Genomic DNA, 72,089 nt, shown 5'->3' with positions numbered 1-72,089 from the left:
ATACAAACTGTTTTCAAAGCTCTTGCCAAGAAACCCGCAGGAACTAATCCATGTAGTCACTTCTAGTTAAGATCAACTTGAAGACATTTAAAAAAAAAAAAAAACCTTTGTCTCCCAGCAAGTTATGTGAACACAGGCATTATAGCTTGTAATAATGGATTATGATTCAGATTTGTATGAATTCAGCTAATTTTTTTGTATTCAGTTAGTGGTAGCTAAGAGATTGATGACTGGTGATTATGCTTATTATGCTTAACAGCCTTAGTAACTATGTTTTCAGGTCTGGATGACATAATAAATCACAGCATGCAGAACAACAAAGAAACAAAACATACAGTTTAGCCCATTGGCCTGTTTAATCATGGTTTATTTCTTATTGAATTGAATAAACCATAAACAAATCCTTGGATTAAAACAATGTGTGAACCAGATTGGTAGCTTACTTAGAAACATGACTTATTCAACACAGAACTTACAACCAAATATCTAATCAAAAGAATGTATACTATACTATTGTATACTATAGGGCAGACATGTCAAACTCGTGACATCACGTGACATCGTACGATGTATCAAAGCTTTTTCCCCATTGCCGGCAATGGGATGGGTGCAGTTTCGTCATGACGCATCCGGCCCGCGGGCTGGCAGTTTGACACCCCTGAACACACTTATTATACTTGTTAATAAACCACATAGTTAAATTTAACTTGTGGCAATAAAAGGTCATAGAAATGAATGATGGGTTAGATGTTGGCAACTGGACTCTGACGGAGGAACTGAATGAAGCCCAAATAGAAGGAATAATTTAATTGGCATGTCAGGGCAGAGGAAAACCAAAAGCATAACCTCTCATACTGGCTGGGGAATTCTGAGAGTTGAAGTCCACACATCTTAAAGTAGCCAAGTTTGAGAAATTATGTTCTAAAGCATTGGCAACCTTGAAAAGCGCTTTCCATGTTGTGGAATCTTGAAGAGCTGAGCTGGAAATATCTTCAAAGAATAATGATTGCTTTCCTTGCCACTGTATTTTTGAAAGCTTCATGGCAAAACAGGCTACAGGTAGACTTCAACTTACGACCACAATTGAGTCCAAAATTTCTGTTGCTAAGTGAGATAGTTGTTCAGTGAGTTTTGCCCCATTTTATGACATTTCTTGCCACAGTTGTTAATTGAATCACTGCAGTTGTTAGTAAGATGGTTGTTAAGTGAATCTGGCTTCCCCATTGACTTTGCTTGTCAGAAAGTCACAAAAGGTGATCACACGACCCCGGGACACTGCAACTGTCATAAATACATGCCAGTTGCCAAGCATCTGAATTTTGATCATGTGACCATGGGGATGCTGCCATGGTCATAAATATGAAAACGGTCATAAGCCACTTTTTTCAGTGCTATTGTAATTTCACAAGGTCACTGAATGAATTGTGGTAAGTTGAGGACTACCTGTATTAGGTCTCACCTAATGGAAGCATTTTGGCTGGCCTTTAGATGTCCAGTAGTTGATAATGTAGATATTCAGTGAAGTTTTGGAATCAAGGGGGAAAAACATTCTGGGTGATAAGAAGTTTAAAATTCCAGTGTCAGGCAGAGACTCTTTACTTAAAAATATTTTTTTTAAAAAAAAACCTTGGGAATGCTAATATATATGTAAATATACTCTATTTGCTTTTTGGTTTTATTGCTCTTAAGTTTTAATTATGGCATTATTAACTCACTTTTGTTGTATTTGATTGTAAGCAGCCTGAGGAAGAACTTAAAGAGAGAATATAAACACCCATGAATAAATTGCTTAGATGAAATTAAATGAAAAAAATATTGGCATGACTTAATCTACAACTTCTCCAGGAAACTGGAAATAAATATCGCTAAGCCGAACCTATAATTTGAAACGTTAGTTCTTTAGAAGACTGCTGGGGGGGGGGAGCAGTATTTGCATTTTCACCATTGCCTTCTCTTTCCGATATAGAAATCATACTTCAACACCACTTTAAGGTGAGGTGCAATCCCCGAGGATCTTCCTCTGGCCCACTAAGTGCTCAAAAAGGAGTGTGACAGCGATGTGTTCTTGTTCTGTCTTTTCACTGGTGGACCTTTTTCATAATCTGGATTTCCTCACTTCCTTAAACGAATAGGGTGCAAAATCCCTATACTCCTCTACGCTGATGATGCCACCATAATTTCACAAACCGCAACGGGGTTGAAAAGCACTATAAGCAGCAATATTTTGGAGCTGGAGACAAATTCACCCAGATCTTAATTTTGAAAAGTCTAATTTTCTGATCTTTGCTAAGAGAGTCATCTAGCAGTCCTAGCTGAACAGCTGAAAGACGCAAATTGGAATAGGTTGCTGGATTGAAATACCTTGGAGTGTTTTATCACTCTAAAGGCACCTGGAATGCACACCTGATCATGTAGTACAACTAGCTCTTAGATCTGCAAGTGCTATTAAGCTCTTTTTTTTTAATACAAGCAGAGGACAATTAATCCCTGTGGCATTAAAACATTTTGAGACCAAACCGCTGGCCCAAATCTTTTATGGTACACCAGTAGGAATTTATGCGAAGTAGAGTGTACTGGAAACATTGCTAACAAAATTTGCAGGATCAATTCTCATTGCACCCAATGGAGCAACAAATGTGCAGTTAAGGCTTGGAGACAGGAATGCTTACAAGCCAGATAATGGCTCGGAGCAGGAGAATAAACTATTGACTGAAAATCCTATTCCTTTCTGTCAGAATAACTCCTTTAATTTTAATAGACAATTTCCCTTTACCCTGGTAACAGGCCTTAGAGCAGACTTCTATATTATAAGGGTTTTCTGTACCATGCCTAATTTCTTTAGGATATGACCAAGTCAAACAACTGCTCACCGAAAGAAAAAGGGACATGGAGTTTCAGACTGAAATTATTTTTCCAATTTCTGCTACATTGGAGCAATCAGTTACTAGAGGCACGTGGGAATCAACAGGATATCTTCAAAATCCAACTTTCCCCAAACTGAAGATAGCATTTTTTAAAGCTAGGCAAAGCATCTTATCATCCACACTGCTGCAAGGTAGATACTCCCAACCCCATTAAACAAGGTTACCTGCCCATGTGGCAACAAGGAGATTGAAATCATTTTGCATGTATTATTACATTGTAAATTAAACAGGAATATCAGGCCTGTTTATGTTTCCACCCTAGTATGTAAATTTCCAGGAAGGTCAAGCAAGACCTATGTGAATCATCTTCTAGACAGAAGTTCAAAACCCTTTGTCACTTGTGCGATAGCCAAATAATTACTTCTGTTTTATTTATCACTTTAGGATTAATATATACTAGGCTAGCTTGTTTTTAGATGATATATATTTTATTTCATAGATTATAAATTTTAGATTTACACTTGCACAGGTAATTAATGCATTATTATAGTAGAGTTTGTCACATTTTATGTGTTATTTTATCTTTGTTATTCTAGCATCTTATTTCATCAATCTGACTTCCCTTTGGCTGTTGCTTTTTATTTATTTTTGTGTGTCCTGGACCAAACAAACAATATTTAATTTCATTTTCCCCATAGGTTGGATTTCTTCAGGAAATCCCTTTGCCAATAAATAACCAAGCGCATATTCCTATTCACCCACTTGCTCACCTCTCTTCAACTTGTTTCAGTAATTTCCCTTTTCTCGTACTGTGAACGGATGTTTGCTGAGCAAAGAACCAATATTTCCTCGTGAGATCCTTAGTAGCAGCTTAACAAAATTTTTGCCAAATATACAGTCTTAACAGTTTCAGACATCATTCTGTCATGCACATAAGAGCCACAGATAAGCAGAGCAAAACTAAGTTCAATTTTATGTAGTTTTTCTATTCTGTTGCTTTATTTGATTTATCTCTGTTCTGAGTAAACCCTCAAAGTGATGACATAGGGGTGAGTAGAGCTGGAATTCCAGGCCCCCATACAGCCTCCAATGCTCTCAGTATCTTGTTGTGGCTCTTAGACTACCTTTTGACTGCAGAGCTAATGTTGATTCTCCATTATTTTGAGACGGGGAATCCAGAAACCTAAATAAACTTTACGCAGTATAACAAAACAGAGATTAACCTTAACAGTCCCAAATCAGAATTAACCCTACAAGCATGCATGCTGCACGCACAAATACACACACACAATCTTAGAAGATGCAGATGTTGATAACATGATGTTCTTGTAACCAGGAAGCATCTTTGCTTTGCTCACTGAAGATTTCATCCAAAACCATTACAGTGGCCCTTAGCCATAGAAAGATAGTCTCCCTGTACTATCATCAAAAGAGTGACTGAGCTGCAAAGTTTGTTCTTTGCTGAAATCACGGTTTCTTAATTCTTATCATTCTGATTGTTTACTGAATAATAAGAAGGTAAATTGCAGGCACAATTTCAGCTAGGAAACACTCGCTTTACTTCCATGATGACTCTACATTTAGAATAAGACCACAGAGTAGAGACAGAAATCTAAAGTCAATTTGACTCCGACTGTCAACATCTTGCGCTATTTGTGCCCATTCACTTTCACTGGAAGTATAGCCTGCCTGATACAAATATATCAAGGAATGTAATTTAAGCACATCATCTGTATTTTATATACAGCTCTCTGCTTAGTAAACCTTCTAATACACAATATAAAATGGTAATTCAAAAGCAGATGCAAGAGTAAATAATTCATATCTATTAACAACATGCTGTTCATATGAATTCAGGATCACTGCCTGTGGGCAAAATGAGTCCCCGCCTCTAATGCTGAGCTGTTCTGACCACAAGCTTTCTCCTCTTCCTTTGAAGTAGCTCAGTTTAATTTTGTAGACAAAATTTATAACTTTTGCACTTGCTTTCAGTGACAAGACTGTGTATGCCTTGCTGGGAATGGGAGATATTAACCTCTTACAACTGGGTGAGGCCCTGTTAGCTTCGGGATGATCATAGCAATTCTGGGGGAGAAGAGAAATTGTCATGGTGGTCAGGTGCTGACAGTCAAGCAAAGCAATTAAATGTGTGTGTGTGTGGGGGGGGAAATAAAGAGGAATACAATTTAAGGGAAATTAGAATCCCATAGCACAGAGAAAGGAAAGAAACAACAAGTGACGTTTTAAAAGGCATGACAATCAGTGGACTGCATTGGATTGACTGGACATAGAGAAGAAGAAAAAGAGAAGGAAGGATTGGCAAGCTGATTGGAAGAAGGAAAGGTCTATCCTTGCACTCAGAATAATAGAATAACAAAGTAACAGAGTTGGAAGGGACCTTGGAGGCCTCCTAGTGCAACCCCCTGTTCAGGCAGGAAATTCTATACCATTTCAGACAAATAGTTGCCCAATCTCTTCTTAAAAACCTCCAGGGTTGGAGCACCCACAACTTCTAGAGCCAAGCCATTCCACTGATTGTTCTCACTGTCAAGAAATCTCTCCTTAGTTCTAGGTTGGTTCTCTCCTTGGTTATTTTCCATCCATTGCTTCTTGACCTGCCTTCAGGTGCTTTGAAGAATAGGTTGACCCCCCCCTTCTGTGGGGCAACCCCTGAGATATTGGAACACTGCTATCATGTCATCCCTAGTCCTCCTTTTCATTAAACTAAACACACAGCAACCATTCTTTATATGTTTTAGCCTCCAGTCCCCTAATCATCTTTGTTGCTCTTTTCTGCACTCTTTCTAGAGCAGCGGTTCTCAACCTGTAGGTCGCGACCCCATTTGGGGTCGAACGACCATTTCACGGAGGTCGCCAAACAACGCGATCCGCCATTTTTTTCTCAGCCGGCGCAGGGGGCGGTGCCGCGCATGCGCGTCGTGCAGGGGGCGGTACAGGGGCGGTGCCGCGCATGCGCGCCACGCAGGGGGCGATGCATGGGTGGCGCCATGCATGCACGCCGCGCAGGGGGCGGTGCCACGCATGCACGCCGCGCAGGGGGCGGCACTGCACATGCGTGCCATGCAGGGGGCGCCGCCGCACATGCGTGCTGCGCAGGGGCGCCGCCGCACATGCACGCCGCCTGCTCATGACCGGGGTCGCCGGTCTAAAAAGATTGAGAACCACTGTTCTAGAATCTTAACATCTTTTTTTTACATCGTAAAACAGTAAAACACTCCAACAGAAGAGATGAAGAGGGAGCTGCAGTCACAATATTGGTAACCATTGCTGTGAGTAGGCTAGCTAAGAAAGAAGAGGGAGCCCAGGACAAAAAGCACTGCAGCAGCTGGGATATAAAACTTGGCCTGATAAAGAAATGTCATATAGTAGTATCAGTCAGGAAAAAAAATGGACAATCAGACAATGGTGCATCTATTTTTCTCCTGGAATTCTCAAATATATAAGAACTGTGGATTGTTCACAAATCCTTGCCTTTACTTAGTGATAGTTATGGGAAATTGTGATTGCCTGGCCTGACCTGACCTGTGCAGGTCAGGGAATGGGGAAACAAGCTGGGTTGAGAAGGCTATTCTCCAGGGTAGCCAACAAATATCCAACACACCTTCTTCTTCCTATTTTCTTCACAACAGCAACCCTATGAGGTGAGTTGGACTGAGAAAGAGTGATGGGCCCAAAGTCACCCACCTCATTTTCATGGCTAAGGAGGACTTGATCTCACACTCACTAGCTTTTTAGCCTGGTATCTTAACCATTAGACCAAACTGGTTCTCATTCATTGCTAAGCTTTAGGGAAGAAAATGGTCCCTTAGATCAGGGGTCTTCAAATGTGGCCTTTTATGACTTGTGGACTTCAACTCCCAGAATTCGTCAGCCAGCGTGCCTGGCTGAGGAATTCTGGGAGTTGAAGTCCACAAGTCATAAAAGGGCCAAGTTTGAAGACTCCTGCCTTAGATACATATTGGTGGTAAGAAGTTGAAGAAGACATCATAGAAGGTATCATCAGGGAAACTGTTACAGGGTAAGACTGATCAATAATTTGGTGGTGATCTCTTTTTCCAGCCCAAATGCCACAATTCTGACCTCAAGAAGTCACTGACCATCTTGATCTGTCAATGATAAACACAGATCCATTTGCAGTAACATCACATTCATCCTCAGTCTAATGGCAAATGAACAAATGAACCCGGCATGTATCCCGAAGATGTTCTCTCTTCAAACAGCCTTGGGATTCTTTGGGATTTTAGCCTCCACAGTAATTATGAGCTTGTGCCAAGTAATACCAAATCATGACTAAAAGAACAAAAAAAAAAAGTCCCATTGACCTCAGCAGATTTAATCCAAATAAAAAGGAGCAAACTAAATTTAAACCCATTCCATTATTATTTCCAGTTCAAAATAAATGTGTAGAATTTATAATACAACATATACACTTATGTGGGAGACAGCCTATTGAATTCATGAGACTTGTGAATTAACTCGAGAATATACTCTATGTCGTGGAGCTGAACTTTTGCTGAATTACCCTGTATGGCAGCAGTTCAAAAAGACTCTTTAACTACTAAATTAAATAGTGAAAACTAAATGTATTCAATTGAGTGTGCTTGTAGGACATTAATTTCACACGTGACCGGACATAAATACAAACCTGGTTTTCAATTCACTCTTACAATATATATGCATTTTTGTTTCTGTACATGTGTGTTTATACACATATATGTACACATATATATTGAAAAATAGATAAAAAAAACAATTTATAGAGAAATAGTTAAATTAACCACATTCGCTTTACCAATCATATAGTTAATGGATTTAAAGCAGTAAAAATAAACAGCAAACAAAATGAAATATCTTTAAAAACTTAGAGACATCAACCTGCCAACAAAAATGCGTATAGTCAAGGCCATGGTTTTCCCAGTTGCAATGTATGGATGTGAAAGTTGGACCATAAGAAAGGCTGAGTGCCAAAGAATTGAGGCCTTTGAACTATGGTGCTGGAGAAGACTCCTGCAATTCCCTTGGACTGCAAGGTGTTCAAACCGATCAGTCCTAGAAGAGATCAACCCCGACTGCTCTTTAGAAGGCCAGATCCTGAAGTTGAAACTCAAATACTTTGGCCACCTAATGAGAAGGAAGGACTCACTGGAGAAGGGCCTAATGCTGGGAAAGATTGAGGGCAATAGAAGAAGGGGACGACAGAGAATGAGGTGGCTGGATGGAGTCACTGAAGCAGTAGGCGTGAGCTTAAATGGACTCCAGAAAATGGTAGATGACAGGAAGGCCTGGAGGAATGTTGTCCATGGGGTTACGATGGGCAGGACATGACTTCGCAGTTAACAACAACAACAACAATGAGATAAGTTGTCTAAAACAGGACTCCCCAACCTTTGCGGCTTGGCAGTCTGACTGGGGGGGGGGGAAATGGGGAAATGGGCCATGCAGTTCCACTCACATAAGACAGAAGAGAAGCTTTTGGGGTGCGATTTCATACTTTTTCAGGCTTCTCCAGTCAAAAGCTTTTGCAAAGGGACAGAAGACCTGAAGCAGCGTAAGATTGCTCCCCCAAAGCCTTTCGTCCATTTGCAAAAGCTTTTGGTGCAGAGAAGAGAAACCTTTGGGGGCGTGGTTGCATGCTCCTTCAGACTTACCTGCCTGATACTCCAAAAGTGGATTGGGTGTCCTGTGTAGGCAGCCTCCATGAGTCAGTGAAGCTGAGCAGGGCACGCTCGTCCCACTTAGCTTCTGCTCTCACCACTCCACTTTTGAAGCATCGGGAGCAGGTGGCTTGGCAGCCCAGTTGTTGGGGGAGAAGTGAACCAGGCCGTGCAAGAGGCAGGTTAGCACATGGATGTGCACGCAGCTCCACTCACACAAGAGAGAAGAGAAGCCTTTGGGGCACCACTCATGTGAGTAGAGCTGTATGGGCAAGGGTACAAACATCTCTAGTGCAACCCGGTTCCGAAAAGGCCACGGCCCAATAGTGGGCCGCGGCCTGGGAGTTGGGGACCCCTAGTCTAAAACACTGACCTGGAGATTTTCTAATTAGAATCAATTTCTCCAACCTTTTGACCTCCAGACAGGTTGGGCTATAGTTCCCAGAACTCCAGTTATCAGGCCTTTAGAAATTCCAAACATTTGGAGTAACACCAAAAGTATAATGCTAAATGAAGTTACAGATTGCATTGTTTCAGAAACACAGCATATTTTTGGACTTGATAAAGTACCAAAGATACATTACTAACATTCTCCAACTGTTACTTTCCAAAGATGCTGCTCAAAGATTTCAGAGTTACAATGTTTGAGGTGGGCAGCCAAAGAAATTCTTTAACTAGATAAATAAATAACATTTTTTTCCAAGAACTCAGGTGAAAAAGCTAAAGCTTTATTTTGCTAATGGTTTGCATTTCCAGAATCTTCTAGTGTTATTGAGAAACCTGAAAGGCACAATTATTGGGGAGAGGAACATACCTTTAGTAAAATTGGAACAGCTAACGTAATATTTATGTTGCCAAGGCAACTGGGCCCAATATTCATGTTTTGCTGCACCATGCTATACTATGGTAGTTTCTTTTCAATGCAAAAGAACTGAAAATATCTCCCTAGTTTCCTTAGCAACAAAATAGTCCTTAATAGCAGTATGGGTTCACTTGTCCTCAGTGACATTGGCACATAACCCCATCTGATTGGTTAAGTAGCATGCCAATGTCACTGTATTCCTTAGAGTGGGTGGCACAGATGGGAGGTATCCATGGACAATTCAGATGTTGGTACATCATTATCAGAAATGTTGCTTGGGAGTTGGAATCCAGCCACCTCTACTGGATTCAGTTCTTGATTAGCTGAGATCATTTAGGGAGAAAGTCTCTCTCTTCAGTCTTGACACAGCAGCAGTAGGGAAAATAAATTCTTCTAAGTTAGGTTGTTTCAATCTGGAATTTCATGATTCCTAATTCTTTGAAATGTTTTGGAGGAAAACAAATTTCCCCCTACCCCGCCATCAATGGCACAGACACAGCAACAGTATGGAAAAGCAAAAGTTGTAAAAACCAATTGTTTGAGAGATTTGAAGAATATTTTGAGTCCAGGAAGGCATGCTTTCACATAATTTTTTTGAAAAGGAAATTTGGTACAGTAACAAAAGTATAATCACTCTTAAATGAAAGACTTATGAGCAAAAAGCAAAGGGCATGCCAAAGTCATTCTATTTTCCACATATTTGGATAAATGAAGCTGATGATTATAGACATTTATTAAACCACAAACTGTAATTTATCAAACTCATTGTGATTTAACAAGATGTTCAGATTCACACAACACACTAAGATGCAATGTATCCTTGCCTAGTTAACTGTGGTTTAGTAGACAGTATGAATACTACTTAATCATGACATGGTGAATAAAAAACTATTAGATTAATGCATAAATTGAATTAATTAATTAATTAATTAATTTCTATGCTGCCCATCTCATTTTGAAAGACAGCTCTAGGTAGTAATATTAAGTTATAAACCATTTGCTTACAAATCTCTTTGACTAGTTTAATCCTTGCTTTAAGCCAACACTAAATCAATGACTTGATGCCTTAATGTGATACATGAACTTAACTGCAGCCTTTCAGATCAGAGTCTTGCTATATAATCTTAGGCTGATTTGCAATCAAAATTCAGGGTGTCACTCCTGACAGTTAAATTGATGCAAGGTAAGTGTCCTTCACATCATGCTAAGCCAGGAAATTTTATTCATATTTATTGAACAACATGTGTCACAGAGATCCATGATTTGTCCAATGAAGTCAAACTATAAGGCTTTCAGTAAGTCAGAATTGAACCATACTTTGGCTTCACAAAGATGTCAATAAAGGTATGAAAACCAATCAGGGAACAGAAAGAAGTATAACTGTACTTCTATCAACAAAGGTGCTCAGCAAATTTGAGTGGGCCATGCATTTTTTTTTAGGTGGCCCCCGAAGGTCTCCAATTATGCTTGATCTTCTTGTGCCACCTGGCCTCTAACAGCTGGTGTGCATTCAGTTGTGTGACCCTGGTTTTTTCTTCATACCCCTTCCAGAAAGTTGGAAGACTTTCTGTGGGAGGAGGTGGGTAGGGATCCTGAATACAAAGGCAATCAGGCACCACCAGGATCTGTTCTCCTGGGCTGTCTTTGCTCCCCCTAGTTAGGAGAAATCACTAAAATAGAGGAGCAGGTGTGGATTGCTTATGGAGGGCAAGCCAGGCTGGAGAAGTTCTGGCCAGCAGACAGAAGAGGGAACAAGAGGGAAGCTGGTCATTACTCTCAATTTATTCAGGTCCACTGGCTGGCAGAAACTGTAGCTTTGTTTGTGACCTTGCTGCTGGAAAAGGAAGGAAATCTCCTTGGCTCCTCTGTTCCTGCACAAATTCACACCTGGGCTTTGGGGGAATGAATCAATCACAACAAAGAGTTCCTCCTTCCCCCCAAAATGTAAAAAAACAACAGAGGAGGGACATTAAGGTGGCATCATGCAAGGGGTAAGCAGTGGACTCTAATATTGACAGGTTAGTATGATTATTCAAAATTTTTGGGCATACATAGAGGCTAATTAATTAAATACCATCAAGACAGGCCAACTCCAGCTGACTATACAAAGAAGCCCCCGTCATCTCAGCTTGCCTCTGCTGAAAATTTGCAGCTTTCCAGGGACATTCCTGTAATCTGTTTTATTGTTCCTCCAGTTTATCTATGGTTCTGCCTCCTACTTCTGCTAAAGCGGCTAAGCCTCTTTTTTTTTTCTAGTTCATCATCTGTTTGCTTCACATGCTGAAGTACATCAATTTCATTGCCTCCAGGGAGCGGTCACTCTATTTTTTCCAGAAATGATTGATTGGGGTTTTGGGTTTTTTTTGCAGTCCATTGTACTCTAAGTAACCATCTTCACATCCATAATTTGAAGGCACTTTGTCTTTTTTCTCTTCTTCTTTCTTAGGGATCCCCTTTCACTGCTGTTCATTACCACCGGAAAGACATTGCTTTAATTACGTTTGTGCAGCACTTCAAAAGGGAATATAGGTAGTCCTCAACTAACAGCCATTCATTTAGTGACCATTCGAAGTCACAACGACACTGAAAAAATTGACTTATTTTTTCACACTTAACAACCATTGCAGCATCCTCATGGTCATACAATCAAAATTCAAATGCTTGGTAACCAGTTCATCTTTATGATACTGTCCTGTGATCACCTTTTGTGGCCTGGTGAGAAGCAAACTCAGTGGGTTAGCCAGATTCACTTAACAACCATGTTACTAAAAGAACAACTGCAGTAATCCACTCAACAACTGTGGCAAGAGAGGTCTTTTAGTAAAATGGGGCAAAACTCACTTGCTTAGTAACAGAAACTTTGGGCTCAATTGTGGTTGTAAGTCGAGGACTACCTGTAGGTAGTTCAAGGTGTTGCATGGGCATGCTCACAGAACCTGTTGGAACTTCCTTAATCCAGCCATGTCTTCTCCCAAAATTACACTAGAGCTGAGAAACACAGTGACACAATCACAGGAAAAGACACGGCTGCTTTAAGCGATTGCTGATGGTAAGGAGTTGTCCAAAAGTGCTAAATGAATCTGAATCTGAAATGCTACACAACCGTATTAACTATTTTGGTCTTCATTGTCATAGAAACATCTTCATCCTTCGCAATTTAGTCTGCTTCTCATTGCCTTCTTCCCTAACATCAATCTGTTTACTTCTTCAACGTGCAGCCCTTTTCAATCTATTCATAAACCAAAGGAAACAAAACTATCAACCACCCTTGTTTCCTTTCTGTCATCTGTGAATTCACCCAGCCTGCTAGATTTCGTTGTCTTCTTCCTATTTAATGCCAAGCCAGATTTTTTTAAAAAAACTTTCTATTTCTGCTCTCTTTAACAAGCTTTTCTAAATCTTCTTTCATTCAGCTAAGAAAAGGGTGTCATCTGCATATCTCAAATTTTTAGTGTTTTAATTCCTAATTTTGATTCCAGCTGTCATTTCTTCCCGCCTTGGCATTCTGCATAATATATTCACTGTGTAAGTTGAGCAAACATGGAGACAATATGCCTCCTTGTCTCACAGTCTTCTCTACTCTGTTCTGTTCCTTCTGGCTTACTTCTTGCAGTAGCTTCTTGTTCCCTGTCCATGTTTCTCAAAAGAGTATTCTGGTATGTCCATTTGACTTAATATTTTTTATATTTTGGCATGTTCTACACAAAGGTAGTCTATAAAGCAGTGGTTCTCAACCTTTCTAATGCTGTGACCCCATAATACAGTTCCCCATGTTGTGGTGACCCCCAACCACTTATACATCACCGGGTGCCAGGGGCGTGGCCAAAGAAAAGGGGAAAAAAATGGCGGACATCCTTGTTTGGCGACCCCCGTGAAATGGTCGTTCGACCCCAAATGGGGTCCTGACCCACAGGTTGAGAACCACTGCTATAAAGCAAAGGTAATACTTAGAAACTCTTGCTTTATCCATTATCTAATCTAAATATATATACTGCCTTTATTTTTGTCCATGGAGATTCTCAGTCATCCAGGTCATGGTTGTCCCAAAGGTGTTTTTTCAAGAGACAACTGGACTATGTTTTTCCTTGAAGCTTGAATGAGAAGTGAAATGTCCAAGGAAAAATAAAGTCAATTGCCTCTTCAAAAAGCATCTTTGGGACTGCCTTTATTTTGTATAATTCAAGACAGCAGACATTCTGTTCCCATCACCCTTTATTCCCCACAACAGTCCTGTGAAGTGCTACCTGATTCAGTGTCTCTCTGCCTTTACTGAAACAGCCAATTTGACATTGAACAGCCAATTTGGCATTCTTTGTAAACATTATACAGAATTTTGCTTGCATTTGGAATCAATATAACTCTTTGGTAATTTTTTAGTCTTCTGTGGGAGAAAAGGATACGCTGAATGTCTCCTTACTTTAATGGCTGCATTTCCTTAACTTAATCTTTGGGCTTTTTTTCCGATTCATGGAAAAGTCTGAAATATGGTCAGCCTCCCTTAATGAACAGCAGACAGGCTTTGCTCTCAATCCAGGTCTGGATCACTTCTTCTGAATAGAAAGTATACAGCCCTGGTGGAAATCCACACAATCTAACATAGGAGTCTTCAAACTTGGCCCTTTTATGACTTGTGGACTTCAATTCCCAGAATTCCTCAGCCAGGCATGTTGGCTGAGGAATTCTGGGAGTTGAAGTCCACAAGTCATAAAAGGGCCATGTTTGAAGACCCCTGATCTAACACATATGATCCTGTTCTCTACTAGGTTAAAGCCAAGCATATAATGATTGTTTTTTTTAGTAATATTATCATTCCATTCCTTTGTGTAGTCCCATACCTTAATTAGTGTATCACAATCATTTGATTTATAGTGGCCCATTCCAGTCTACTTAAATTCACTTATTCCTTAAACAGTTAAAATATGGTCTAGTTGAACTTCATTAATTCCTAGTTTTCTTTCCTTTTTATTTTTCCCATTCCATATTCCAACAGAATATGTATTTTTCAACACTGGTATCTTTTTGAATACTGATACCATCTGTGACCAAATTTCCTTGCAAATTTGGCCTGGAGGTTTATATTACCTTTAAATATACTCATGAAATGTTTTACATTCTTTTTCAGTAGCCAGAAGAGAACCATCCAAAAGATGTGTCTCATCATCCAGAACCCAAACTTAACAAAATATTTGGGCCATATCTATAAACTTCTTGACAACTATACAAGGGATTTCACCATTACCCTTTTCCAAGTTTTATGTTGCAGTTCCTTCTTCTAAATGTTTAATTCCCTCACCCGTGGCATCAACTTACTGTGGACTATCCTTAGCTTCTCTATCTTCCTACCATCAGCAAGAGGAATCTTACTAGAACTGTATGTTTCCACTAGCATTATTCTCAGTGTTAACTGGAGCTGTTGAATCCTCCTACTACATCAAGGCAATAATCTTCTGGGAAGTGATCAGATAGATAAGTAGATATATAGGTAATTATGAATTCCCATATTCAGTCAGGAGTATACAAAAATATTACTTCAGTTTCAAAACAGAAGGATGACAGCACTAAATAATACCATTGTCTTCCCTCTGTGAAATTCTAAACCTCTTAAAAAGATTGTCGGACAATTGTTAATTCAAGTCTGGAAAATGATCTTTAGCATAAGAATAACTAAATTAGTTTTTCTACTAATGCCTGACCACCAAGCAGATTATATTTCTGTAGCACAGATATACAGCTATGTAAATAAGGAAGCAAAAAGACCTCCTCAACATTATCTGAAACAGCTGTCAAGACTATACCTTCTTCTTGACTTAACCCCAAAGAACTCCAAAGATTTAACTAGGATAGCAACTTTTATTTGTTCCAGGTGTAACTCCCAAACCTGTTGAAAACTTTTTCTCTCAGATCCAATCATAGTTTCTTTTTTAAACTTTTTATTCTCAGATTACTGCAGTGCACTCTATTTAAAGATAGAGCAACAGTTACTACAACTTAACATACTACGGTGATAATATCCTCATATGCTGGTGATAAAAAGCAGGATGGCCTGAAGTCCTATCTGAACTGCATTTGTTAAGCAGTAAAGGCACTGCTTATGTGTTCCTCAGCTGATGAAAACAAACAGGAGGACAAATTATAGCTTGGTCTGTCCACTGTGTTAATATAATGGGAGTTCATTAATAGGATTAAACTATGAATTTGTGCTAAGAATTTGCACCACAAATATTATTTGTCAAGCAGTGCCTAATGGCAACTTCATTTTAACACAGAGATAGGAGCTGCTTTATAACTCCCTCCAATACTAGAGGTTTAACTGCTTGTTTTACAAAATAATAAATTATAGGAACTCCTAAAGTAATCTGGGGGAAAGCATGACATCAGCATTCTGACATCATCACGTTATACAAATTATGAGCTTGTCTTAGAGGTCATGACCTCCAATGACATCACAACCCACTTTTCTCATTCTGAGGATATCATGGTTCGTGACAAACACCTTTGTTTGGAATGAAGAAATGGTGCCCAATAGAACAATACAAAATATTTGAAGGAAGTGCTTCACAGACAAAGCACTTCTCTTCAAATCATTTGCAAAGTGTAAGTGGCTGCTTCACAATCTGTTCCTGGCTGTTTCCACATATGTCACGACCTTTTAGATATTTCTGTATATTCACATTGCCAAAGATTGAGAAGTATGATTAATTTAACAAAATATTATTTTGTGCATACTAGATACATCTCTTGAAATAGATCTTCCTGTTGCAGGATGCATGCATTTCATTAAGAAAATGGAGGTTTTAACTAACAGAGATCTGGAGCTAAAATACAGTATTGATTTAGATGATATGGTCTCTGCTGTAGTGGAAAACGGGTTAGGTTAATGCATATTTTTGTTCTAATTATATGCTAATATTCTGGAAGTTAAAAGGAAGACAATAGTAGTAGATAATATATGTTTCTGTGATTAAAATATAAATATGCCATAAGATTGGAAAATATCAGTTCATCAAGTTATAAAAAGCTTCAAAGAACTTACTTTCTATAAACATTTTGCAGCAAGAAGCACCAATATGAGGATCATTTAGAAATCAAAATTTCTTTTAATTTCCCATCTTCCATCTATTTCTCCTCTTATTTGATTGAAATATTGATTTAATTATCTATTATATAATAAAAGCAAGCTCTGATTAATATATATGTGTCTCTACATATATGTATAAATGTTATAAGGAGAATTATTTGCTCTTTTGCTTTTTTATTTTTACATACAAATAAAGTTTAAAAATGAAAAAAGGTTATCCGCTATGGTAATTGAATATGAACAAAAAACTCCTGAAAATACTGAGTTGGAAAGGAAAAATATACTGTATCTTTAATGAGTAATGTGCTCAGATCACTGAATTTAGCATTGCAAGCATTTGCCAAGTCAAAACTGTTATGGATAATTACCTACCCACTAAAAATAGTTAGGGATTTTAAATTATTAGTTGTTGCTTTTTTACAAATAATTTAAGGGGGAGATTTATTTATGGTGGATTCTTATAAACAGATGGAAGTAAATGCCACTGAGTCCAGTGAATTTACTTCTGAGTAAACATGCAGATAAGATTGTGTGTTGAGGTTTAAAAGATAATCTGGCCTCCTCGTTTTCATAATAGCTTACTGCCCAGTGGTTTAATGGAATAGCCATTGTTCAAGAATGAAGCAAAATATTTTCACAATGAATATATTAAAATCAGTCCTTGGCATCTCCATTTATAACAATCAAGTAGCAGATAAGGAGAAATAATTCTGTTTCAGAGCCTGGAAAAAGTTACCAGTCAAAACCAATGAATCTAGACTAATCAAAGAATATAAGAGTACTAAGGCATTAGGCCAAAAGATTACTTGGCCCAAATTTTGTGGTCCTATAGTGGCCACACTTATACATATATCAAGAAGGTCACAAACATAGACTGGAATGATTGCCCTTTTACATTGTTACTCTCAAGCAACTGATTTTTAAATCTTTGATTCTGGAGTTAGTCTGGTACCATCAAAATTAATAGCAGTGATCTCCCTATCCACAAAATTGTCTAATGCCATTTAACATGTCCTAAATGTGGGGTTTTACCATATCTAGTAATACATTCCATCATGTAGAAGACATTTGATTATTTTTTGGCACCTCTATATTCAGTGTTTCTCAACCTTGGCAGCTTGAAGATGTGTGGACCTCAACTCCCAGAATTCCCCAGCCAGCATAGTTGAGAAACACTGATATAGATGATTTTAGATTCTAATGTTTTGGGAAAATGACGCCCCCCCCCCAAAAAAGTTATTATTTTATCCCTTAAATAGATAACTATCTCCTCTCTAAAAACTGGCTAGATCAGAGGTGGAGAGCTATTCAATTCCCCACCCCAAGAAGTCTTAGCAAGCTTGTCTAATAATGAGGAATACTGAGATTCTGCCATTAAGCAATACTTTGAGGAGCAGAAGTTCTTCATACCTGGGCTTGCTAGATTAACAGAGAGTGCTTTTATTTTTAAGTAAGAGGAATTTAAAATCTATCCTAGAGACTCATTATGGACTTTCAATTTCTAAGCTTCACTTTCTGGATATTTTAAATTTTCATCCTTCAAAATAAATTATTTAATCTCTACGAAGGCTGGACACTTCATTAGCTGTATGAAGTATTAGCATTCCAAATGAGGTTTTGGTCAATGAGTTGATAAGAAGGCTGGCCAGATGGAGAAGATGAAATGGCTCATATAGCTTGAAAGCTGGACAAAAAAAAAAAAAAAGAGTACTAGCAGTTGCTGCTAATCTTACACTTCACTTGCCAATTTCCCCCCCTCTTCTGTTTAAGTATTAAAGCTGTAGGTAGTACCTGATAACTTAGGTTAACCAAGTACCCTCCGGTTCTGCTGGACACAGACTAAAGAGGGCTGTTTTGTATATAAAGGAACCCCTTCAATGGAACAGATAGGTCTAACATAAGAATTAAATTATTTTTAGGGCATAGCTATCTATAGGAATTTGGTACCTGTGATACCTCCCACTCTCCTAAAATGTTTAAAATAAAGATCGAGTCCACTTACCCATATTTTCTTCAGATGCTTGCCATTAGATTCCTTGAACCATATCCACTTTGCAATCGATTCCACAAAAACCAACAACCCCAAACATCCTTATAAAATTATTTAAAGGGAGATGAGGAGCGGGGGAGAATCTTTCCTGCAGCCAATCCAGTAGCGTTGCCAAGCTTGCTCAGGGTTCACAGCATGTTCAGCTTTGAGTTGAATAATATACTAATAGTTAGCATAAATCATTAGGGCAACTTTACTATATAAAAGACCAAAGCATTTAATCTGAATTGTTCTTTTATATATTCCCCGCTTCGCAATGTTGCCATGCAACTGATGGGTAGCTAAGCAGCAATAAGGAAGGGATGGTGCTATTGCTCCCTCTAGTGTAAATATACCTTGCTTATTAAATTGATAAAGTTGAAGACCCTAATTCCTCATCCCAGCAAATACGAAGAAAGAGCAGTGCTTCCCCCCCCCCCCCAATGACACGGACAGCATTAATTATTGCTTGATGTACTGACATAGGAACAGAATGCAAAGGTAACTTTTGGTCCCCTGCATGGATTGGTTACCTGGAAGGGTTTGTTAGTCTGAATATTAGGAAATATTCAAAACAAGTAGGGGGGAGGGGGGGCAGTTGTCAGGCTTTCCCAGATAAGACAGACTGAAATTTGACAGGCACATAAGAATCCAGGAGCTTCTGATGAGATGGTTTTAGTACAGAAAAGCTAGGAAACCATTATGAAAGAATTCCAGTGATTGTTCTGTATTAAACACAGATTGTATAATCAATGTTTACCTCTTTTTTTACTACCCACTAAAGGGCTATAATTAATTCTGTTTGGGGGAAAAGATACAGTTTCCCTCTGCTCCTTATTTAGATATTAGCTTTGTCTTTTATTGTATTGTTTGCTTCTGATTACATAAAGCATAACTTTTGCCCTGGAGGAATAACATTTTCTGGACCTCTGGTTCATTCTGTTTGTTTCAGCCTCTGTTTGTTTTTCCAGAAAGCAAATGATTTATTTTCCATGCTTGTTCAATTTGCTTCGTATTGCTATGGGCAGCTGATGGGAATAACTTTGATACAAATGCATTACTGACTTTTCTCATTCAACATTTTGCATTCCCAATGTCAGTAAATAGAAATAATTGTTTACTATATGATAATTAGTCCAACTGCAATAAAGTATTGAGGCAAGGCCATTTTATGGCTAGGTAGGGTTTTGGACACTCTCATACCACAAAGGGTATAAGGAACTTTGAGTTTAATCCTAGGCCAACTAGTAGCCTCATTAAGATGATGGTAGAGCTCATCCTAGTAGTCCAGACATCAAAGTGGGCCGAGCATGCTGACTGGAAAAAATAATAATGAACATCAGTAATTACTAACAAACAGTGCATGTGCTTCCAGAATGCCTATTCGTCATGGCTGTTGCTGAGAATTCTGGAAATTCTACATATCTGGAGGACATTTAGGTTGGGGAAGGCTGCCAGTTCATGCCAAATCTTCTGTAAGCTATAATCAATAAAATATGTAGCCTTCTTATTCCAGTTTTAGTTGGAATGGAATTATTTTTCTTTTCTCCATAAGCATTCTGTCCTTTTGGCTGTTGGTACAATTATTACAATTTGGGGAATTGATGTGGTTGCCTTTTCATTATAAACTTAAAGCCTCTGCTATTTTTAAACTTTATAAGGAAACATTGAGCAAGGTTAGGTTGGTTCACTCCAATGGGTCTTATATAAATTATCATGGAGTTGTTGATAGGCAATAGTGATGGCTCTTAAGTTGCCAATTACAGCACTGAAAAATAATGAATAATGTAATTCTCCATTGTTCTTCCCACCATCAGGTAAAATATCTATTTGACTTTATTTGCCTGACTCTGTCACTATACTTTTTCAACTGCTTAATTATTTTGTCTTAGATATTTTTTCAATGATTTGTTTCTTTTGCTGTATAGTTGAGTAAGAAGATACATGGACTTTCCCACCTTTTTCTAGATAGAGGTAGTGGGTGGCATTTTAATCATGCAATCTGCTAAATAGCTCATTACTTGTCTGTGTGCATACTTAACAAGTGGTCTTGTGGACCATCTGCTTCTCCAACTACTTTGTAATGCTTTTCCCTCGGTGCTCCTGAGAGACATATTTAAGTTTTGCTTACCAGCTGGCATTCAAGAAGCCAAGTCTTGGTGCACTTCCTATAGAGAAATATCTTCTAGATATTAGAATAGCACAGTGCCTTAAAACTTGGGGACTATCCAACATCCTATCCTTATTCACATTTTTTCTGACTTTGCTATAGATTTACATTTCTGCACCACACACACACACACACACACACACACACACACATTCAAATTTCTTTTTTGTTGACAAAGAGTTAAATGGGAGAGTAGAATAGCTATTTCGACCTTATTTTGCTCTCATCAGCTAGCCATACCCCCTATGGGATTTGAACCTAGGCAGCCTGCATGCTAGGCAGTTGTATTAACCTCCAGGCCACTGGCTCTCCTCCCCTCTTTGTCAGCCAAGCCAAGGGAATATATACAGAAAGTTTTTTTTCTGGACAGACCGGTCTGATTCATGCACCTTGGTATTTTGATTGCTATACTGCAGTTCTACTTATAATCCCTTTTGTATTATAAGTAATGTATCGCAGTAGCGACTTGAGCCTGCTTAAGTTAGTTTGGGGGGCTGCAAGGCAAAAGTGATTATAAGTAGAACTCCAGTATAGCAGTCAAAATACCAAGGTGCATCAATCAGACTGGTCTGTCTGGAAAAACCTTTCCACACACACACACACACACACATACGCACGCACGCACGCATGCATACATACATAAACATACTGCAATGAGAGCCGAGTTAGTATTGGTCTGATTTTAGATTATGCAAGTGAGGCCACACATGAGACTAATCATGAATTGTTGAATAAGCCATGTTAACAAGTTGTTAACAAGTCATGGGCGATTCCCAGTACAGTATGTTTATACCATCTCATCAAAAGTCAGAAGCAAAAGAACCAATGCATTTTTTAAAATTAAGATTGGTAATGGAAATGGAATAATTTGAAATCATTAAAATAACTTTAGGAATCTAGGATCTTTTTAAAAAACTGTTGCAGGTTTGCCTCAGATGTAGAATTCTAATATATAGGGTATAGGACATAGTTCAAAAGATTTTGTGGCCCAGAATAAAACATATGATTTTGTAATATTGTAGGATATTTTTGAGATACAGATACTATCTTCTATCTATTGGATGTTTCTGACAACTCCTATAATCTCTTGTAATTTGTCACCTTAATGACATTTCAGTTAAAAACATTTGCAGGACACTAGACTATTTCTTTTACTTTTTTGATGAATTTGAAGTATATTCTTCAAAGTAAACCAGAAAAACCTTCCTTAACAAGTGTACTGAATTAACTGCTACTGGATTTAGCCGTTATGGCCCATATACAGAATATGAATTTATTTATTTAGGGTACGGCAATATAGAATATGAAATATTATTATTATGTAATACTGTGTTTATTTATTCATTTTCTATAGCTGCCCAAGTCAACGTTGGGCAGCTTACAATTCTAAAATTCTAAAACAATTTAAAAGATATTAAAACAATAAAAACGTCCACAAAGTAAACAAGTATAAAAGCAGGAGAAGCAACTCAGACATACTGGAACATTAAACCAGAAATCCAACCAAGCTACCATGGAATTAAGAAAGAAGACTCTCCTAATGGACTTAAGACATAAATGAAATGATAGGGAACATGGCCTGCCTTAAAATTAGTTAGCTTAGAAATGTTGATTTGAGCCATATAGTAAAGACTTTATAAGACGATGCACTGATGGATCAGGCTTGATTTTCTCTCTCTCTCTCTCCCAATGAATTATTTCTTGGCTTCAGGTGATTACATAAAGCAGAAGCGTACAATGATCCTCAACTCAAGTATATCGATGGCTGAAGTCCAAAATAAGGAGGAGAGATGCATGAGAGGACAATATTAAATGGTGAAAATGATCTCTTAAGGCTTGAGCAAAATGCAGGGCTTGTTGATTGGAAGGTTGGCAATTCAAGATCCAAGTACCGCATGATGGGATGAACTCCAGCTCCTGCCAACAGTTTGAAAGCAACAAAATGCAAGTGTGATGACTCAGGGCACAGCACAGAGGCAAAACAGTCAACTGGCAGTTCAAACCGCCCTTTATTTGCTCCAATGCTCCGACGTTTCTGACAAGCCGCAGAACAAAGTAAGACACACACATCTTCAGCAGCCTCTGGCTGCAAGTAGTTTCACATACAGTTAGATTAGAAGAGTAATTTACTCAAGGCCACGCAGATAACAAGGAATGAAACATACATCCAAAATCTAATGAGTCTGTGGAAATACAAGCTTGCCTGAGCAGTTTCAGAAGAAAAGCCAAAATACAATCCGAGGTCTTTGAACACCAAATCAAGTTTGTCAGCCAGTCCAATGGTCAGAGTTTCCGGGTTTCCAAGCAGAAATCACAACACAGAACAAGAGATCAGAGAGTTCCAAGATCAGCAACAGCACACAAAACTCCAAGAAATCAGCATTTGTTCTGGACAAATGCCCCTCACCACAGCATCTCCTTAAGTCTTAATCTTGTAACATTATGAGTTTGACACCCCTGCCCTGGAGTCAGACATGACTGGGCAAGGGAAACCTTTACCTTTTTTAAAGTGCCAAAAAATGGCTGAAATGAATTGGCCCCTCTGTGCTGTAGGGAGATTTTGTATGTGTGTGATAGAGAGCAGGTATTAGAAGGCAAGACATTGATAAGTATGAATGTGAAGAAAATTAAACATGAAAAGAAAAGGCAGAACAATGTTAGGATAGAAGATTCAATCCAAAATAGATAATAGTGCACTGGAGAAAAAATCTGTATTTAGAAAAGTTTATTTTATTTTATTTATTTATTATTTTCTCCACAGAACTTAAAAGCAAGGTAGTTTCTTTATTTCTCCCACTCTAATCTTATAGCTAAAGACTGTAATGAAATACAGAAACTCTGCTTAGAATTTTTAGCAAAGTGAACAAGGATTTGAACCTAGAAGCTTCCCAGTTCTAGGCAGCCCTGTTTAACTCCTCTAGTGCCACAACTCTTTTTATTGCCTTCACCTTTTGCATGTCTACGTGTGCACCTAGAAATGAACTGCAAAAAATATTTGCATATTTAGGTAATTCCTGGCTGGCTCAGGAATTCTGGGAGTTGAAGTCCACGAGTCATAAAAGAGCCAAGGTTGCCTAGCCCTGTCCTAGACTGATCGATCTTTAAATGATGTTGTGTATTATCATATGTTAAAGTAAATGAAATACACTACATTTATTCTCTTTCTGAAAGTATCTTTTTTTTAAAAAAAATCATGGAGTTTTGGGGGGGGGGGTTGGTTGTTGTTTTTTTTTTTTTTTTTTTTTTTTTGCTTTTCGGTGTATTTTTCTTGTAGGGGGCTCCATCCTCATTTGCATGCCTTCATTATATTGGAAATTCAGTATGACTTTTTTCCCCCAGCCCACTTATAGATTCATGCTGTTGGAAAATCCAACTCTTTTGATAGATTCGCTGCAATCTCCTTGAGTATTGAAGCCTGTTCTTTAATATAGAAGCACTTGACTCATGTGCCACCCACCTTTTCCATTCTATTCTGTTCTACATGCAGAAGCATCTGGCCCATTGTGCTGAAGTCTATAAATATGCATCAGTTTAAAATAGCTGAATATAAATGGTGCACCCTGAGCTTTTTGATAAAGCCAAAAGATGTACAAGGTCAGGATCTTTCTCTGTTTTTCTGAATTGAATGCCATTCTGGCTTTGGCTATCAAAACACCAGGAATACCTATTCAGAACACATCATTGTTGGAATTTTGGCAGCTTCCTTATCACTGCACAACAAGCTCTTTTGAGAGTAATGGCAAATTTGAGGTGAGGGTTCTCCTTCCCATCCCAAGCTCTGTGGACAAATAGGTTTCATAGATCAAACCCCCAAACAACAGAACTACTTCTTGAACCTAATTAAAGTTATTTATTACAAGCATCTTACAAAAAAAAAAAAACAACACTGTAAAAGTCAGTTTTGAACAGAAAATGAAATGATCTTGGCCTGGGTATAATTAGTATAAGAAGGATTAATAAGTACATGCGATTGTACTATGACTTTCCCACCCAGGTTTTGCATTCTAAGTGAAGAAAGAAAACGAAGTCACCAGGGTGTAGAAAATGCAATAAACAAAAGAGATAAGTATATCTTGGTGCAGTTAAACATAAGAAATGTGTAGCCTGGTGAACATAAATTACTACGAGCTTGGCAGCAAGCTGTGGCAGTACTTTTGTTGCTAATAAGATGTTCCTAGAAGCAGGTCTTTAAATTTATTCTTAGCTTAGAAGAAACAAAAGAAAATGCAAATTGTGTTCATCTTTTGTGAGATTTACATGCATCTAAGATTAAGACTGCCAGCTTAATGAGTAAGTTCAGGATGCATAAGTGTACAGATCATGATGGAATTATCTTCCCTTTTTTAATAGTAATTTTATTAAATATTACAACAATACATCTAATATAAATTTAAAAATAGTTAAGTAAAAAGTGCAGGAAATAAGAAGAGAAACAGAAAGAGAAAGAGAAAAGAAAAATAAGAATAAAGAAAAAATAAATATATAAAGAAATGACTTCCCCCTTCATTACAAAAAGTATAAACAATTTCAGTAACATCACTTTCTCTTAAAATACAACAAATTATCTCTTTTTCCCATAACTCATCTCTAGAAACAAATCCATAAAGCCTCATCCTTCAGTCCTGATGTCAGCTGAAGTCCGTTAAGGGTTATCAGAGATAACAATATATCTATTTTAAGCTTGACCAAATAAACCAACTTTATATTCCTTCCTGGTTTCCTTTAATTATAATCTTTAGTTCCCTCGAATGTCCAATTCTTACAATTATCTTACTATGTTTTTTAAAGTTCAAAACAAAAGCATTTCCCCATTGAAAGGATTTTTTTATAAATAATTCTAAAATCTTATTTCAAATTTAGTTGGACTCTTAGTCTGTTTGTAACAGTTGCTCTCCAGACAAGGAAAGGATTTGAGATTGCAGAAGTGATCCAGACAGCTTCTCCTTGCAAGGAGATTGCAAGATGGCGGTCCCCAACAGGTGTGGAGCACTGGGAGATGAGGAAATAGCCATCTTGCTTAAACTGTAATCAGAGTCTTTGAAAGGACACTACATTTGCATATTTCCATTCATTGTACTTTATAAAGCATGGGTGTTTTAAATATTCCATGAATAGCCAGTTGTGGTTTATCCAGTAAATTATAGCTTGTTATAATGTATGAACCAGGTGAAATAATTATATTCTGACATATACTGTATGTGTATGTTTCACTCTCTATTACTCTTATAGTATGTTATCTCTATACTTAGTATAAAGTAAGTAATGTAACTACATAGTTACCTTTTCAAGCTTTCTGTGTTTCTTTAAAATAGGACAAGAAAGATGCATTTTGGAACAATTTCTTTTGACAATTGTTAGAGTCATCACTTTCAGAATATCTCCATTCCATTTGATTCTATAGATGTTGAAGAACAATCACAAGTAATTTTTTGAAAGTAAGACAGTTTTGTGAACCCAGCTATATTAGGACAAGTAATGCGGAATTATTCTCACCAGCATGAAAGATGGAATAGAGTTTGACTCTGATTAGGGCTACCAGATCTAAGCTGCTAAAACCCAGATGGTCACTAGATGTTTGCTGTTATCTAGTGGTTGTCCAGATTTTTCCAGTCTAGGTCTGGTAATTTTACTCTGACCTCCAATCATGAAGATGAGGCTTCATTGAATACTAATACACATGCCTATGCCTGAGTGGTTCAACTTCAGAATGCTGTGGCTTTGTAAGGAAGCATAGAACTAAAAGATCACCTTTTTTTTTCCAGTTAAGCTCAGATTGTTCTACAAGTGAAGATGGATACGTCTCCATATATGGGAAGATAAAAGCTTTTCTTTGCCACCAAGTAATGCTGGCTATGGTAGCCTTGTTCTAGCATAACACTAAGAAAGAAATGTGCTGGAACAAACTCTATTATTAGCTTGAATGTTCTGTGCTTCCACTCTGGTCGTTCAGCATTTGATTTCTGGTCCTGAATCCTTGCATCTCTTGGATTATATTTCTTGGCTCAAAATCTGGTGCTATTGACTTAATCACTGATTTCTTTTCGTTGTTGTATTATCTGATAGTACCCTTGTTCTTTTAACTTTTAAGAGAGACTGGCCAGAGCCTGGGGCAAACAGACTCTTGAAATTCTTCCCCAAATTTGTGGACAGCATAATTAGCTGAACAATGTCTTTCAATTTCTCCAAGAGAAGGGAAAACTCTCCAATATTTCCTCCAGATTACCCTTAAGCAGTGACAATGTGTGTGTGTGTGTGTGAAGTTGGTATGCATCCAAGTTTAAGACCAGCAGGTTACTAAGTTCAGGAAACTTAAAGGTAGAGATCATGATATCTTCCCTTGAGGTTTAATTAAAACATGAGAAGCAAGAAAAGTGGCTGGGAGGTGATTGTTCAATGTAATTTTGAAAACACATTCCCTGTCATCAAATTGAATGGGTACAGGAAAAAAAAATACTAAGGCTTTATAAAGCGGTACTAGTACTTCACGTGATTTTGATTCTGGGCTCTGTTTATACAACCAAGGATTGTATTAGCTTTTTAATTTTGTATTAAAAAGCTAAAAAAAATTAAAAAATTAAAATTTTGTATTAGCTTTTAAAGAATGGGAAATCCTCAGCCAAAAGTTTTGTGCAGAAATATTTTGGTCAAATGTTTCAAGTCACCGAACAACATTCTGCACAATGATGCTGTTTGTGTTTTTCCTTTTTATTACATCCAGGAGTTTCTCTTCGTCTGTCCTGGGTTTTGCAGATTTATTTAATCAAGTTCTGAATCTCTTTTTGTAGCCTTGATTTGGACAAAATCTGAGAAGCCTGTACCTAGGTCAGTAATGGCAAACCTTTTAGAGACCAAGTGCCCAAACTGCAACCCAAAACCCACTTATGTATCGTCGGGTGCCGGGTGGGTATGGCCCATTGGGTGGGTGTGACCAATTGGGTGGGCATGGCCTATTGGGTGGGCATGACTGCAGTGGTAACAGCAGACTGGGTGGGACTAAAAAGTTTAATCAATCAAATCCAACTTTGCGAGATTTTTTTTTCCCACGAGGTTGAAATTGATTGAAAAAAGTTGAACCTTTTTTTTTGCACGGCGGCAGAGGCGTAAAGTGAAAAGGTTTTATAAAACCCAGCTGAAGGCCTAGGACTGGGGCAACAGCATGCGTGCCCACAGAGAGGGCTCTGTGTGCCACCTGTGGCACGTGTGCCATACGTTCACCACCACAGACCTAGGTAATAAATGGCAAGTTTGTTTTAGTTCTTTTATTCACAATTGAATTTATGTCTCCTCTTTTGTTCTCTGATAGTTTTTTCCTCATAACTCTATGGCGTATGTTAGACTAAACAATTCTAGTACAATTAATGGTCAAGTGGGGATTTTATTCTTTTACAAACAATTAAAGGCAGTGAACATATATCATATCCTTTCTTCCTCCCACGTTCCCCACAACAACAACCCTATTTAAGTAGGAAAGTCTCCCATGCAGCCGTTTTGTGAAAGAATTCACAACATACTATCTAAAGTCAGTGTGTTCAAGACTACCCTTAAAAAAATTATTTATCCCTGTTGTCAATGGAGGATGCTTTTGCCCAAATTACAAGAAGCTTGGTGTAGAAGCAGAATATTACACTGTAACAATTACCTTGAGGTAGGATGGGCAGCCTATAAGTTTTATAAATAAATAAATACAATTGCCATTCAGCAGTTATTGAAATTATATCAAATCTTTTGCTTTTATTAACTACAGGAATGATTTCTGTTTGTTAGTTGGCATATGAATAAAACCAAGTTTGGGTTTACTGTGTATATGGTATATGCCAGTGGTGGCGAACCTATGGCACTAGTGCCAGAGGCAGCACTCGGAGCCCTTTCTGTGAGCACACACACTGTTACCCCAGCCCCGCCTCCCCCGTAGCCCCCTCACCAGCAGCCCCCCCGGAGAAGAGTCACCCCCGGGTGCAGCCCATGCGGAGCTGCACAGCCAAGCACATGGCAGCTGGGCAGCAGATGATGCTGTGGGGTGCGGGTGGAGGGCAGGGCCACCATGGCGCTGCAGGGCCGCCTGGGCAACCTGCAGCATGCCGTGGATGGCCCTGAGGGTGGGTGGGGTGAGGGCGGAACAGGGCAAGCAGAGCAGGGGTGGGCCGGTTTTGGGGCACTCGGTCTCTAAAAGGTTCACCATCACTGGTATATGCTATATGTGTACATGGTATATGGGTGGAAGATATTCAGATATGATGGCTTGTACACAGATAATCAGTAAAAAAGGCACAGAAATGCAAAGAAGCAAGCAAACCAAAGCCACTTGATGACTTCATAGACAGAGAGAAAAAACAGAAACCCCAGGATGCCTGTCTTTCCTTTGGTATAAAGGAAGGCAGTATATGGGCACAAAATATATGGCATTACTGATGATACATGGGGTTAATATCTGTAATCAGGGTGGTTAGGGTCCCATTAATGGTGAAAAAACGTAGAAGTGCTGGGATAGCCATAGTAAGGTCATCCCACAGTATTATCAGCTGTTACATTCCAGCTTTAAAGGTCACCGTAAGGTTTACCTTGCTCTCTTTATTATTCCTCTGCTACATTTTGAGTTGTATAGCTCAGAACCTTGCTTAGTTAGGAGTTTTGACTGGAAGCTCAGCATATGTTTCCAACATTTCCGGCTTTGCCAAATTTCATCTATTCATATCTCGTATCGGTCTGTTAAATAACTACTCATTATTTAGTTCAGGATTTGCTTCTTTTCAAACTTGATTTAATTTGAATGTGATTAATATAAATTAGAATTGGTTCTGTTTATTTGGCATTATTTTGATAACATTCTTCTTTCACGCTGGAAGATAATTTAGTGGCAAATTTTGGAAAGCCTCTAGATATGCATGCAATCTTGAGATCACCGGCTGTTGTTTGTAAATTGCCAGCTCAGGCATGCAAGCTTGTATTTCCCAACATATATTGAAAAAGAACAACACTTCCTATACCACTGACTGGAACCAATCCTCAGTTCTTTGCTGATTTCTTATCTAGCAAGGAAGTTGGCCCTTCACGATACAAAAAACACAACAACAGCATAAGTGGAAAAACTGCCCAGAGATGCTAGAAATTGGGAGGTATATGCATCTAATAAATTGTTATTGTTATTTAATGAAGTATTAGTGAAAGAAAAGGAACTCCACAAAGATAATTGCCCCACTAGTGATTTGAAGAATCATCTAAAGTTAGCCAGCTATTATTGTGACAAAATCAGAGTGAGGGAAGTTAGCCCCCCCCCAGAAGGAAATATTAAAAAGGAAAATATATTTTTCACCAAAAGGATTTTTTGAAAAGCAGAAACCAAACCTGGCTCCAAATTTCTTTGCCCCAAGCAAGAGCTAGCCTCATACAAATGCAAATGTAAAACCATCAGGAAGGTTGGAGCCAGAGAACTCAAGACAAAGAAACTCTTAAGAGTCATTAGCCCAGCCCCAGGGAAGCAGGAGATGACTTTTGGGATATAATAGGACTAACCCATTACCATCAAGTATACCATAGAGGCACACCTAAACTCAGGTCAGAATACGTGACACAGGAAATAGCCTCAAAGTTCATGCCACAGGAATAGGAAACTATTTCAAACAAAAGGCTAGAGGGGGTATAAAAATCCCAAGCCCATGTGCTCAGCCCTTCTCTCCTCTGCTCTTTCCTGAAGAACCATCTTTCTGCAATAAATTGTAATCTTCTTCCCAAAGCAGTCGCCATGTTTGCTTATTTATTCCCGGCTTGGATGAACCAGGATGAAGACTTTACTTCTAACAATTGTAAAGACAAGAGGCTTTATGTCACTTCAACAGTGAAAATAGTATAAAGAACTAGGATGGCCAAATACTTTCAAAAGATATAACACATTTTTTTCAACTCTACAAACACAAATGTCTGAGCCATAAATATATAACTGTGTTTTACAAAAGGAAAATTGCATCAGGAGCTGCAAAATGCGAACTTTTCATAGGTTTACTTTTTTTTTATAATCAGAATAGTATTTGTTTAAGTGACAAAGCATGACTTGCTAAAATGTAACTAGCTAGTTTGTAGCTCAAACTAGGCAACTTGATTTCCCCCCGTAATTTGTAATGCATAGTATATTATGGGAACATAATCATACAGCGCTGTATTTTATATGAAGGATTAACTGGGAAAGCCTTGAGCAGATACCTTGAAAAAAAGAATACCTTGTTTGTGAAGCATTAGTAAAAATATTCAGAGAGGCACGAACTGAATTAATGTACTTAGTCATAGTATCCTTCCTCTTAATGATGAAAAAAGGTCAGGAAAGCCTTACTAATCTTAGGAATGCAACAGGAATGCTCTGTACCTGGGTCTGTAAGTATTCGAGCAGGCATTTAGCTCTATAGCTTCATCACTGTGGTTTCTATGACTTTGTAGAGAAAGTAAATCTTAGTAGATCACAGCCTCCTGAAGACATTTGGCCAAACAGTTCCAATCCGTTCTCTTAGCTCCAGCAGATGCTCCTGCCTCCTATTTGTTATCAATTCAGGCTATAGTTTTCTACTACTCTCTCTAACACCAACGTTTTTGCAAGCAATTTTGTTTTACTCTTATTGAGGTTCTTTCCATCTGTCTTCCCAGCGGGGTAATCTATTACTTTTCTTTTTTCCCATCTTCTCTCCAGCTGCTGAAAATAATTCTCTTTCTCTCTTCCCTCCTCCCTTTTAGTCCTTTGATCTTTCCCTTTGCCTGTCCTCATAAGCCACCTGACTCTTTTGTGCTTTTGCACACTCCCATTTCCTCTTCTCTTGATGTTCGGTTCAGCTTTTCCTTCTTTTGTTCTCTAGCTCCTGGGTTCTTTTCCTTTACATCAAGATATACAGGATTTTTCTGGTCGCCAAGGAAAAATTCAGGAACTAAAAAAAAAAATGTCATTTGTAATTTAACACAGGCAAGGATTGTATCATTTCATTTCAGAGCTTACTGACACAGCCATATTGAGAATTCTATTGAGACTCTTCTTGGTGCAGTCGTTTTAAATTGGTCCCATTAAAAACATTTTAAAATAATAAATGATATTTAGACATATATGCCATTGCATGCAAATTAGTTTTACTTATGTGTGGCTCCATTGCCCAATCTGTTTGAAAAGATAGGTGAGATAGCACAATCATCTGTATAGCCAGACACAGTTGCAAATATTAGGGTTGCAACCTGAAGCATTTAGAACACAGAACACAGAATAATAGAGTTGGAAGGTCGGGTTGGAAAGCTTCCCCCAGATCAAACGGATCGACTGCTGTCATTCCGCAATTAGCGGGGGGGCTATCCTTCGTTGCCTCTCCGGGGCGACTTTCGACCCATTTAGGGTCCCCTGGCTGATAAGAATGGTTTGAATACTGAGGGGAAAACAAGCTTATATAAGAATCTTGAAAACAGTACACATAGTGATTTAAAGATGACTTTTACAAATACAGTTGAAACATAAGTCGATCAGAAAAGATGCTACAGTATATGTTGATGTTATTTTTATTTGTACAAACATAAGAAAAATGTTTTTCTCCAACCTTGTATGTATCGAAAGTATTATGCATTATATTTGTTTAATGTTGACAAAGGAGAATACTACTGGAAGAAGAGAAGATCAAGGAAATATATCATCAACTAATATATTACTAATATATTGATTATGGAATTATAGAAATTAATAATTGTTTTCAAATAAATGAACCCAGTCAACACACTGTTTACTAAGCACTAAAGAGTGCTATTGTAAAAAACCAATAAAATATATTTTAAAAAAACATATTAGTAATCTCATGGCAGGGTTTTAGGAGAAAAATCTAGGATCCTGTTCAGCAAGTGCACGCTAGAAATCTCCCAGTATTGGATGAGCAGTTTGCATTTTGAATAAGTAAAGTAAGACGCACTAAAGTAAATATAACATGCTTCTCTATGGCTTAATATGCTGTATATTATGGTGATTGGTTAATATATCAAGATTTAAGGATTGTTGCAGAGGTGAGAAACATTTTAATAATCAAAGTCCACAATTAACAATTTGGGGAGGGGGAGTTGCAAGTAGGAAGTGACCAATTACTTTAGTGAGTCTGGGTAAGGAATCCTACAGTCTGAGAGATCTGAAATTTAAAGACAGGGAAAGCTACATATCAGAGTCAAAGAATTAAGCTGAAAAACTGAGCCAAAACTAATTGGGGTGTGTTTGTGTGAATAAATAAGAAATTGGGAGAAATAGAGAGTCCTTTCCTGGCAGGCTTTAGTGAAGAAGAATGAGATTTGTTGTTAGGCTTCTCTTTACTGCAAGATTAAATTCCAAGGACACAAAATGTTTTGATAAATTATTGTAGAAAAGCTCATGAAACCATTAACTAAAGAATTCTAATGATTGTTGTGTATCAAATGCAAGTCCTATTTATAGTGAAATCAAACTTCAAATTCTTGTACTTTGTGGCCTGTGTTGTTGTTACAGTCCTAAGCTCACCCTCTTTTTGATGAGATTTCCATCTCTTTTCTTTTGGTAACAGATTAATTTTGTATCAGACTGTTTGCTTGTGACCTTGTAAGTATTGGTTTCCACAGTTATAAAAAAAAATCACAATTCTTCAGTATTTTGCTTGGATTTTTTTTCAATTATCTGTTTGTAAGAGTGCCATTTGAAGTTTTAATGCATAAAGCTTCAAGGCTCTCGGATCAAGAAAGCTGATTGGTTTTTTTTACCAACATGATTCCTTAACATCAATTTATTAGCATTTTCTTTGTATTTGATCTCAAATAAAGTGGATAGATAGTAGCTGCATCTATTGTTCTGCTGTGTCTTTTTAAAAAGGAAGTGTCTAAGGATCAAAATATAAGATGACCTGGCCTTCACAAATGGCTTTGTCTATCAGGAACTAGAACAGGAGTAGGCAACGTTGGCTCTTTTATGACTTGTGGACTTCAACTCCCAGAATTCCTGAGTCAGCCTTGCTGACTCAGGAATTCTGGGAGTTGAAGTCCACAAGTCATAAAAGAGCCAGCGTTGCCTACCCAAGAACTAGAACAACCCTGGGTCTAGAAAATAATTGGTAGTTATATGTGATACTCAGTTATTTTGCATTTATCTTTTTCCATGATAAATATTTCCGCTCTATATTTCCAAGTGTGAAGTCATAAAACATAGAATATCAGTACTATATAGTGCATGCTACCTTGTATTTTAGGGTCTTCAAACTTGGCAATTGTAAGAGTTGGCAACTTGGCAGCGTGGCTGGCTGGGGAATTCTGGGAGTTGAAGTCCACAAATCTTAAAGTTGCCAAGTTTGGAGGCAGGCCTGGGTTTGGTTGCATGCGGTGGCCGAAATAGGTTTAAACTGCTAGCACTGTTTCTGCACTGTTACCAGGGAACTCTGCATTTAACACAATATTATGTGAAAGCTTTAATTACTAAGTCATGATGATTAGCAAAGTATTCTTTGTATCAGTATCCTTCTCTTGCCCTTCTGCTTTCCCCCTTTTACTGTGTGTTGTACAGAACAAAATAAAACTGTAATTATTTTCCAAGTTCTCAGTAACTGCTTTCTCTTCCTTCCAGCTCCCCTCAGCCCCCGCACACACACAGAGTGCTTTTTTCTTGGCATAAAAATTAGTGTTAAGGCACCATGCAAGAAACCAGAAGACTGAGTCCCAGTTCTGCTTAAGCATGAAAGCCAGCTGGGTGACTTTATGCCAGTCATTCTCTCTAAGCCCAACAAACCTCATAGGGTGGCTGTGGTGGGGAAAAACTGGAGGAGGAAAAGAGCATTAATTATATTTGCCACTTTGAGTTATTTATAAAAATAATAAAAGCAGGATAAAGATAAATTAAAATAAAACAAACTACATATTGAATTTCCACCTGTGGTTCATTGTAAACTGCTGGGGTAGAATGTCAAAAATGCCTTTTAAATTTGTCCCCAATCCCCTTTTTCTAAATGTGTATCTTGCCCTTATATCCCTAGCATCTAAATTTAACACTTGCAGAGATTAAATCAAATGGATCTGGAGAATGAAGGACAAAAAAAAAAAAAAACATGTTACATGAAATAATCTTTACTTAATAGTAGAGTGTTAAGGGCATAAGACTTTAGAAGCTCTTGCAGCTTCTGAAAAAGAGAGTGAACACTGAGACAACATTCCAATCTTATTCCCATAATAAATGAAAAATATTATTTCACCTTTTCAACACAGTGGATAATTTCAGTGTGCTTTGCCAAGCCATTTCTCTTCAAGTTACAATGCATTTATTTCTGTTAGCACTTTTGCTCACATTCCTTTTGTCAGACAGATTTGCAGTATAAGCCTAAGTGTTGTGATCTGTTTCATATTCATTCTCTGCCCTTTAAAAGGATCTCGGCTCATTTTAAAGTTGTTTGCTTTATATGTGTAGTACTACTTCTTGCCCTGGAAAAAAAAAATCTACTTCCTTTCATACAGAACTATGAAGCAAGCTATCTATGCCAGTATACTATGAATAGATAATTATTTTTTCTTAAAATCCATTTATGTATTTATTTATTAGATTGATTTTCCACCCATCTCACCACAAGACAACTCTGGATGACTTATAGTGTACAAAAGAAGGTTATCCCACCTTCTTTTCCAACAGAATACATTGTGTTGTCCCAGCAGCTAAGACTTTGAGCTGATCCATAAACAAAATTGGGAACATTAAAAAGCTTTTTTAAAATACACCTGTACATAAACTAATAGGATGATTTAAAAAAACTAATCTTTGTTGCCAAATTAAATGGAGGATCCTAATCACTTCTTACCAATATTAAAATAAAATTAGTACTACCCTACCCCCAGCTTGTGTTCTATATTTCCAACAATATAGAGCAGTAGACCGTGTGGTGTTGTGGTTATTTATCTAAGGCATCTAGAGCTTTAGAGAAATGTGTGTGGTAGTTTACCGATATGTTTTGCTGCAGGCTGTTTTTATTTTCCAAATTGTTAAAGCTGCCCTTTGTGACTGAATGTAATTGGACGGGTATTTTAAATTTATTTTCTACTGTGTATACATGCATTTATTAAGCCTGTGCTGTTCGTCACAGGCTTAATAAATATATATATTATTGCTCAACAAATTTCTTGGGGAACCAGTAGTGGACTTCTTTAATTCCCTGAAGTATTTCGCTGCACAGATTCACTCCAGCATATCTCCTTATAGTTCAAAGTGCAAAAAGTTCAGCATGCCAGCATCCTTTCTCTGGGCCCTTAGAGGAACTTAAAATTGACCCACTTTTTTTTCATATATGGGTTGCTTTTGTAGAGTTTAAGAAAAAAAAATTAGGGCTTGAGTGTTGCAGGCATTTTATTTATTTATTAGATTTATATGCTGTCCATTCGAAGAGTCACCTCTTTCATCCCTGAGCTTTGTAATCCCATCAATACTTAAGTCCTAACTCTAGCCAAATCCCATTGCAACCCTTCAGCCAATGGACATTGCACACACCTGCTATAGCAACCAGGCATTTTAGGATCACTTTCAACCAGCTATGCAAATATTTGCCAGTTGTTCTTTGCTATGAAAAACTGAGTTTAACCATGTGCCATCTTTTTCACGTTTCATCAAGACTGTGAGCTTGACCAGCAAAATCCATCAGCCAAACTGTCCTTCCTCCTTCAACAGCCACAATTCTCACCCTGGCCTAATTTTGCAACCTTTTCCGAGGCAAATTCTAGACGGCCATAGCAGCCACAGGAATATTATGGCCCATGATAATGTTGCCATCTCCTCTTCTCCCTCCAAGTGACCCTGTTTTCCTTTGCATCACAATTCTTCTTCCTTGTCCTCTTTGCTAGATCCCTGCCTTTCCCAAGTCATCCTCTGTCAGGATCCCAAAATGCTAGATGCACATTAGATGGCGCTCAGAATGCAGGCAACTATTTTCTTTAGTAAGTCTAAAGTGGGGAGGAGGGACTGGTCACAACTCAAAGTCTGGGGCACATCGATGTCTTTGCCATATTAAAAGCCCTGGAATGTTCTGCCCTGCTCTGCTTGCTGAGCATTCCACAAGCCTTTCTCCTGACTGGTTACAAGAGTAGCTGACAGAATCAGGGCCTTTGTGAGGCAGAGTCTCAGTTGCTAGGATACCTAGAGCTGCAGTTAAACAAACGCCCCAGTCCTGACTTAATGCAAGGGCCCATCGTGAGTGGGAGCTGCGTGAAGATCCTGACTGAGCCTGGTGTGACTGTCCCAAAACAGCAGCTGGGCACTCTTCGCAAAGAGGCTGAGACGTCTCAGCCTCCGGTAATTGAGGAAAAGGAAGGAACTGGCCATCTGGACCATACTTCTTAACCTGCTTTGCTTCTCCTTGAAAGTAAAAGAACCTGTTGGATGCAAAGCCTATGGCAGGCATTGAGGAGGAATTTATCATTGGGGGGAAGGTGGTGGAACAGCTGCCAGGTGGTTGATAGGACTAAGGAAGTCAGGTTGATGAGAACGGGATAGAGCAAGCGCAAAATATACATGTGCAAATGGGCAAGTGTAAATGGGTCATGCTAAGTAGGCACTGGAAAAAAAATATATATTTCTGCAAAAATCACTTCAGCCATATTGCACCACATTCTTCAGCCATATTGCATCATATTCTTCAGCCAGATTGCAAATATTCTTCAATTTCTTGAGTTCCATCTTTCCTTTAGCTATCTTTAGGATAGCTGTAGGGTTGGGTAATTGATGCATGCAGCCAGCCAAATTCATCATTCAAATTTAGTGGATTCCCATTTGCTCAATCATAAACCAAACCATAGCATGTATCTGGAAATAGGCAAGATTTTCTATAAAAAGGAAGTAGCAGCTGGCTTTTGCATTGTGCATAAAAGCAGAACATGTTCTCTTTTTCCCCTCCTTAAACCCAATTATTAGTATCCTTCCTTGTATTGGGATAATTCTTTACTCAACATTTAAGCATCTGGAGAATACAAGAGTCATTCAAGAAGATTTACATCTTCTGGTTTAGAGGAATATTTGTCTGAGGAAAGAGTATTTCTTCAACAGGAAAGTAGCTAGGCACGGAAACAACTATATACCTTTCCTTTTTAGTAAACCTGAAAGCACTGCCTCATATATTCATATAATCATTTCTGTATACCTGTTTATGATCTACATTCCTTTCCATAAAGCTGTTCTATCCAGGTAGTTGCAGCAAATCTCAAAAAAAATTCCTCCTGTTTATTCTAGATCTTGTTGCAATTCCACCTGTATAGCTTAACAAAAAACCCCACATTTCTTTTTGACAAACTGCAGGAACTTTAATAGCCCTTTACATACCAATTAATCTAAAATATTTTGAGAGGGATTTGTCAAAAGGAGATATTTCACAGACAGAACATTTGAAAGATTATGCAAAGTTTCAAATCTGAATGACTACCAGAGCAACAAACAAAAAAACAAAGCTAAAATTAAAGCCAAGCAGGAAAACAAATGGATAAGAATTATCAGATCACAAAGAAAAAATTTAAAAAAAAAGAATTATCAGATCACTTTATGTGACTGTTTCTCTTTTATTGATTTGGTTTATTTTCAATAATTAGTTAGATGCCAGCAACTTGAGTGAAACCTCTGGTGATTATATGGACAGATGCTTGCCATCTCAACCTGTTTTTAATAAATAAATTGTAGCTCTTCTAATGACAGTCCTGTAAGTTCTTTGAGCCTGTCCGTCCACTTTAGTCATCTTTTCTGCTTCTAATAATGTTGCCAAGTTTACTAACTCCTCCTCCTTCTCACTTCACAAGTCTAACATATGTGAACTTGCGCTCCTTGTTCAACAAATCCTTAAGGGAACAATTGCCTACAGTATATGTATGTGGTTCACTAGTTTGTGGCTCAGTATGCTGTGAGAACACAGACAATGAGACTTTCTGCATTATAAGTGTATTATCATTCTGTTAGACATTCTTTATTTTAGTGATCAGTTGATAAAATGAAAAATAAAAACATTGTAATGGTGGCCATATTCCTCAGTAAGCCAGACTGGCTAGGTTCTCATCATAACGCTGAACTTACAGGTTAGTCAACTGCAGTTTACTTAGCCTGTTGTCAAACCCAAACCATGGGATCAGTTTACTATCCCATGCAAAACTAGAAAATTTAATTAGGTAAGCCATGAATATGCAATAGTTTGGGTTTAAGAGTGCTTCTTCCCCAATAGATGTATATAGAGTTCCTTCACTTGTAACATTTGTTCCAAGAAGGAACTTCAGCAAATGTAGGGTTCCATGAATAGTTTTTAAAGGTAGAAGAGGTCTATCCTCCTTTATACCCAGTGGTAGTAGTTCATGTTTTGCCAACATGGCTTTTTCAGTTATAGTTCTGTTTGTGTGTAATATGCAGTTTGATCCAGAATTTTTTTCTGATGAATTAAATCAAGACTGCTGAAATATAATCTATAACTTTAAAAGCAAAAATTGAAGGGTCCCTTAAAAGCATATTTTGGGTTCCTCAGTAATTCTGCGTTATAGCAATATTCCGTGAAAGTATATACCAAACATGGAAATGATCTCTGCTGTACCTAAATCTCCATAAGGACACTGAAGATATAAGTTTGGCCTGTGCAGATCAGACACATATGGTCTCTGCAATGTCTTTCACAATCAGGATTCTATACTTTGTAGATTTCTTAATAGCTGAGTTTTCTTTTCAAAATTGCTGCTTTTCCTAACAGGCACAATAATTATGCCGCAGACAGATAAACAAGTATGTATTCCTCCAGAGCTTCCAGATTTGCTGAAGCAGTTTACAAAAGCTGCTATTCGAACTCAGCCTCCAGACCTGATTCAATGGTCTTCTGAGTAAGTTGAATATTTTTGCCAAATATATTTGCTTAACATCAGTATCATGCTTATTTAAAAGTTACTCAAGCCTAAATTGTTATCAGTTATAGTATTTTGCATGTCAATTCTTATTTGTCCTGCATTTAAATTATTCTCTCTCTCTCTCTCATACACACACACAAAACACACACTATCACATATTGTACGATTTTACACACACAAAACACACACTATCACATATTGTACAATTCTAGATATATATTTAATATATACTATGCTGTAATTTTTGAGATATACTCACTACTGAGTATATCCCTACTTAATGATGCATAATATTTGTTATGCATCATTAAGTCTTTTAGTCAACAACATAATTGTAAATATATTATACAGTTCAGACATTCGCATCCCCAAAGGGCACACCTATAAAACATCACAGATATCCTTTACATTTTTAGTTGTTAACAAACTAAAGAGTTATTTTAATTTGCTATCCATCTATTTATTCTCAAACATGCTTTACTTTTACATTGCTTTTTAATTCATTCACCAACCAGCTTTAATTCATTCAGCAACAGAATAGTGCTTTGAATGTGCTTATGATAAAACTGGGCTTTGGGTGTGCTTGTAGTACACTAGGCAAAATATGCCAAAATAGACCAATATTTATACTATTGGCAGGGAATGCTGAGTCTTGCGTGAGTATGACTAAGGCTATTAACCTATTAACTAAGGCTATTAACCTCAATGGAACTGCATCTATATGGAGGGAAGTGTGTAGTGGGGTGCCCCAGGGCTCTGTTCTGGGCCCAGTACTCTTCAACATCTTCATCAATGATTTGGATGAAGGTATAGATGGGGAACTCATCAAATTTGCAGACGACACCAAGCTGGCAGGAATAGCCAACACTCCAGAAGACAGGCTTAAGATACAGAAGGATCTGGACAGACCTGAACACTGGGCACTAACTAACAAAATTAAATTCAATGGTGAAAAAAGCAAAGTTCTACATTTAGGCAAGAAAAACCAAATGCACAAGTACAGCATAGGTGGCACCATGCTCAATAGTAGTAACTGTTAGAGGGACCTCGGAGTCCTAGTAGACAATCACTTAAATATGAGCCAGCAGTGTGCTGCAGCTGCCAAAAAGGCCAACACAGTGCTAGGCTGCATTAACAGAGGGATAGAATCAAGATCACGTGAAGTATTAATACCACTCTTCAATGCCTTGGTAGGCCACACTTGGAATACTGCATCCAGTTTTGGTCACCACGATGTAAAAAAGATGTTGAGACTCTAGAAAGAGTACAGAGAAGAGCAACAAAGATGATTAGGGGACTGGAGGCTAAAACATATAAGGAACGGTTGCGAGAATTGGGTATGTCTAGTTTAACGAAGAGAAGGACAAGGGGGGACATGATCGCAGTATTCCAATATCTCAGGGGCTGCCATAAAGAAGAGGGAATTAAGCTATTTTCCAAAGCACCTGAAGGCAGGACAAGAAGCAACGGGTGGAAACTAATCAAGGAGAGAAGCAACCTAGAACTAAGGAGAAACTTCCTGACAGTGAGAACAATTAATCAGTGGAACAGCTTGACTCCAGAAGCAGTAAATGCTCCAACACTGGAAGTTTTTAAGAAGAGACTGGACAGCCATTTGTCCGAAATAGCGTAGGGTTTCCTGCCCGAGCAGGGGGTTGGACTAGATGACCTCCAAGGTCCCTTCCAACTTTACTACTATTACTAAAACCTACTTATTCCTTTTTTATTGTTACATTTTAAAATGTGTGCTGAATTTCTCTATGGAATTTAAAAGGAAGCTGAGTTGTATTACTTTTCTCAAAAAGCAAAAAATAATAATAATAGCACAAATTATTTGGAACTTATAAAAATCAGTTATGAATACATTTATTTGAGTATCAGTTATATTCGTGTCAGTTTATTTCAGTAGAATACAATGCTGGGCTTTATAAGGCAACAAAAATTCTGATACAAGCCATTTAAATTCCAGACTTTTCTTCCTAAAATTATTTCATTGTGCTGAAAATCTCATGGGCAGCCTGAGTGTCTCTTGAAAAAGTCCTCACAAGATTGTGGTAGAGAAGCACCTATGTGGTACAAGGGGTTGCTACTGGAAGAAATATATTTTCCTCCCCCTGCTTTGAATATTTCCATTTCCATTTTTGGAAGAAGCGCCTTTCCATATTTTCAGATATATTTGTTAACTTCCCTCCTTGATTCCTGCATCATGTAAAAAGCATCTTTGAAGAGACAATCTTGATTGGAAAAGATAAAACAAGACAGAATTCATGCTTCTGTCTCCCAATGCCACAATTCCAATCCAAATCGTTCACATTTCTACATGATGTAACTTTGGGGAAAAAAAACCAGGAGATTTTACAGCACACACCATATTTTTGGGGGGGGGGGTTCCTTTATTTTGTAGTATTTTATCTCCAGTAATTCTAATGTGTGGGGGGTTTTTTTCGTATAATTCAATTTTCTTGAAGTACTTGATCTCTTCTACATTACTGGGTGCATTTATAATATACAAAGTTTCCTTCATCTTTTTAACACATTTAGATCCATAGCAGCATCAATACTTTCAGACCATGTTCTTTTGTTAAAATATGTACTATTTATATTCACAATTTGTAAGCCACCAATCAAACTTCACTCAGATTTTTTTATTATAGCTCATCCTGATCTTCAGTTAGCTGCTTATAAGCCTGAAAATAAACAGTCTTCAAATCAAAAAACAAAAATATTAGTATGTTGAACCTGATGCAAAAGATTTGAAATAAGAACAATATTTTTTAATAAGTCAACTTAATTACAAACAAGTGGAAGCTTTTTGAGTGTCTAAGCAACTAATCAGCCAATGTCTCACGTATATTTATGCTAAAATCTGTTGATGAAGGGAAAACACCTATTTTGTCTTTGTGTTCAGCTATTTTAATGCGATGGCCCGTGGAGAGGCTCCTCCTGTAAGAGAACGAACAGATCGAGTGCCTTTATCAAATTATGCAGAGCTTACTCCAGAGCTTTTGAAGGTCTTACACCAGAGAGTAAGAAACATCTACTTTCCATTTTGGGGCAAGAACATAAGAGATTTGAGTGTTTGTGTGTTCATGCGTCCAATTACTTGCGTCTTTTGGGGTTTTTTTAAATAAATTTGATTCACCTGCTTTAGAATTAATTTTAGGTGCATTGCCTTTCTTGTATACATGGTATACAAGAAATTCTAAGTGCACTGCTAAGGGATTAAACAATAGCTCATATTTTAAATATTATTTTAAAAGATTCCTAGAGTTCATTAACATTTGTTTAATATCGTCTTGTGTAGCTTTTAATATACAGTACAAGAAAGAAATTCATTTTGCAAGTTCCAATTTTGAAAAAGGAAACACATATGACAACTCACCAAAATGATATACAACTCCGTAGGAGTTAGCAGCTCATTCATAAGAACTTGATCATAACTACCTGAAAGAAATGTGGGAAGGCAGCATTCTAATGTTCTCGGCATCACATGGGTAGATACAAAGATCACTACTCATGATCTGTACTCATTAACAGTTTGGCATTAATTTGGATCACACATATATGTGATAAAAGAAAAAAAAAGGATACGCTGCTAGATGAGACAATGAATCTGGAAATGTTGAGCTTAAAACATGCAGCCAAAATAATTTGTAACTTTGTTTTACATTTAACCATAACTGATTCTAGCAGCAACTGTATGAGAAGTTACAAGTACAGGTAGCCCTTGACTTACAACAGTTCATTTAGTGACCGTTCAAAGTTACAACATCGCTGAAAAAAGTGGCTTTTGACGGTTTTCACACTTACTACCATTTCAGCATCCCTCTGGTCATGTGATCAAAATTCAGACGCTTGACAACTGGGTCATATTTCTGATGGTTGCAGTGTCTCGGGCTCCTGTGATCACCTTTGGCAATCTTCTGACAGGCAAAGTCAATGGGGAAGCCAGATTCACTTAATAACCATGTAATAATTATTAATAATAATAACTGCAGTGATTCACTTAACAGCTGTGGCAGGAAAAGTCGTAAATGGGGGAAAACTCACTTAACCGATGTCTCGCTTAGCAACAGAAATTTTGGGCTCAATTGTCATACATTGAGGACTACCTATACAATAAAACCTAATGGATGCTCAGGTAGTGAATTCAAATAGAATGGACAAAGTTTCTGTTTGGATATCTCCTCTGAAATAACATCACATCCAAAGTAGTCCAGTAAGGCCATTAATTTTATGATATCTGCAGCTATTTAAATCATTTATAGACATTTATACAACCTCCATAATGATATCCTCACAAAACTAGTGTAATTCGATGCAAATCACATACTTTGGAAATAATGGGCATTTGGGAATACCAGACAACTTCTCCATCCAAGTAGTCCATTAGAAGTTTTACTGGACTCACTCGTCCTGACTGCCTGAATGTTGTTCTTTTTGTAGCTATTTCTGGAATAAGGAATTTGTTCCCTTTACAAATATTTGGGAGAGAAAATAGAAATAATGCCTGAAGCATTTCATGTATACCTATGACCTCTTGGTTTCTAAATCCTATGTTAATATACATGTATAAATCTTACTATTTGGTTAATCTGATTAATTTCTTCTTGGAGGAAGTAGGTAGCTTTCAGAGTTGAAAGTTTATTCAAAATCCCAATGTTCAGTCATAGACGTTCTTCCTGGAAAACTATGTAGTGCATATAGATTGCTATAGCATGTGAAAACACATATGATTCATTCTGATCAAATCTGGAAAAGTTTGCAAGGCTGGGAGAGGAACTTACATTGCTATGACACTTAATTGAAGACTGTAATTCTTATTGAGGACCACCACTGTTGCTTGATAGTTTACAAAATATATATATACCCCAAATTAAAACCAGAGTTGTTAGTAATAATTACACATATAATTAAAAAGTAAATGCCTGTTTTTAAAAGCAAGATTTCAAAGCCTGTTAAAATTAAAAAAAAAAAAAAGTGTCTCCGAAAGAACTGGGATTTTCCAAGTTGTCATGAATTGAATTCAGAGCCACTGTAGGAAAATTCTCCCTAGGATGATTTCTGTGAATAAGGGAGGATCTTCCTAAAAACAGATGTTCTCCCAAGTCTTGTGAACCTGAAACTTATTAACTTTAAAGATAATAAACAGCAAATATTTTGCCCCTCCCACAAAATCTGCTGTAATAGTTTTAGCATTGAGGTAATGCCATCTTTGTATTCTTCCAAAGACCAGCTTGAGAATAATATCAATTCCAATTTTTACCAGCTCCAGCTCCACGTAAAGAATACTACAATAGTTGATTTTCAAGCTAGCAACACATGGATCACCATTTTACAATCATTTTCTTTTTAGAAGGGATATGGTTGTTATATCAACCACAGCTGATGAGAAATCTCTGGGCTGTTGTCTCTACTGCATGTGAGAAACCAAAGATGCAAATTCAAAAGACTTTCCATATTGCATACATACTCCTTAGAAGAGAAGGTGGCACCATTCAGAACAGGGACATCTGCAATCAATCTTCTCTCAGCACCATATTTCATTCTTTCCATCTTGTTATTTTTGGTACATTGAAATCTATGCCCCAGCAAAAGAGAGGGTCTTCTAGGTTAAATCTCAAATGCTAAAATAATTTTTGAGATCATACCTCAATTGATTAGTTTCATTTGCTTGGGTGAAAGAACTGCTGATCCCTCCGTCTATTTTCAGTTCGGGGCCATATTCTGAATGGACTCTCCTCCAGGCATGGGTATCAATGATGCTAAGCCTAAACAAACAAATAAGATACATTATGACTTAGTATAGTGATGGCAAACCTTTTAGAGACCGAGTGCCCAAAAACCGCACCCCCACCCCCGTCCCCATTCTGTCCTGCCTCTGGGCCACCCACCACCTCCACGGCCCGCCACAGATCACCCAGGCAGCCCAGCAGCACCATGGTGGACACGCCCTCCTTTAGATCATGCCCCGCAATATCATCTATGTGCAACAGGGCGCAAGGGTGTAGTCTTGTCCTTGCTGCCCGGCTACCATGTCCTTGGTTGTGCTGCTTTGGGTGGGCCGTGCCCGGGGGCGACTCTCCTCTGGGGGGGCTGCTGGTGAGGAGAGGGCCATGGGAGAAGGCGGGGCTGGAGCAACAGTGCCTGTGCCCACAGAGAGGGCTCCGAGTGCCCCCTCTGGCAGGCGTGTCATAGGTTCACCACCACTGACTTAGTACATTATGTGGAGACCACTCTCATTTTGCTCATTATGGTATTTTTGTCCCATTCTTTGCTTCAAAAGAGTAGTAACACAATTGCAAAAATGATCAACGGTTACACATACATCCCAGTTTTCTTAATAATGCCTCAGTTCTGCTATCCTTACAATGCATTTTTAAAACCTTAAGAAATGCTTGCAACTATAAACCTATATTGATTTCTTCACTTATAATGGTTATTATTTCTTTTCAGGTGGGTGGGAGGCTAATTATCCATGTTGATGAACTAGCCCAGATGTGGAAGGTGCTGAATCTCCCTACAGATTTATTTGAAAGTATCATGAACGTTGGACGTTTTACTGAAGAAATTGAATGGCTCAAGTTTTTGGCTCTGGCCTGTAGCTCTCTTGGAGTTGTAAGCTTGTTTTTTTTTTTTTTAGTTGTTTCCTTTTCTTTTGATTTACAGCATGTTTGTAGTATTTAAATTCTCTGTAGGCGATTTGTCTGCTTTTTATAATGTAATGAATTGTACATCATAAAGACTTTTAAACACCCTTGACACTGCTTGTCCAATATTTGTTAGCATTTTAGATTTACTCAAGATTCAAGACACTCTAGGAGGAGAACCATGTTTATCTATAGAAACCCAAAATCAGAATGAACGTGGTAGCACCTTTTCTGATTAACACATCTTATTAACCAACATTTACTTTAGTGCATGGAATGGCTAAACAGATGTAGGATTTAAATTAAGATGAGGGGAAGGCATGGAAGACAGGTTGTTTATGCATATGTATGTTACAAGTGAGACAATTTACAAATATTTCCCCACCATCACTTTATCCTGATTTAAATTCTACTTTTTGTCATTCCATAAATCAAATGAAGTAAACTTTAGTCAAGAAAGGTTATGCTTTTTAATAACATTTGTAAATTTGAAAAGATGCTTCAAGACTCCTTCTGATCAGAAATCAGGCCTCGCTTGGTGGTTAGTCAGGTTGCCCAGAGCTGCTTCTATCAAGAACATCCGTTTTAATAAGGAATTTGGTCTTCAATGGGTTATACTGAAGATGTTTATCTGTTGTAAATATGGCAAAATCTTGGAAACTACAGTATATGAATTTCCGAACCTCATTTTTAGTGAATTAATTGTGGTTGCAAAGTGACAATTGTGTGTGTGGGTGTGCGCATTAATATAAAGATATTTAAAATTAAATTGCATTCCTAAGTTTCTATCATGGTATTTATTAGTTTCTCCCAATCTTTTTTTGTACCTGTATCTTGTTTACACAACACTGTCCTTTATTTTCACAATAATGCTATGTATCAGATGACCACTACAGAATCCCTAACTTGTTTCACTAGCATGTTTGTATCATGCTGTTGGATCCTCTTGGAGGTATTGGGGGAGATGGGCAGGCAGGGGAGGTACTTGCCATTTCACTACGGTAGATGTAGCTAATCAGAAAACAAACAAATGAAAAGCACCAAGAAAATAGCTAATGCCAAAGGCCTTCATATTTATAGACTCCATTCTAGCCCGGCCTAATCCACCACAGGATTTTGAATTCCCAGGTTTTTTTTTTTTAAGGATAGCTGAATTACACATATGACAACTACTTGCTCAGTCACTAATTCTAATAAATGTCATACCCTTTCTCTTTCTGAAAACAGACAATTGCAAAAACTCTGAAGATAATATGTGAAGTTTTATCTAACGAGAATGAAAGTGGTCCAGCTCGTATCCCTTTCAGTACTTTCCAGTTTCTCTATACTTACATTGCGGAAGTGGACGGAGAAATCTCCGCATCTCATGTCAGTCGAATGCTGAATTATATTGAACAAGAGATGTAAGTAAAACTAATATATAAGGTAAATGTCAAAGAGATGTAGCTTATGTTAGCAATAGCAGCCAACCAACGTTAAGTGTGCAGTAGGTTTCAGGGGAAGGCATATAGCTAAGTTATGTGACAAATTCATTTACAGGATTGTACATAGAAAGTTCACATATCAATTTGACTAATATTAAGTAAGTTCACAAATTCTTCCTGAAATCCTATTCCATTTATTTAAATAGGAAATAACTGTATAGGCTGCTTCTTCTGACTGACGTGCAGATGCGTTTTTGAATGCTACTCAATAACTTGGGGAACTCTGAGCTAATCTTTTAACCCACATTTAATGCATTAGTACTTAGTGGTTGTTTTCAGCTATGCTTGTCACCTAGTGCCAATCCAATTAACTTTTCGTCTGACTTTCAAATTTGCTCCAGAGGTTTGAAGGGCTTCCCCAAAATAAGAGGAGGGCATGGAAGGAGAGAGGAAATAAAGGGTCCAGGAAAGAGAGTCCATATTTTGCAAGCAAGAGTTAGAATGAATAGTCATCTGCTATGCAAACAAGAATTCTATCATTACACTTTCTAAAACTATTTTTGAATTGTAACTTTTTAAATCTGGCTTAATACAGAACAATGATGTTATCTAGACAGGTCTCAGTTTAGGAATGATAGATACAGAATTCGCTACTGCTTGCCTACAGCTAAAGAATCAAATATTCTTATATGGCCTACACTTAATGTAGTTGTAAAATCAGTGTCCTGACACTAAATTATTTTGCTAGTTCCTAAGAAAATTTTCAAAATTTATGGGCATTTAAGATCTCATAATCAGAAACTAAGAGAGAGGAATAGAGAGGAGATGGTGTCCATGCTGATATCCTGAAGTTTATGTCATTATAATTTAAAGACAAATAGCGGAAAGAGAAGACTTAGAGGATGCCAGATATTGATTAGGGGAAAACTTGCCTTGACTATAGTTCCTGATTTTTGTAAAAAAAACAAAAAAAAAAACAAAACTGGAATCAAAATAGTACAGAAAGAACAAGAATGTTGCTATAACTTTATGTCAGAAATATTTAGACCAGTGGTTCTCAACCTGTGGGTCGGGACCCCATTTGGGGTCGAACGACCATTTCACGGGGGGTCGCCAAACAAGGCTGTCCGCCATTTTTTTCCCCTTTTCTTTGGCCACGCCCCTGGCACCCGGTGATGTATAAGTGGTTGGGGGTCACCACAATATGGGGAACTGTATTATGGGGTCGCGGCATTAGAAAGGTTGAGAACCACTGATTTAGACTGTGTGTTTCATAAGCAAGAGAACTACTAAAGCCATTTCCCCCATGTTTTCCATACAGCATCGGGCCAGACGGCTTGATCAAGGTGACTGATTTTACCCAGAATCCTCGAGTCAGGCTGGAGTAGATTCTCAGTACATCATACACGGTCACTGTTAGATGGAGGAAGAAACAGAGAATAGAATGACTTAAACAAATAGGCCAACCTCTCAGTCACTTTTTCCCTTTGTGTCTGTTAATAAACAGTTTGGTAAAGCAACCACTAAGAAAGATGAAAGCATAGATTGAGAAGGTGCCAGTAAAGTACAGTACAGTCTATTGTTAATTTTATAGTGTTTTGATATACACGCGTCCACCCAAATAAATATCACAGACTACCAAAGAATATAAACCTATTGAATATATTTGAGGTCCATCCTTCTCCCCTCTTTTTGCATTTCAAATTAACTGGCAAAGATGTTGTGAATTTCAGAAGTTTTATCTACAGAAGAATATTAGGATTTTTCCTACGGTATCTACAGTTACAGAAAGAAAAGAGTAAACTTGGAATCAGGCTGTAAGCTTGCTTTTCTAACATTTCTAAGTGACTAGTAACATTTGTCCAAGTATAGTGGTTTAAAAGTTCCTCATATCGAAAATCTCTTTTATGGGTTCTCTCCATATATCAGCATTCTGAGAGGATATTATTTTATTTAAAACATTTATATGGCTGTCCCTCTTATAGTCAACTCTGGGCAGAGCTTTATAGCAACAATTGTATTGGTTTTCCCCAAGTATTTTTATGTACTGTGAAACAATAGCATATAAACAGTGCTTTAGCTTTTTTCCACAGTAAATCCTTTTAACAGGTAAAACAACTTCTGATGATTTCATGCCAAAACAAACTAGAGAAGAAGAAAAAACCCTTCTAAATGCTCTGGCTTGATTTACAAATTCACAACAACATTGGAATGGATTTGAAATACTGTATTGTGTTCATCCACCTACCGAGTTTGTAACTATGTCTATATTTAATATATCGTATCAATCCCGTAATTTTTGGCTTAACAAACAATATTTCTTAAGTTAAGCCACAGCTGAATTATGGTTAAAGTGAACAAAGAATAGGTTGAATATTCCATTCCCACAGCTTTTTTTTTCTACAGAATATCTTTTACAAATTGGCAATATAAGGGGCTATGAATAGTTGCACCCAAAATTTAAGTGAGACATTTAAGTGATTGTTAAATGAATTTTGTCCTATTTCATGACCTTTCTTAGCATAGTTGTTAAGTGAATCACTGCAGTTGTTAAATTAGTAACATAGTTGTTAAGTGAATTGGCTTCCTCATTGACTTTGCTTGACAGAAGGTCACAAAAGGGGATCACATGATCCTGGGACACTGCAACCATCATAAACATGAGTTTATGTTGGCAACTGTGCCAAGCATCTGAATTTTGATCATGTGACCATGGGGATGCTGCAACGGTCATAAGTGTGAAAAACAGTCATAAGTCACGTTTTTCAGTGCCGTTGTAACTTTGAACAGTCACTAAATGAATTGTAAGTTGAGGACTATCTGTAATCAGCTAAAAATGAAAAGATTGAACAGTTTCCCCCTACGTTTTAGGAAAGCAGAATTATAGGTCTATTGGGTTTTTGCCTTTTGTCTTCAATAAGAGATGTGATGTTAAAACAGCTATATCAATTGTGTTTTATGCATAAATTAATCTTTTTATGCTATCTTGGGGATCAGCAAAGTTTTTCTTCTCTAGAAATCAAAATCTTTTGGATTTGGTACAGAAAGATGTATCTCCTGCTTTACTGAAAAGGACTATGCTTCCATGGAATATGGCATCATATAAGATATTCCACCTTTATGGTGAGCACATGAATTTTAGACCTTACCCTCTGAAGACTGGTACCTGGGTCTTGCTTATTAAAAAAAGGCACTGAAATTTGATATAGCCTAATATCTGGCCATATTAGGTATATCATTTGGTGTGTCACTTTCATGCTATTTTAAACAAGTGTTTTGCTTCATAATAAAGTGACAATAACAATGGTAATGTTTCTACAGCTGAGAATGGTGCCATCTTAGATCTTAAACTGGAAATATGGTGCCATCTTAGATCTTAAACTGGATTTGTTCCCAAGGTATCTATTGTAATAATCTCCAACTGTTCTTTCACCTTTTGGTCTCAATATTTCAGACTATACTCAGGGACTTATATCCCTATCTTTACTCCCAGAAAGCTGCCTCTATTCCATTGAGCACAAAATCTTGGAGGGCAGCGATGTTGTATGAGGGGATGTTCTCTCAAAACTATTTCCTCACTAACGCTAACATCTTTCAGTATTCACCAATCATTGAGAGGATATAAAGCCTGTCCTCCTTCATGCTATTTTGGACAACAATTACTGGATAATGCTGTAAGATGCAGTGAAGGACTAATTAATAAAGAGCTTAATGACACTATACACAATCTTCTTATTTGGAGGGAGTGGATCTTGGCCAGATACAACCTGATGGGTGTCTGCTGCCCCCCCCCCATTATTTCTACTTATGGCACCAGCTTGCATTTGCTTCTCTTCAAAGTCAATTGCTGAAGAAAGGGAACAGTGTCAGCAAATATCTACTGGTACTAATTTAAGTTTTTGATGTTGAAATGTCATCCCTACTGATTCTTCATTTCTTTCCTTGAGATATTTCATTCACATTAGGTCCTCCCTAAATGGTGAGTCTGAGTTGCTAAATCACACACATTTGTGCTCATGCCGATGCCTGATCAGATTCCATGGTCTGCTAGTAATGGGCAGTCAGTAATGAAAGATTCCTGTTTGCAAAAAGCAAAATTGCTTAAGTCAAACTTAATTTCTAGTGACCTCATGGACACATCCCCACAGTTCAGATGTGCTTTATCAATACATTGTTCCAGAATGTTTTTTTCAACTTTCCAGCCTACAGCTCCATTGCCAGGTATTTGCCCATCCACAGACTAACCAGAACTAACCTGCTTAATCTTTCAAGAACTGCTGCTGCTCCCACCTACCTACACACTATTTAGGTTAACACTCTGTCTGTGGTTTATCTCAGAAGTTAAACATTAGTAAACATTGGTTGTATTTAGATGGGGAATTCCAGTGTTGGGAAGTTTAAAAAATATTCCCCAAAATGGCAGTGGCAAACTAATTTCCTAATGCTGTCAAGGAATCCACATGGATATGGTCACTAGGCATCAAACTTGCCACATTTAACTTTTGAACACACCGTTTTGTTCCAAACTTGCCCAAAAATCTCAGGTTGGTGTCCCAAAGAAACATGAAGAAAAATATTTTCTGATCATTTAAATTTTTTAAAAAAGGTAAACTAAACATTCTTCAGTATTAGCAAAATCACTCTGTTTTACTGGAAAGAATCGTTTTCTGAATTAATCAAGGGAAGCACTTTGAAACGTATGAACCCGGCTTTGGGTAACAAACTAATGTTATGAGGGGACTTTGGTGCTCTCTGAGTTTGCTTGTTTTCTTGCAGACGTTTCATTATCCTAATTAGGTAACATAATCAAGACTAGCACTGGTGATGTTACCTAGTTAGAGTAATGAAACGACTGCAAGAAAACAAGCAAGCTCGGAGAGCAGCAAGGACCCCCGATTTCAACCGAGTTACAAATATTCTCCTTCACTGAAACTAATGTTACCTTTTGGCAAACGATAACAACGTTCTGGCACCTCAAAGGGAAACAGCGCGTTTGTACACTGAACGGCATTTCCCTCTGCAGAAGCTCGACACAAATCATTCCTAAAATTTCGCACCTCCATAGCTGCCTCTCAACCATTATGACATGAATTTCTATAGTTTTTCATTGGACACATACGAGTCAGCTCTGGCTCTATATAACATAATTCCTTCAACAGCAAGATCCATCCATCCATAGCCGGACAATTCCTATCCACGCATATATAGGAACCCACCGCCTCTAAAACTGCAATCAGAATCGTATAGAATCCGCTAAGTCTAAGAAAATCAACTGAGCCGCGCCAAATTTGCATACCGCTGCCCCGATTGGTCTAACGTCACCGCGGTTCCCACCAATAAGCGGCGCGCATAATCCCATTTCTCCGCCCACTCGTCCATTCCCGGTCTGACGACCGCCGCCTCGCAATGACGATAGAAAATGGGCGGGCGCCTACCTTAGGCCCTTCCCCCTGAAGAGCCGTTGGGGGTTGCCAATCGTGTCTAGGGACGCGCGTGACCTGGCGGGCTTCCCCACCAGGAGCGAGGATGGCGAGGCCGGGCTGCTTGAAGCACAAGGTAAAGCTGCTTACTCGAGGAGCGCCAGAAATTGCAGGGAAGAATAAACCCATTTTGGAAAAAACAAAAAACTCTGATTGAAGGAACCCTTATAAAGCCCCTGTTCATTGCCGTCAAGTGTTAAGATCTCCACAGAGTGGAAAGAAACCTTTTGCAAGACGTATTTTGCTTTTGGCGGGTTTTTTCCCCCCTTTGGTTGCAGCAGAACAGGTGGCGGGGTTTTTTTGTTTTGTTTTGTTTTTTGAGAAAGAAAAGTCATCGCCGAAACAGCAACAGTTAAACTCTCTGAATAGGGTGTGCAGTTCGCTTTTGATAATGGAATTTAGAACAGAATTGAAAGAAACAAAATGCAAGTTCTTAAATGACACAAAACTGCAACGGTTTTAGGGTGAGATGCAGATTTGGATTTCTTCCAGCAGGCAGCGTCTCTTTTCAGAAGGAGGAAGCCTGCATTCAACACCTTTTTAAAAAAAAAAAAATAACGATAAAATAAGGCTAACTCATTTGGTAAGCCACCCAGAGTCGCTTCAATAGTTTGATGTGCAGCATATAACATTAATAAATAAATACATTGACTAGTGTGTGTATCTGGAGTGAGGAATTAAATTTAAGCATCTAAAAGTTCTGACTGCACCACATTGTGTTGCTGAAGTGAAGACCATTTGCAAGAAGCAGGAGTGGCCTTTTGGACAGAATTGTGAAATTTCATCAGTTTGAAGGAAATTGTTGGACTCAAAATTCTTTTAAGTTTATCCCACTTGCCTTTGGTTGGATCTCAAGATTCTGGTAAAAAAGAAAATCTACAACTGTGTTGATCTCTGGGTGGCACAGTAACTGTAGTCTAGTGTCTGCAATGAAGGGAGCAGAGAAAGGCCATTCAGACAAACATCTAGAAGTGGTACCAGTAGTTCAGGCCTCTTTATACAAGGATCCCCCAACAACCCTGTGAGATCAGAAAGAGACAGAATGGTCCCAAGTCCTTAGTAACTTGCCTGCTTGAGGGTGGATTCTTGACCCTTTAACCATTACATTTAACACACCGGAGATTAGGTTAAAGGAGGCAAGATAACAACAACAACAGGACAATATTGTGACTCTACCCTTTTCGTCCATGACATGATACAGTTATACAAAAGGGGCAGTATTTGTGGCATGACATTACCAAGCTATTTTTGTCATCCTGACAAAAGAAGCCAGCTCTTGCAGAAGCACATCATTTCATTAAGCTTGACTTTATTTTATTTATTCGTTAAATTTATATGCCGTCCCTCTCATTGATAAGGTGACTCTGATTGGCTTACAAAGAGTAAAAATAAATATCAAAACAATTATAATTTTTAAAAGCTCTATAATTTTGCTTTAGTCTTCTCTAAAACTGCTGTTCATATGTAAATAATCTTACCAGGTTTGTATCACATTTATTAATGTATTCATAAAGGGCCAGCTCTGAGAACCATTTGGACAACATGAAATATATTTCATCCAGGATCCTCATGTCTATCAGTACTAACGATAGAAACAAACAGTTTCTTAAAGGGTGTATGGTATTTACATTCCATTATTCTCCCCACTTGTTGAAACACTAAACAGCACTGCTTATGCTACTTATGAATTAAGCTACCTAAAATAAGTATTGTTTATCTACATTCAGATCATGAATTGCCAACATAAAAAAAACACTATAATCCTTTGCAGCTCCCTTTCATTCACACCTTCTACACCTGCCGAATAATTGCAGGGTGACGTTCTGGCATTAGTACCATCTGTGTATCAGGCTTACCGTGCCCTTTCTAGGTAATTTCGTATTTATCTAATGTGAATATCACTATGTAGGCACAACCACACATTTTTGAGATATTGCAAGCTCTATCACTTGTTAGTTATATGATCAGAATTTGCAGAGCTGTTTTCTGAAACAAAATGTGAAGGCCCAGAAAGTTTCAAGAAAAGCTTACTACATTCCTTGCTTTGTTTTGTTTTGGTTTGTTTTACCTCATATTTCCTCTCCTCCAACCCGAGGGCTTCACAGTTCTTGTTGAAGCATAGAATATTTAGTGGGATTTGGTTGCCAATTCATATGTATTATCTGTCATACAAACTATTATTATTCTTATGGTTTATAAAACTATGTTAATTTAAAATAGAAACTTGTTTTAAATTCATCCCCTCTTGAGAAGTGAATTAGGTTAACCCATATTTATAGATATTCAGAGATGCTAAATTGCTACAGATTGTTGTGTTTAGGAGTTACTTTGCATTACTGTCATATGTTTCACTTTAGACCCATGCATTTAATTATTTACTATGCTGGCATGGAATTTTTTCTTCATAAAATATTTATTTTAAATAACTATGCCATTGTAAACAAAGATGTCATTGTTTGCAAACCAGATGTGATGGTCTTTTTGGAAAATTTATGTGAAAATAAGTCATTTCTCATGCAATCAACAGGCACTGACTTCAGGAAGGTTGACGGGTTCAGCTAAACTGACAAATAGGAAAAAACAGTAAGAATATCTTCAGTAATGATGATGATGATGATATTTGTTCAATCATGTACAATTCTTGACGATTCTGTGGATCAGCTGTCTCCACATTTTCCAATCCTGTATGGCTCTTTCAATTTTTTAATGCTCTGGCTGATGTCGTCTTTGATGGCATCTAGTTACCATGTTTTTTTTGCGACCTCGCTAACCATTCCAAGCCTAACTGCCCTTTCTAGTGAGTTTGATGGCGTGACATGGCCAAAATAAATAAGGTGAAATTTTGTATGCTGCTACCCAGGAATATGTCTGGTTTTGTGTGTTCCAGTGCTTGCTTGCTTGTTTGTCACCTTTGCTGTCCAAGGAATGCACAGGAGTCCTTTCCAACAATCTTCATTAGTATATATTGATATTATCATTGGCATGTAGCGCAGCTAATTGTTAGTATTCTCCTAGGTCAGAGATGAAGCTAGACTTATGTGTCCTGATCATTGACTGTGTTAGATTAAAATGCTAGGATGAAATTCAACAATATTTCCAGGACTGTTGTTTCCCCAGGCTTGCTACTGATATCGTTCCTATTATCTAGCAAAATCCCAGTTTTTGTAGATAACATAAAGGCATTTAAGATGCTTAAGATTTATTAACAAAATATGTTTCGCCCCATCATTTCTTTGTTGCTCTTCCAAGTGATACAAGTGGTGAACTGTAGCAGCCTTGTTCAACTTTATTAGTCTGTCTGACATTGGCAAAGTACTGGCCAAGATGCAATCATAATATAAGTTGAGAGCAGGGCACCAGAGCAGGAGAAGATTGTAAAGAATCTCCTGTGTCCATAACACCTGTACCTTTCAAGATTCTAAACTATCCAGAAAATCTTGATAGGCACACAATGCTATCTGCTATAGATATGTTCTTTTTGATAAGTGTGTTTATATGGTACACAATGTAGAATACTTGAAAAAATATTACAGTACCTTCAGACTATTGTTCTAATATAATTGTTTATAGAGCTTCTTCTGCAATTGAATGTTAGTATGTCTAATTTCCTAATAATAAATGTTGACATTTTATTTACAAATAACATGAGGTGGCAAACATATCAAATGCACTTTCCTCCTATTTTCCCCACAACAATAGCACTGTGAGGTGTATTGGGCTGAGAGTGAATGACTGTCCCAAAATCACCTCGCTGGCCTTCCTGGCTAAGTGGGACTTGAACTCACAGTCTCCTACTTTCTAGCCTGGTATCTTAACCACTAGACCAAACTGGTCCTCTATAATAATTACAAATTATTCTTCGGTTGCCTGTTGAACAGTTCATCAGGATATTATTTCTGTATTCCAGGATTGCTCCAAAAAAAGTGGCATATACAGAATCTGATGCTGGCTATTCCCTATATTCCACAGATTCAGAGGATCAGGTAAAAAGAGGATCTGATGCAAAAATCTATCCTGAGAATGTTTGCAATCTTTTCATCTGTGTTGTATTTTATAACTCATAGAGGGTACTGTAGATATACATTAATTAAAGTTGTTTAATTAAAAGTAATATTTATATTTATCCAATGCAGATTAGAGTTTTACATAGAAAGGGGAATGACAGATGTTCAAGCTGGTTTTAGAAAAGGCCAAGGAACATGAGATATTGCTGATCCACAATAGATAATTGGGTAGCCAAAGAAAAGAAGTTAACGTGCTTCAATGACTTTAGAAACTCCTTAAGAAAATAGGAATCTCAGAACATCTTATTTCCTCATGAAGTCTATACACAGGACAGGAAAGGAGTGAGATTACGGCTGCATACTCTCTTTTTGCCTCTGCAATATATGTGCTCTATGGAAAATGAAAATTAGAAGTAGGATAGAAAGAGTATTAATGCTTTTGAATTTGGAATTTGGCAAAAACCTTTGAGAATACCATGGATAACCTAAGATTTGTTTGTATACAATAGCCATGCATGCGTTAAAAGGAATTTTGAGTTTTTTTGTTTAGTACAATGTATATTAAAGAACATTTTTAATATACAATGTTTATGTGTCCCTTTTCTATATTATGATACTCTTAAACATTTGATTTGAACCATACAATTGGATTCTCTCCCTAAATAAAAGAACCATACAAACAGGAATTACAATAATGCAGAAATGAATATTTTTTTGTCTAGCTCTTTTTTTCCTGCCACTTTCCCTTACTGAATACTATAAACAATTTGAAGTTTCATAAAGGTCAGATCCTGGAACTCAAATAATTTTATGGAAGAATGTTTTTATTGCTAGAATATTCACTAGCTTCGAGAATAAAGATAAATTAATGAGCTTGCTTCCTATGCTAGAAGCTGCTCTTTGTAATCTTAATATCTTTTCTAGGTTGCACATATTCATCATGGCCTTGATCGCTGTGCATCTTTATTAAGGGACATTCTTCAGAATGAGTCCCAAGGTAACAATCCTTTTCTTTACTTGAATATAAAGTTCATATCCTTGACAGCTTTCCTTGTGGCTTAAATGGCATTGTTTCAAATGATACTAGGAATGGCGGGCAGCTCTCAAACAGCAATGAAAACAACTACTTTCAGAGCAGCTTCCAGACCTTTGCTGAGTAAAATGGGTGGTGCTAAAAAGAGAGGTGCAAAGAAAAAAACTCTTTCAGCAAATGTGCAAAAAGAAACAGGTATGTACTTTTTCTTTAAGTTTAATTTTTTTTAACCATGCATTTATCTCATTCATTTATTCATCATTCTGCTTCAATTACATAATAGTTATAATATAGGATATAATTTTTGCCTCCAAAACGTAAACATCTGATTTTATCTATAGATAACATACCATTGAAAATATTTAATAGATATTTTTTTTTATAATTTGTTTCATGAATGTGTGCCTTCAGCCTGAATATGTTTTGTATTTATTGGAAGGGGTTAAACCAGAGTGTTAAGCTAGATGTAAAATCACTGTATAACAGTCATAATTCTCAGTTTATGTCTCATCAAAAATAATGGTGGTTTGTGCTTAAGAATATAGCTAATTATGTTAAATGAGTATAAACATGTTAGTTCAAGCTTTTTTACCATAGCTATAAATCCATAGCTATATTTATAAAAAAACATGCAACAACAGGATTCTCAAACCCAAACAATTAGTTCTGCATCTGGATAATATTAAAGGTATTAACAAATTAAATATTTTCCATTCTGTTTTTTTGCAGCATCTGAGTTAAATAGAAAGGTAGTTTCAGGTAATGAAACTGCTGCTGAAAAAGATGTAACTCCTCTAAGTACCAAACAAGCCTTTGTTGTTAAATCGATTCATGGACCTTGCACTCAGCATTCTCCTGTAAGGCACCAGAAATTGTATGAGCATGCACAGTCCCAAATGCCTCTGTTAAATATCCACCCTCCAGTGAAATCCAGTGATATTCCTGATATACCACTTTCCATCATTCCTGAAGAGGGTAGGTGGGAAGCCGTTTGACTGTTGTTACACACTGTGTTCATTTGTTCAGATTAATCTTAGTGTTGTTAACATATTTGGTATTTTGTCCTCTTAGCAGCATATCAACCCGTTACAACATTCAACGGTCATTTACCTACCTCCACACCAGCACTATCCCCACAGCAAGCAGTTAATCCTTCTGTTGTTCACCCTGTAAGTAGTACCCTCCATCTGCTGGAAGTAAATTGTCAAATTTGTATTTCCCTGTTTTATCTTAAACATATTGCTAAGAGCAAAATTTTAAAATAGAACTATTATAAAGCAATGCACACTAGTCATGACTGAACTTGTGATTGAATTTGGGGTGGATAAAGAAAAAGGCACTTGAACTTCAGTTCCTCTGGGCTTTCATCCGCAAGTTGAACAGATACTGTATCTTCAGACCCTTCAGATGAGAGGTAACAGGGATAAATTTTATTTTTGATTCAACATGTAGTCTTAAGCAGGAATCCAGCTGTTTCTGATATCCAAGTTGTTTTGAGGCCCTTTGTATTTGTTCCTGAATGTTTGGTTTTCCCCCCAGTTTGTCTGAATTATGCAGCTTTTCAAATATGTGCAAATTGAATTTGCTGGTTACCTCTTCTAAAATTTCTCTCGCCTCTTTGGGCAAGAAGAATTACAACAAATCACTTCTGATTACTAAAATTGAAGGAAATGGGGGAGAGGTAGCAAAACTGTTTTAAACATCCAAACACTTTTGCATGTTGCTACCTTCTCTATTCCATGTCTTCTGTTTTTTCCCTGGAGACAAAAATCAAGTCATTGTTATTTTCTCTGTTGTACACAAAAGATAATGTAGAAGAACTAGATTTTTTCAAAGTTCTCTTTAATTTGCAATAAATGAAATTCCCATATATATTTGCTATTTCTACTGTTGAATATTACCAAGTTTAATTAATTGCTAAAGAAGAATGTCTCCTGGCATGCATTATTTTCTGGGTATTGGACAGTTGTCACATTGTTTAATACCAACTGCTCATGCAATAGGTGCTTAAAATGTTGAAAACCTTACACTCCAGTCCATTTTAAAAATTGTAATTAATTGTAATTTAATATGCTTTAAATACAAGAGTGTAAGTTCAATCAGATTTCATTGCTTGTGTATGCTTGTCACAGGGTCTTCCTGTGGACACCTGCAGCCAGTGCATCTCACAAATGGGACCAGTCCTTGTACCTGGAGACTTCAGGACCTCTTCTTCTATGGCTCAGACACAACCTTCAGCTTTGTGCTCTGCTCCACCCCACGTGACTCCCTCTGCTCCAAGCAACCTCCCATCCTCAGCCATCCTCTCCCCATCTGCTGGCAGAGAGGCTGTGTCTGAAGGCACCCACAAAGAACAGTTTAATGAGGCAGAGCTGATCAGATGCATTCAGGCACAGCTGGCTCTGTTGCAGGCACGGGAAAGGGAGCGTGAGCAGAAGGAGGCTATCAGAAATTGCCCAGACGTTGACCCGGTGCTGTCCAAGCCACCCATTACCAAAGAACCAGAGATAAGCGAAGAATACCATGAGGACACTCTAAGTGAAGATAATACCTTAGATGGCATTGATATGGCACCAGTGAGAGATACAAGCTGCCAAACTAGTTTCAGCACAGAAATCTTAAAGCCTAAAAAAAACAGCGTGCAGAAAAGAGTTCAAAAAGTGAAAACTGTGAAGTATCTTTTGGCAGAGCTCAAGGCCTTGCTAACTGACCAAGGTAATATGACTGTTCTTATTATGATTTGCTGGTAGGGACACTTTGTGACCGGTGAATATGATCGGTCTCCAGGTGGCCTAATAATGTCACTTGCTGACTTAGTTAGAGATTGTTTTAAGGTACTTATATGTGGTTTGGTATAGTAGCTAAGGTGCTGGCCTAGAAACCAGGAGAGACTGAATTCTAGTCCTGCTTTAGTCATGAAAGTTGGTTGGATGACATTGGCCCAGTCCCTCCCTCTCCCTCTCTCCCTCCCTCCCTCTCCCTTAGCTCAATCGAGCTCACAGGGTGGTTGTTGTGGAAAAAATAAGCAAGAGTACAGATAGTCCTTGACTTACAACAGATCGTTTAGTGACCGTTCAGAGTTACAGAGGCACTGAAAAATGTGACTTTTGACCGTTTTTCAGTTACAAATTTTGCAGCATCCCCATGATCATGTGATCGAAATTCAGATGCTTGGCATCTGGTTCATATTTATGATGGTTGCAGTATCCCTCTTGGGGTCATGTGATCACCTTTTGCGACCTGACAAGCAGAGTCAATGGGGAAGCCAGATTCACTTAACAACTAGGTTACTAACTCATCAATTGAAGTGATTCACTTAACAGTTGTGGCAAGGAAGGTCATAACATGGGGCAAAACTCACTTAACAAATGTTCCATTTAAAAATAGAAATGTCGGGCTCAGTTGTGGTCATAAGTTAAGGACTGCCTATATTGGGGATGTTCACTGCTTATATAAAAGTGAGATAAAATGATGATAATGATATTATCATCGTCGTTATATGGGAGCAACTCACCTTCCCCCCAAAAAAGTGCTCAGTTTAATGTGAGTCAAAAACACTGCCAAACACAATAACTTCAAAACCTCTGATCAAGCAGCAGATTCTTTTGATAAGTTAGGATGCTAGAGTAAACATATTCTTTGATCATTTTTTATTTTGTTTTGTAACAAAATAGCCAATGTAATGGTTAAACTAAACTAAATGTTAAACTAAAATCAAGGAGATCCAAATTAAAATCCATCCTCAAAATGGAAGCACTATGGGTGTCTTTAGGCCAGTTGTCTAAAGTTGCGACAACTTAGCCCAATCTACCCCATATTGTTGCATCAAGAAATACAAATCTGTTAATGCACAACAAGATTCTGTTTAACTTTCCTAATTTCATTTCCTTATTTTGAGATTATTTACTTGTAATCTTATCAAAATAATTTTGGGTTATTTGTTGATTTAATAATCTTGTTTATATCCATCCATCATAAATAATCTTCTAGTAAATATGACAATTACGGCATTTTTAAAAACTTGATGAGGATTGGAAATAGGCAATTACCAATATTAACTTTGCTTCTGTCTTGCCCTGCTCTGGACAAACAAATGAATGACAAAATCTACCATGAGGATTTTATATTGACAAAACATATATTTTGTGGGCAAGCACCTTAACTTTCCCACTGATCTTGCATGGTCTGCAAAAATGAATCATTACAGAAAACTGTTGAGATTTTAGTCTATGTTGCTGGGTCATGTTTCTAATCTTACATTTTGTTCAAGAAGCCACAGTTCTGTGATATTTTTACCATTCTGAAATAAAAAGTATGAGGCAGTGAGGGAGTGTTGAAGTCTCAAATAAGAACTGACAATGTTACAAATGAAACCTGTCACATTTCTTGGTCCTCAACTTAAAGAAACCTATTTGAAGAGCGTTTTTCGTATTTTATATGGCAGTTGATGGAGAAACCTAACATAGATGCCAAGTACCACGCACTTGGAAACCTGCTCAGTCCCTTCATATTAAGATGATAAACTTGATTGTCCACAATAATACTATGTTCTGAAGAATGACTATTTGACTACCTGTGAAAATAACATTTTTCCTTGTTTTTCTCTCACTGAAGATTCAGAAACATTAGGGGTGCTAGATGAAATAGATGACACCACGTCACTCTTGCCTGCAGCTTTTGAGAATACAAATGTTCAAGCTGAAATAGCACTTGCCCTTCAGCCTCTCAGAAGTGAAAATGCCCAGTTGCGCAGGTCAGTAAACAAGTAAGAGAAAAACATTGTACTTAAGGCAGCCGTGGTGGTTCGCCAGATTGCAAATTCAATCTAATTATAATACAGTGAGCATTGTGTTAGGATTCTGAATACGTAGATATGTCAAACTCTTCAAAAAAAATTTAAAATCAAATACCGTATCTGAACTGAATCCATATCTCCTTGAGTGTAGTGACAAATCTATGTCCAGAATTCCCTCTTCTCAGAATAAAGCTGAATCCAGGGCACATTCTGACAATGGCAGAAACACGATTAAAGGGGAGGGAGGCTTTGGTGTTTGACTATATATATATATATATATATATATATATATATATATATATATATATATATATATATATATATATATATATATTAAACTGGTGAGAAGAAAAGCGGTAACACTGCATTCAGTGACTGAGGTCTGTCCTCAGTTCAGAGTCATCCTTGTAGTCAACCACCCAAGTTGCTCCATTGCAATTTTCTGGACAAGTAACAACACAGAGATCGAGTTGTTCACATCCCAATTGGATAGTCTAGCAGCTGCTCAGGAAGATGGAAGGAGAGCAGGTGGGGGGTGAATGCCAATCAAACTGCTTTCAAAGAGATTGTTTCCAACATAACATTTCCAACTTTTGGGAACATTGTGGAAGTGAGTGAGCAATCAAGCACCAGTCAAGTCAGATTTAGAGGGAGTTGCAATCAGGCTTGGGAGACACCAGGGTCACTGCTATCTGAAGATTACAGCAGAATGAGTAACAAGATTTGGGAGAATAATATCCTCCATCTGCAAGTGGATAGTCTGTTCTACCTTTCTGAAGAGACTTGAAATAAATCCTACATGGTAATGGAGTAGGGGCACTGTTTAAGCCTTTGATTTGAAATGTGGGCTGGTGGGGAGGAAAGTTGTTACAGTGGCTGGACTTTAACCACTTTTCTCAGTTACACACCCGCACACATACCTGATGGAGAGGGAGAATTTAAGCCACAAGGAGATTCTATCCACCAAGAACAGGGGTTGATTTTCTTCAATTTCTTCCATTTCAATTGGATCCAGGTTGAGAGAGTTTTATACAACCACACTAGAAAATGGGAGGCAGGATTTTAATATGAACATGCCAATTATCCAATGGAAGCTTTCTGCCAAAAGATGGTGATTACTGGAGAAAGAAACTTTATCTCAGGATGGGCTTTTTTTTTTTCTTCAGTCAAAGTGAGGAAAAAGCACTGGGGGAGGCACTTTTAAAGCTGCATTCAAGTAAGAAATCTATCAAGGAAAGTATTTGTTTAAAAATCCCTGCCTCTTATTGTAGACGACTGAGAATTTTGAACCAACAGCTGAAGGAACAAAACAGAGCTGAAAAGGAATGTAGCCTGGATAGCAATTTGGAAGGTAAGTAGTGAGGTGTAAATGTTTAAACATGTATTAAATTCACTTTCAATAGTGTCTTGAGAACTGGAAATATTACTTAGTTATATATTAATTATATTAAAGCCACACATCATACACAGTTCCCTTCTTCTCTCTTTCCCACTTTTATCTTCATAATTGTGTTTGTGGCCTACAGTAGCAATGATGGCATATTTTAAGGCCAACTGGCATTTTGATTCCAAATGTGATAATTGTATTTTCTCTGCAAAGATGAGGGAAATCTTTTACTAAGGGGTCAGCAAAGGCTAGATCTCCAGGCATTCTTCTGGGTGAGTGAAGTGCTTCAGATTGGAAAGAGAATGGAGCTAACACTCTGCCCCCACCTGTTTTTTCTAGTTTACATGAATTCAAGTCAGAGATCTCAAAGAATTATGAATTTATATATGTCTTAATTGTGAGTGCAGCTGGCCAAATATACTGAGACTGGATTGTATTCTAGTTATGGGTTGTATAGAGAGAGATACTGAAGTTCAGATAAATGCAAGTAACTCCTCAGAGTTTGGGATGGATGGATGATGATTAGAGAAAATAGAAAGACTGCAGGCATGACCTTATTCTACACCCAGTTTAAAGGCCTCTTTGTGTTTGGATATGAACAAAGCAATAATATCTACTAATAGCTTTTTATAAATCACCTTCGGAGTCGCTACAGTCTTTGACTAGAAACCTTGCTAATGTAATACAGAATATGACTATCTGCCAGATGCACTGAAATAACAAAAGGGTTGTTGATTGTCACGTCATACTGCCTTCTGTTGAATGTCATTGGCAAATTGTGTCATTCCAGGGATTAGTATCCTATACTGTTTTTATACCTCCCTCTCATAAAACTCAAGATGATGTACCAAGAAATATAATAACAATAAAATACAACCCTAAATCCTCAAGAGCCTGCAATTCATTATTCATGACACATTCTGCTAAAAGTTGCCCCCCCCCCACCTTCAACTAGGCAATAAATATCCATTATTGCCAGTGCCTTCTGAAATGCCAGAAGTCTAGGGGTCAGGTATATTGCTGGAGTAATGTATTTCATGCAGACTTAAGAGCCCTGCAGTAACACATCTCAGAGTTTAGAAGAAAATGCCTTCTTTTTTCAATCAAACCAGTGAAATATTTGTCCATGGACCATATTTCTGAAAGAACTGTATGTTTTCCTCCCATAGTTGTATCCCTCCAGTCTTTGAATATGACATTGCAGAGTCAGTTGAATGAATCCATAAGAAGCATTGAGTTGTTGCAGGATAAAAATGAAGAATTCATTAAAATCCTAGAAAGCCAAAAAGAGGAAAATAAAAGGCTAATTAGACAAATCCACGAGAAAGAACAAGAGTTGCTTGAAAAGAAACAACAGCATGATATTGACTCAACCAAACTCAAAATTGGTGTGTAAGTTGGCAAACTTTGCGGGGTCCAATCTTTGTGCAATTATCATGGAGATTAAATTTCATTGGTTGTTAATATATTTTAGAAGCAGATGAAATGTTGACCAATGTGAAGACTTACCAGTACAAATTAGAAGCCGCCGAGAAAGAAAACCAGATTTTGGGCATAACATTGCGTCAGCGAGATGCAGAAGTGAATAGACTGCGTGAATTGACCTGGTACTGTTAACCTTGTTTATTTCCCTTAGTGTTTCAAATCCGCATAGCAAAATTGTACACTGCCCCAGACTTTTGGAACGATAAATTGAGAAATGCATCTATGAAAAAAATTGAAAAACCTCAATAAATTTAGATTTGGGGAAGGAAAAGCTACCAAATGGAATCATATTTGATGTCTTAATTTCACCTTCTAAACAGTTGGACAATATGTCAGAATTATTGGTGGACAATGGGAAAAATTACTTATTTTACTAATATATGAATTCTGGATATAGTAGTCAGCCACAAGGTGGGGGCAGTGATGCATGTAGAAAATTGAAACCTGATTTATTGAAAAAAAGAGAAAACTTTTGTAATAATCGTGTATATTAATATTATTACATTGTGGATTTTAGTCTCTATTTTATTTCCAATAGAGGGATATTACTTAATCCTATCGAATGATGTTGTAGTACTCCAAGGCTTACACAGTGCACATTGTAGCCCCAGTTAAATGGAAAATCCATCTGGAAGTGATCCTGCATACAGCTCTTGAACTTTGGAGATACATTAATGAAGCCTGTTCCAAAGGTTAAAATATTAGCAATTCTAGAAGATAGTAGAAAGGCTGAAGGAAGCATGTGCATTAAACGGAAGATGACTTTAATTATGTCTTATAGTGAGATGCATAATCAAATATGATTAAAAGTCCAGATTATCTTGCATTTAGTTTTTTTTATAAAATAGAAGCATTTCATGCCTTCATAATTATAGTTTATAAACTAATTTATGAACTTGTTTCTAGTCGTCTTCCATCTTAAATTTCAATCTTACTTTGTTCTCTTGAAAATCAGCATAGGTAATTCTCTAAGGGTGGTGTGGTGCTTAAGATGTTAGATGAGCTACTACAAGAGAGGCAAAATAAATAAACTTTATAAATAAATAAATTAGCAAATAGACTAATATATATGATTTACTGTTCTATGAGAAAGATCGGGAATTGTGGGTAGTATAAATCCTTTACCTGCTGTTTTTTGCCCCTAGAATGCCTGGTCACCATTCAAGAGGAAAACCACAAATTATTGGCTGAAAATTCTCCCATAGCTCAAAAAAAATGTGCAAAATATTTTTGTTAAAAATTCTATTTATTGCACTACAATACCATGCCATAGCAGAACAGTGCTGGAGAACCAGCAGCACCACCACCACCTGGGCATCCCCGAACACATTTTCTCCAACCCTTAGAGATGAGTAAAAAATAGAAAGAAAAGGACAGCTCTGACTGTAAAACAGTTTTCCATCCTCCTCAGTGGAAATAATATTTAAGAGTTAAGATTCCCTGATGCTTCAAGTGCCAGTTAGATTATACCCTGACTGGAATATATATATCTATTCAGAAATGAGTCCAATTAGTGATGATAAGATTATGCCCTGGATTTTCAGATATGTACAAGCCTTTACGCTTTTGTCTCGTTTGGACATCATGTGTTGACGTCTGTGCTTTACAGGGCTCTTCAAGGGAGTATGTCCAAGCTACTATCAGACCTCACTGGGGATATGGCGAAGCCCAGACAAGTCAGCAGTCTGTCGAAAGCTCTCTTGGAAATTCACGAGAAACAGTTGCAGCCTGATGCATGCCCTCTAAGTGATTCCATAATAAACTATCTGAAAAAATTAGAACTGGACACTGTTCCGACCAACTTGGAGCCCCTCTTAAGTGAGGGTGAGATGAAGGAGCCCAAAGAAGTATTGGACGTGAGGGCAGAGGAGCCTCCTGCTCAAGAGAATCGGGTGGTGGCAGACAAAACTCTGGCTTCAAGAAATCTTTCTGTCTTCCAAAAGCTTGAGGCAGAAGCAGCCAGCTGTTTAAGCACTTTAGGCGGTCATGAGCTAGATGAGACTATTTACATTCCACTGAGCAGCAGTCCACCTCAGAAACCAGTCACGGCAACTGAAAGGAAAACAGTCATACAACAGAACCTGATTCTCCACAAACTAGAGTGTGATTCTAAGCAGCCAAGCAAGCTTGGGATGCTGAGCAGCACCAAGACCTGTAATAAATTGAGTGGTATCTTTGATCGGAAAATGACTGTTGAAAATAAATCTGAAACTCTGGGGAGGATAGAGAGGCTGGAAGGCGAGAGGCTTCAAATGCAGCCAGAAGAAAGAACTAATGGGTCTGCTAAAGTGATTTTGAACAATCCAGACAGACTTCAGCCTGATAAACTCTGTTATGTTCAAAAAGGAAATGGGCAGAAGAACCCTGGAATTTCTGCTTCTGACTCCAGTTTTTCAACTCTTGACTGGATGTCAGGAAAATCTGAATGGACTATATCTTCCTTTTCGACGTTCACATCCAGAGATGAAGAAGACTTCAAAAATGGATTAGCAGCCTTGGATGCCAACATAGCAAGACTGCAAAAGACGTTGCAGAATAGCTTGAAAAAACAAGGAGACTTTGAAAATACTTCAGTAGTTCAGAATAACTAAGGAAAACGTACTTTTTAAAAAGCCTAGTGATTTGGAACACTTTTTATTCTTTGTATAAGTTATCTTTTAAAACGTTGACAGTGAACATCTTATTGATAAATTAACAGCCTGTTAATTACCCGGCTGTTTCATCACTGAAAACTTATTGATAAAATAATCAAGGGTGAATCTCAAATGGATCTGCAAATTTTAATATTTAAAGATATATAATTGCTTTGAAATGTATTAATAAAGGAATAGAATCCGTTTTTCTTTTGGCTTTTATGATTGACTGATAAAGGTCAAACAAAAGTGTGTAATATTTTTCTAGAACATGCATATTGGAAAAATGTTGCCACTTATGTCATAATAGAGAAGTTTTAATCTTACAACCTGTTGATTTGGCTAATAAGATTTTGGTCCATAGCTTAAATGCCATCTTGCAAATACTTATTGTCCTCTTGCATGTTTATATACTTAGAATCAGAGATGGGAGAGACCAAATATTTCATCTAGTCCACAAATGTTTGCATACACATGTATCTGAAGACTTCTAATAAAAGAGAACTCACTATGTCATGTAGCAGCCTATTCCACTGGCTGATAGCTTGTATTACCAGGATGCTCCTCCTGATATCCAACCATGAACATCTTTTCTTGTATTTTTAATTTGTTGGTTTTAGTTCTCCCTCTAGGGCAGGGGTAGACAACCTTAGCTCTTTTATGACTCATGGACTTCAACTCCCAGAATCCTGAGTTATGCTGACTCGGGAATTCTGGGAATTGAAGTCCATGAGTCATAAAAAAGCTGAGGTTGCCTACCCCTGCTCTAGGGCAATGTGTGTGACAGCCTTTAAAATATTTGAAATTGCAATAATATTTACCTTGTCACCAGCTAACCTTTCAACCTGGAAGCACCTTAACGATGCCTCCGACATAAACTGGATGAGGATCATATCTATCCTTGGTCATTTTTCTGTAGGTATCCCAGTTCTTTGCCCTTCCTATTGCTTGGTTTTCAGGCCTTTCTCCATCTGGGCGACTGCATTTTCTCCAATTTTTTGTCCTGTTGTGAACCCTGTTGCTCAGGATCAGACACAATATTTCTAGAGGCTGGAACTAAAGCACAATACAGCATTTGTCATTTTAGCATCTGCATCAAACTGCTGGCTAATTTTAATTTCTGATCAACAAGGACCCCCAGATCCCCTTCATATGTACTACTACCAAGCCCACTGTTCAAATCTGTTTAGATGTTTTAAAATTTCAACCACTGCTTCTAATTTTGTGTCATCTGCAGACTTTATAACTCCAAGTGATTGATAGAAATGTTGAATAGCTGAGGACAGGACAGCCCTACAGCACTCCATTCAGCAATTATACTGCAGCTAAAATAGAACCTTTAATGAGCCCATTTAGAGTGTAGATGTTTAGCCAACAATGAGTCCATCTCCCAATAATATCTATGATATATTTTATGAAAGAGCATTAGAAGGCACCCTGTCAAAGGCTTTGCTGAAGTCCAGGAAGTGAATGCCCACGTCTACTGATGTATTAAATCCCTTACAAAAGGGATTGTTTGAGAGCCAGCTTGATCTAGTGGTTAAGGCACCAGGGTAAAAGTCAGGAAGCTGAATTCTCCCACCTTAGGCATGAAAGCTCTCTCAGCCCAACTCACCTCACAAGATTGTGGGGAAAATAGGAGGAGGAAGTATTGTGCATATTAGCCACTTTCACTTATTTATAAAAATAATAAAGGGGATAGAAATATATATTGAGAGGTAGAGAGATGAGATTACTCTGGCACAATTTGCAACAAACTATGCTGGCTCCTGTTAATTGTAGCATTCTTATCCAAGTACTGACAAATGTGCTGCTTGCTAATCTGTTTAGATGTCTTACCAAATATGGCCATTATACCATCAGGTTTGTAATTTCCCAGATACTCCTGCCTCCTGATTCAAGCAATTGTAGTATTCCACTAATTCTTAATAGAGGAAAACTATCCTTCAGCTTGACAGCTTGGAGTGTAATTACTTCCAGCTTTACTCATGGATGCCTAAACTGCATTTATTCCCAGAAGCACCAACCCACTCCTATGTATACTGGAAAAATTACAAAAATCACCTTCAAAAATATTTCATTAGCCTCAGCCATAATTCTATTGCCCTCTTAGAAACAGTCACAATGGGCTCTTCCTCTGAAAACTAAAATGTCAGACAATTCCACCTGGATTTTTGGTACTAAATATAAAGATCCAGAATTTAGCACACCTTCATTAACTTCTGTTTGCAGTTCAGTGTCCAAGGGTTACAGCCAATCTCTTTAGTCTGCTTAGTCTTCTCTAAAAATTGCTCATTTGTTCAATGTCTCCCTCTCACTCATACACACATCAGATGCTTTACTCTAGTGTTCCTCCTGTCAGGTATTTTCAAATTAAGTTGCTATAACAAAATAATAGATTTTTTTTTTCTCCTTCTGGTTGATTAGCAGATAGATTTGCAGATTCTGAGCTGATTCCTTCAAATACTTACAATGAATATTTTCCCAGAGGCCAGGAAGGGAAAATGCTAATGCAATATTTTAGTCCCATAAAGGAAGTTCTATAGCTGGTGGAATTCTTTTTGGGGACAATAGTAGAGATATTTTCTAATAGTCTGAGTTTGGAATTTCTACCAAGAAAAATAATAGCAGAGGAGAGAAAACAAGAGCGAAATGAGTAAGTAATTCAAAATAGTTCCCTTTGAAGGTTAAAGGTGGAATTTATGAGCCAAGTCATTTTAAGGAGCCTGGCTTAATTTCACAGAGATTAATATGGGAGATAGCTGACCTTGTTTCTGCAAAGGAGAAGGAATGTCTCTAGTTTATATTTATTCTAAATTTAAGCATCTGCACTATATTACAAGAATGGGTTTAGATAGCCTTTTTATACTATTTACATATTGCACTGTACTTGGCTTTTGGTGTTGGAGGGGGTTGTTTATTAATTTATTCCAGTACTTGAAGGTGTAGATTGTCTTTAAAAATATCACTTTAGGTTGGTGCTATCTAAAAACTGTATAAATTATGTTATCAATATTATTTTGCTTATTAGCTGACTTTACATTAGTGGAGCATTTTAGGCAACATCTGATAAACTTTGATCTAGAAAGCTAAGCAGACACAAACCTAAAAGATGAATGCTGTAGGCTAGATTGCCATTGCTGAAATTTTTGAGGAAATAAACTTCTATTTTATTCCAAAAAAATTGCATGGCTATGTTTGTGTACATTTCCAGGAAGTGAATTTGATTTTACTTCTTATTATGTTGCTATCTACCATTTTCTCAAACTATTTATATGACTAGCACAGTTCCTTGTAAGTGCCCTGCTAAGGAATACATTCATTTACCTAACCAACCAGGCTTTGTCTTGCTAATTATTATGCACACCCAGTTGTCTGACTGTATTGAACCCACAATTCTTTTTAAAGATTGTCATCCTATAAATACAAGAGAGTTATGTATCTACATGAAAATTTTAGTGGGATTGGGCAGAAAGTGAAGAGGAACTAAAGAGGCTCTTGATGCAGGTGAAGAAGGAGAATGCAAAAGTTGGCTTGAAACTCAACATTAAGAAAACCAAAATCATGGCATCCGGCCCTCTCAATTCCTGGCAAATAGATGGGGAAGAAATGGAGGTAGTGACAGATTTTATTTTTCTGGGCTCAAAGATCACCTCAAATGGGGACTGCAG

General features: G+C 37.6%; 2 protein-coding genes across 5 annotated transcripts; both read left to right on the top strand.

Moving 5' to 3' along the window:
- Positions 1 to 36,807: 36,807 nt before the first annotated feature.
- On the top strand, positions 36,808 to 49,244 carry LOC120299207 (ropporin-1). 2 transcript variants are annotated; one of them, XM_039323776.1, is made up of 6 exons: positions 36,808 to 36,957; positions 39,377 to 39,503; positions 42,436 to 42,553; positions 45,984 to 46,145; positions 47,405 to 47,580; positions 48,923 to 49,244. In XM_039323776.1, exons 2-6 carry the CDS (start codon positions 39,388 to 39,390, stop codon positions 48,987 to 48,989), a joined length of 639 nt encoding a protein of 212 aa, XP_039179710.1. In that variant the 5' UTR covers positions 36,808 to 36,957; positions 39,377 to 39,387; the 3' UTR covers positions 48,990 to 49,244. The 2 variants fall into 2 exon arrangements, with proteins under 2 accessions (XP_039179710.1, XP_039179711.1); XM_039323777.1 differs by having other exon boundaries at positions 36,889 to 37,027.
- Positions 49,245 to 53,007: 3,763 nt separating this feature from the next.
- Positions 53,008 to 68,624, top strand: CCDC14 (coiled-coil domain containing 14). 3 transcript variants are annotated; one of them, XM_039323786.1, is made up of 13 exons: positions 53,008 to 53,157; positions 55,609 to 55,664; positions 56,989 to 57,064; positions 58,010 to 58,082; positions 58,173 to 58,313; positions 58,848 to 59,093; positions 59,193 to 59,287; positions 60,251 to 60,833; positions 62,733 to 62,871; positions 64,185 to 64,264; positions 65,470 to 65,688; positions 65,775 to 65,907; positions 67,395 to 68,624. In XM_039323786.1, exons 1-13 carry the CDS (start codon positions 53,128 to 53,130, stop codon positions 68,374 to 68,376), a joined length of 2,853 nt encoding a protein of 950 aa, XP_039179720.1. In that variant the 5' UTR covers positions 53,008 to 53,127; the 3' UTR covers positions 68,377 to 68,624. The 3 variants fall into 3 exon arrangements, with proteins under 3 accessions (XP_039179720.1, XP_039179721.1, XP_039179719.1); XM_039323787.1 differs by having other exon boundaries at positions 59,190 to 59,287; positions 65,778 to 65,907; XM_039323785.1 differs by having other exon boundaries at positions 59,190 to 59,287.
- Positions 68,625 to 72,089: the final 3,465 nt, after the last annotated feature.

The sequence above is a fragment of the Crotalus tigris genome, unplaced genomic scaffold, assembly GCF_016545835.1.
Source record: "Crotalus tigris isolate CLP2741 ecotype Arizona unplaced genomic scaffold, ASM1654583v1 scf7180000024282.1769268, whole genome shotgun sequence".
NCBI classification, from domain to species: domain Eukaryota; kingdom Metazoa; phylum Chordata; class Lepidosauria; order Squamata; family Viperidae; genus Crotalus; species Crotalus tigris.
This window is presented reverse-complemented; position numbering and strand designations above follow the sequence as displayed.

Excerpts from the sequence above, each read along its gene's own strand:
- LOC120299207 (XM_039323776.1), top strand. The coding sequence starts at position 39,388 with ATGCCGCAGACAGATAAACAAGTATGTATTCCTCCAGAGCTTCCAGAT. Across the intron at positions 46,146-47,404 it reads CCTGTAGCTCTCTTGGAGTT|ACAATTGCAAAAACTCTGAA; the intron begins GTAAGCTTGTTT and ends TTCTGAAAACAG. Across the intron at positions 47,581-48,922 it reads AATTATATTGAACAAGAGAT|CATCGGGCCAGACGGCTTGA; the intron begins GTAAGTAAAACT and ends TTTTCCATACAG.
- CCDC14 (XM_039323785.1), top strand. The coding sequence starts at position 53,128 with ATGGCGAGGCCGGGCTGCTTGAAGCACAAG. Across the intron at positions 58,314-58,847 it reads AAATGTGCAAAAAGAAACAG|CATCTGAGTTAAATAGAAAG; the intron begins GTATGTACTTTT and ends GTTTTTTTGCAG. Across the intron at positions 59,288-60,250 it reads ATCCTTCTGTTGTTCACCCT|GGTCTTCCTGTGGACACCTG; the intron begins GTAAGTAGTACC and ends TGCTTGTCACAG.